Here is a 61,816-nt window from a genome sequence, read left to right on the forward strand (position 1 = left end):
CTCTAAGGAAGTAATTAAGATTAAACGAGATCATAAGGGTGGGGCCCTGATTCAACAGGGTTAGTGTCTTTATAAGAAGAGACACAAAACAGCTAATGTTCTGGGACTTCGCTGGTGGTGCAGTGGTTAAGAATCTGCTGCCAATGCAGGGGACACGGGTTCGTGCCCCGGTCCAGGAGGATCCCACATGCCGCGGAGCGGCTGGGCCCCTGAGCCATGGCCACGGAGCCTGTGCGTCCGGAGCCTGTGCTCCGCAACGGGAGAGGCCACAGCAGTGAGAGGCCCGTGTAACGCAAAAAAAAAAAAAAAAAAAAAAAAAAAAGATGAAGAGACTGAACACCTGAGCTGAGATTAAAGACCTACAGGACCTGCAGACACCCTAGTCTTGTGAGCAACCCCACCCTTGGACTATTGCTATAAAGCTCCTCATTAAATCCTCCCAGGTGGACACACACAATTTTGAGAGGCACAAGCCTGCTGGGTCCCCCTTTGCCTGGCAAAGCAATAAAGCTGTTCTTTTCTACTTCACCCAAAACTCTGGCTCTGAGATTTGATTCAGCACCGGTACACAGAAGCTGAGCTTTCGGCCTCACTAGCAAGTGCGTGAGTGGCTGAGCCAGGCTGAGGAAGCGGGTTCCTAGACTCAGCAGGCCATCTTCCTGCTCTTGGGGCAAGAACCTCCCCCCCGCCAGCTCCCCTCCTGGGCCTCCTCGTCCCCATGGCTACCTCTGCTGACGCCCTCCACCTCACCCGCAAGGGCAGGGCTCGCCTTCACGGGGGTGCAGCCTATCAAGAGAGGTTTGTATGTGTGCGTGTCTGTGCGTGTGTGTGAGGTTTACCCAGGAGAAGGAGATGTGTGAGGGGGACAGGAAGAGGGAGTCCTTCCTCAGTCAAAAGAAGCAGGAAATTCCTTTCTGCCTTTGGTTCCTTGAGAACTTCTCTGGGCTGGATGGAGACAAGGGAGGGCTAGGGTGATTCTGAGATTAACCCTCCCTGTCCCAGACAGAAAGGAGCCCAGGGAGAAGGCCTGGAGGACAACAACTGCTCCTTTCTAACCCAATCTTCCCCTCAAAGATGCTCTGAGGGGTCCTGGCCCCTTCTGAACAACTTGAGCCTTTGGCCCAGAACTCTGCATTATAAACAGGTAAAGTGCTTTGGTACCTACAAGGTGCCCCTCATGTATACAATCTCATTTTGTTCTTTTTTTTTTTTTTTGGCCACACCTCTTGGCTTACAGGATCTTAGTTCCCCAGCCAGGGATCCCTCAGCAGTGAAAGTGCCAAGTCCTAACCACTGGCCCGCCAGGGAATTTCCTAATCTCATTTTATTCTTACAATAAACAGACAATAAGTCAAACCTAGAGTTTGTTGGGGGTATATCTTCTTTATTAAAAAAAGTTTTATTGAGGGCTTCCCTGGTGGCGCAGTGGTTGAGAGTCCGCCTGCTGATGCAGGGGACGCGGGTTCGTGCCCCGGTCCGGGAAGATCCCACATGCCGCGGAGCGGCTTGGCCCGTGAGCCATGGCCGCTGAGCCTGCGCGTCCAGAGCCTGTGCTCCGCAACAGGAGAGGCCACAACAGTGAGAGGCCTGCGTACCGCAAAAAAAAAAAAAGAATTTATTGAGATATAATTGACATATTATACTAGTTTTAGCTATACAACATAATGGCTCACTGTTTGTATGTACTGGGAAATGGTCACCACAATCAGTAAGGCAAGTTACAAATTATTTTTCTTGTGATGAGAACTTTTACCTCGCCTTTGGCGAGCAATCTGTTCTCTGTATCTATGAGCTTGTTTGTTTGTTTGTCTGTTTGTTTAGATTCCATATATAAGTGACTTAGAGGCCTTTCTCCTCCAACTTTTGTTGTCTATACAGACATATGTACCTTCTACTCGATGGTAGAGACAAAGGGTTGGCCTCACCCTTCCCTGCGTCCCGCAGAGAGCTCAGCAGAGGGCCTTGCAGGAGCAGGCGCTTGGAAATTTTTGTGGACTAAATGAATAAATGCCGACAAGATCAGGGAGAAGTAAAAAGAGTTCTCCTACTCAGTAAGATAGTGTTGCCATTGCTCTAAGGGAGCAAACTCAGGCATCTCCGTTCCTCCAACCCAGCACATTCACTCCTGGGCAGGCACTGGACTTCATTTTAATACTGATTATTATTGTTATTACAATATTTTTATTGTTATAACTGTCACTTCTTGTCCAAATATAAGCACATTACTCCTCACATCCACTATTACTAGCCCCATTTTACAGATGAGGCACTGGAGACACAGAGAGGGGAAGTAATTTACCCAAGGTTATTCAGCCCACGATGGTGCAGCTGGGATTCCATCCTGATTGTTTATATCTTGAACTTGAAACTGAGCGGGGCCCAGTGGGGCTCCCAGGCACAGAGGTCTTTTTGTCTCCCATTTCTTGTACGCAAGACTCCAGCCTCCATGACCTTTCCTGAGTTCCAAAGGGCAGATTCTAACACTTGCTAATCAAGGGAGGAGCAGCCAAGAAACCACCTGAGGCGAGATTAAAGGGAGCAGAGGACTTCCCTGGTGGTGCAGTGGTTGAGAATCCACCTGCCAATGCAGGGGACACGGGTTCGTGCCCTGGCCCGGGAAGATCCCACATGCTGCGGAGCAACTAAGCCCGTGTGCCACAGCTACTGAGCCTGCGCTCTAGAGCCCGCGAGCCACAACTACTGAGCCGGCGAGCCACAACTACTGAAGCCCGTGTGCCTAGAGCCCTTGCTCCGCAACAAGAGAAGCCACTGCAATGATAAGCCTGCTCGCCACAACTAGATAAAGCTCGGGCAGCAATGAAGACCCATTGCAGCCATAAATAAATAAACAAATAATTTAAAAAGATTAAAGGGAGCAGACAAGCTCACCAGGATTAGGAGACTGCCCACCTGAGCTGAGATTAAGGGAGTGCACACCCTGCACACACCCCAGCCTTGTCAGAGACCCCGCCCTTGAACTATTGCTATAAATCCCCGCATCAAATCCTCCCAGGTTGGGACACACAATTTTGACAGGCATGAGCCTGCTGTGTTCCCCTTTGCCTGGCAAAGCAATAAAGCTCTTCTTTTTAACTTCACCCAAAACTCTGTCTCTGAGATTCGATTAGGCACCGGTGTACAAAGGCTGAGATTTCAGCATCAGACTTACAGTTTTCAAAGTTCCTCCAGGGCTGTGAGCTTAGCCTCGCAGTGGTCCTGGGAAGCAGGTGGAAGTTTCCACAGCTCACCAAAGGCCATGCTGCACTGGGGGGCAGATATGGAACTAGAATCCAGGTCTAATAGGGCTCATTCTGACACACAAACGTCTGCCTTGTGTGAGAATGTGAAGGCCACACCTGTGGGCCTCCCAGCTGGGTGAGGGTTTGGGATCCACCCCAGGATGGGGAGGCTGGGCTAAGTCCATGATCCTGAATTCACTTTGGAGCCTCAGGGCTTCTGTGAAAGAAAGGAAGGCGAACCACAGAGTGGAGGTCAGACTTTGCTCCACATTACGGAAGCACTTTGAGTTTCCATATTCACAGCCAGGCACCTTTGCTCATGTTCCCTCTTCTTGGAACACCCTCATCCCACGTTCTATTCTAGCTATAACTCATCGGGCTTGCAATTCACTTGGATCTTTATCTCTTCTAGGAAACCTCTGCCCCTCTCTGAGGCTGGAACCAGTGACCCTCCTCCCAGCGCCCACAGCATCAGTGGATTGCCTATAGCTTAATGCTGACCACTTTGCATTAAAAATGCAGGGACTGCATTCTTTCTCTCTGTCCCAATAGCCAGAGAGCTTCTCAAGCGCAGGGACCCCACTTTCTCATTGTGGTCAGTGCCTGGCACTCTGTAGTAAATGCTTATTAACTAGATGAATGACCGGAGGTGGGTTCAAACGCCTCAGTTCTTTCATTGCTACCTATGTTAAGGGATTGTGGACAGTGTCCTATTCATTTTTGACATATAGAAGATGCCCAGTTTGGGACTTTCCTGGTGGTCCAGTGGTTAGGACTTGGTGCTTTCACTGCTGTGGGCCCGGGGTTTGATCCCTGGTTGGGGAACTAAGATCCCACAAGCCGCTGTGGGGCCTGAAGAAGCAGAAGAAACAGCAGCAGTAGCCGAAGCCCAGTTAAAGTTTCCTGAATTGGGGCTTCCCTGGTGGCGCAGTGGTTGAGAGTCTGCTTGCCGATGCAGGGGACACGAGTTCGTGCCCTGGTCCGGGAAGATCCCACATGCTGCGGGGCGGCTGGGCCCGTGAGCCATGGCTGCTGAGCCTGCGCGTCCGGAGCCTGTGCTCCGCAACGGGAGAGGCCACAACAGTGAGAGGCCCGCGAACCGCCCCCCCCCAAAAATAGTTTCCTGAATTGAATTAAACAGAATTAATCATCCTGCAAATACAGTACATCCCACATCTGAGCAGAGAAGTTGCTTGGTTCCGACACACTTAGATAAAAAGTAAGTGAGGGGACTTCCCTGGTGGTGCAGTGGTTAAGAAGCCGCCTGCCAATGTCAGGGACACGGGTTCGAGTCCTGGTCCGGGAAGATCCCACATGCCGCAGAGCAACTAAGCCCGTGAGCCACAATTATTGAAGCCTGCGAGCCACAACTACTGAGTCTGCGCTCTACAGTCCCCGAGCCACAACTACTGAAGCCCGCGTGCCTAGAGCCCGTGCTCTGCAACAAGGGAAGCCACCGCAATGAGAAGCCCGCGCATCGCAACGAAGACCCAACGCAGCCCAAATAAATTAATTAATTAAAAAAAAAAAAAGTAAGCGAGGGAGTGAGCTCAGAACTCAAAATATGCGCTCAAAATATTTTCTGATTTCCTTCCTCCTCTGGACTGGGGATGGGGGTGAGGAAGATGGGTTCAGTCCTCCCAAAGAGTCTCATTATTACTAGGAGATTCTTCCCCAGATGCTGCTCCGTGCTCTGGGGCTGCTAGTCCACAGTGGCCTCAGCTTCGTGCTGCGGGATAGGCCCTCTGCTCTTGCACAGGGGTGGAGACTCCGGGCTGTGTTTTGGGGCACACAGTAGGCCTGCAGTTTGTAATGGAGTGATGGTAAAATAAGGCAGGCCCCTTAAGTACATCTTGGGGCTCCCAACACCCCAACTGTCTCCCAAATCTAACATATAGTAGGCACTTACTAAGTATTAAACCTAGTAAAGGATTGAAGGGTCTACCAAACCCCAAAGCAAGAGAACGGATCCAACAGCGCCCCCTTGCGGTGCTCTGCATCAAGAAGTCACCTGGGAGAAACGTCTGCAGTTCCACCACCGAATGCTGGACAGCACAAAGGATCCCAAGCTGCCAGGGGAGGCGTCCTTGTCGGGGCTATAGTCTACGCTGTCTCCCACCCATTTTTAGAGATGGGGCACATGGGCCCAGAGAGGGGAAATGATTTGCCCAGGGGGCTCTGGGAATTCGCTAGAGGGGCTTAGGGCGGCGGTCTGACGGCGGAGACCCCCGAGCGACCTGTCGCGGAGCTGCGCGTGCATAGCGAGCATCCTGTATTTGCTTAGAGCAAGTGTGTGTTTGGGGCGGCGGCTGAGAGGAGATGGTGCAGCCCCCGGCTGGGCCTCTAGCGGCGGAGCTGGAACTAGAACCCGGATGGGCGGACCCCGGCCCCGCGCCCCCTCGCGCTCGCTGCCTGGTGCAGGGCGCCCCCTAGCGGGACGCCGAGATCCGGCAACGCCGCGCTCTTCCAGGCCCGCCTGGTCTCACGACAAAAGAGCTCAAGTTCCGGGGATCCGAGCCCACCCCCCCGGGGACCGGGCGGGTCCTCCCCTCCGTGGCCTCGCAGTCTCAGCCGAGGCGGCGGGGAGCAGGTCAACCCGGTCCCCGCGGGTGGAACGGAAAGTGGGCGGGGCTCCCGGAGGTGGTGTCCCCGGGGCGGGGTGCGCGGAGTTCGCAGTCCGGTGCACACTCTAGCTGGAGTCCGTCGGAGCTTCACACTCGGTCCCGAGATGACGGCGAGCAAGCGGGTGGCGAAGGTAACCGCGAGTAGGATGACCCCTTTGTCACGGTTCCGGTGACTTTCTATTCCGTCCTCCCTCCATCCCTCCTCCAGCTCTCCGAGCGCATTTGTTTGTCTGGGTACCAGGGCTGGCTGAATCCCTGCATCCCTGCCCCCTCCCCAGTGGAAGAGTGGGTCTACGAGAGGGGCCAGAGCTGGAGTTTGGGGAGTTGAGGACGTGTCGAACTGGGGTGTCGCTGGCTCCCTGAGCTGTGCTGGGGATGGGGATGAGCCACCTCCCCCCAAATTGGTTTCAGTTTCATTTCACTGCCAGAAACTTGTGATAACAATTACGTGCGTCTCAGGTGCGGGAGGGGTTGGTTCCTTGGCGTCTTTTTTGGAGCCAGGCGTTCTGTTGGGGGTGGTGGCAGGTGACTTTTGAACAGAGGGAACCAGGGCAAGGTCCTTGCCTTGGAATAGCCCATGGCCCGCCCCATATTTTCGTACCCACATTAGAGTCCCGAGAAGTATGCGATGCTGAGTGGGAGTTGAAAGCAACGTTCTCAGGGTATTCTCGGGAGGAAAAGATGCCAGGGAGAACCTAGAAGGTGTCCTGGAGTAGGTGGCGTGTATTCATTTGTTCTACAAATGTTGAATGCCTCCTATATGCTGGCTCCTGTTCTAGGAGATAAGGAGGCAGAGATAAACAAACCTACCCCTTCTGAGCTTTCATTCCGATCAGAGACACAATTTGAAGTGAGGTCGGGAAGGATGGGGAGTTGGCGATTTTCCCCACGAGGTGGGAAAACCCAAGGGGTTTGGAGGACTGAGATGTGGCTGGGACTGGAGGCAGATGGGGAAGGTAGAGCAATCCTCAGGACACCCCTCAGGCTTTGAGGCTCTCAGAAGTGCCCCTTCTATGTGCAGGCTTGAGGGGGGTGAAGAGGGAGTGCTACCCTCAGCCTCTGAGAAGAAAATGATCTGAGATGGGGGCACCCAGAGCAGGCTCAGCCCAGAAGGACTGAAATCTGGAGGTTGGCAGCAAAATAGGGCAGAGAGTCTTTCCAGCCAAGTGGGAAAGAGCTAGGAGCCAGTATTTATAGCACTGGCACCACTAAATGCCAGGTAGTTTACATTAGTTATTTCATCTCATTCTCACAGCAACCCTGTGAGATAAGTCCTATACCCCCATTTTACAGATGGGGAAGTTGAGGCTCAGAGAGAATAACTTGATTGTCCTGGGTCACCCCGTAGGGAGTGATGGGGCTGGGATTAGAGCCCAGATTGGTGGGGCTCCAACCCATAGGCTCTTTCAGTGGCTTCCCTACTTTCATTTTCTGTTCCTCTGAGGTGATTTCCTAACAGGCCTCAGGAACAAACTGTGTGTCCTAGCTTGGCTTTCAGCATCCCCAGGCTTTGGGAAAGCCTTGAGAGAACTCATATACAACCAGTAAAGTCCAAGTTCTTCCAGTTATAGTAAACTTGGGGAAAATGTCCATTTCAGAGCTTCTCTGTTCAACCTGGGGCTTCATTCTTGCTGAAGAGTCACAGATGATACTAGTTTGGGGTAAAAGATAAATGAGGGGTCATAGATTCTGGGCAGAAGGTGCAAGAAGCAGTTTGTTGGCACGAACAGAGTTGGAGTACGGAAAGATAAGAAACAGGAGATAAGGGTGTGTTTGTATGTTGGGGGGCAGAGAAAGTTTAGATGGTGCGCAGTGGGGAGGGACCTCTCCCCAGCTGTGGACTGGCTCTGGGGACCTTTCTCTCTGCCTTTGTTTATACCAGGGCTTGTCAGCCTTGTCACTATTGACATCTTGGGCCGGATAATTTTCCGTAGTGTGTTTGTCAGCATCCCTGGCCTCTACCCACTAGAGGTAGTAGCACTCCTCCATTTGTGACAGCCCAAAATGGTCATAGACATTGCCAAATGTCCTGGGGGCAAGTAGGTAAAGTAACCCCCCAGTTGAGAACCACTGGTTTATACCATTTGGTGTTCCAGAAAAATATGACCTGCCCTTGAAAGTCTTTTTTTAAAAAATACTTTTATTTATTTACTTTTTATTTTTATTTTGGCTGTACCATGTGACTTACAGGATCTCTGTTCCCAACCAGGGATCGAACCCATGCCCTTGGCAGTGAAAGTGTGGAGTCCTAACCACAGGACTGCCTGGGAATCCCCTGAATGTCTTTTTATCTGTTGCTGTTTTTTTGTTTTTGTTTTTTAATAAATTTATTTATTTATTTAATTTTGGCTGCTTTGGGTCTTCGTTGCTGCACGCGGGCTTTCTCTAGTTGTGAAAAGCGGGGGCTACTCTTTGTTGTGGTGCGTGGGCTTCTCATTGTGGTGGCTTCTCTTGTGGCAGAGCACAGGCTGTAGATGCACGGGCTTCAATAGTTGTGGCACATGGGCTCAGTAGTTGTGGCGCACGGGCTTAGTTGCTCCGCGGCATGTGGGATCTTCCTGGACCAGGGCTCAAACCCGTGTCCCCTGCATGGGCAGGCGGATTCTTAACCACTGCACCACCAGGGAAGTCCCGCTGTTGTTTTTTTTTAAAGGTCTATTACAGTGGGGAGAGGCAGCATAGGGGTAGAGGGGTAAAAGGTACAAATCATTAGGTATAAAATAAGCCACAAGGATATATTGTACAACATGAGGAATGTAGCCAATATTTTATAATAGCTATAAATGGAGTATAACCTTTAAAAATTGTGAATCGCTATATTGTACACCTGTAACATATAATATTGTACAGCAACTCTACTTCAATTTTTAAAAATTTTTTTAAAAAGAAAAGGAAATATATTTTTTTAAAAGTCTATTGTTCCACAAGATGGACCCCAGAATGGAGAGAGGGGTTCTTTGGTCTCATACATTTGAGAAGTACTGCACGCTTGGGCTCATACCTTGGAGAATCACAACACACAATAACGTATTAAAGGCTTTGGGAAGTCCTGCCCGAAAGAAGTCTGTTTCGTCTAGTGTTTCCCAGTGTACTTGACCGTGGAGCCCTTTTCCCATAATAACTATGAATCTTGCATGGGACGCACCGTATACATTTGCTCTTACTGGGCCCTCTGCCTTGGTACCTCTCCAATTCTCTGCATGGTAGACTCTTATTCGTTCCGCATGACCCAGCTCACAGTGTCACCCTGCGTGAAGCTTTCCTGCTCCCCTCTCCTCTCCTTCCCTATTATGTGTCCACATGTTATTCACATAATCACATCCGTGTTTCTTCCATTACTCCAGTGAAGTTCTTGAGGGCTGGGCCATGTCTTAGTCAAGTGTCAATAGAGGGTACTATTGAGCAGAGGGCTGTTGGGGGCACTCAGTGATGTCCAGGTGACTGGGTCACCTTTCTGGGCAAGTGACACTGCTTGTCCTCTTGTTTCTCTGCTTGGCGTGTAGAGCTCTCCTCTGCTATGGTCTGCCTGAGTCATTTCCCCTCCCCAGGCCTGGTCTGGAGCAGTTTGACAGGCACAGGGTGACGTCTTTGCTGCCTGTTCTGTCCTGAGCACTGTAACGGCACGTCGTCATACTGGGTGCTATGGAAGGGAGGGAGGACCTCGTGACTCTCTAGGAAGAGGACAAGAGGACAGACATTAAGTACCTCGGTTTCAGGAGAAAAGGCTCCTAAGAGAGTTTACTCCCGAGTTGTAATATCTGGAAGCAGTGATGTGCGTGCTGCCTCCACCTGGTACTTACGGAGCTGGGGTGAGGCTAAAATTGGGTGATTCACGCAAAGGCCTGAGCACTGTGCCTGACACATACCAAGTGCTCAGTAAATGGGGGCTATGACTCTGCCAGCTTCTGTCCCCTGGGCGGTCCTGTTTGGGACTTGGACAGTGTGCTGGGGGGCAGGGGAGAGGGGGCTGAAGTAGGGGAGACTAGGCCAACTGCCCGTGCTCTGTCCCCCTGCAGGAGCTGGAGGACCTTCAGAAGGAGCTCCCCAGGTACCTGCGGAACCTGTTCAGCGATGATGCCAACGTGCTGGTGTGGCACGCTCTCCTCCTGCCTGTGAGTATCCACAGGACCGTGGCCAATCCCAGGGATTGGGGTCACTTAGGCCAGGAGCCTGGGCAGGGAGGGTTAGGACTGGGCAAGAATCTTCCCTGCCTTCGAATCCTGTTTTGTTTTGTTTTGTTTTGTTTTTGCGGTACGTGGGCCTCACACTGTTGGGGCCCCTCCCGTTGCGGAGCACAGGCTCTGGATGCGCAGGCTCAGTGGCCATGGCTCATGGGCCCAGACGCTCCGTGGCATGTGAGATCTTCCTGGACCGGGGCATGAACCCGTGTCCCCTGCATCGGCAGGCGGACTCTCCACCACTGCGCCACCAGGGAAGCCCCCTGAATCCCGTTTTTCACTGGAGGTTATCATTGGCAGAGGGGGTCTCTCTCTGGATTGATGGCTTCTGAGGTTCAGGCCGACTGATGAAGAGGCTAAAAGCCTTCTGGATTTAGTAAGGGAGCCCTTCTGCAAGCCAGTAGCTACCATGCCCACCGTGGAAGCTTCCGTAGACAAAGGGCATTAAAAAAAAAAAAAAGAAAAAGAAGAAGAGATCTGTTGGGTCTTTGTCAAAGGATAGGGATGAAGTTCCTGTTTCCCACAGTTGGTAGAATTTGCTGCCTCAGACCTAAAATGTGTTTTGTTCTCTTTTAAAAATCGTATTTCAGAAAATTATTGTTACATATGACAACACAGATAACTCATCTCTACTATTCTGCTTTTTCTCTGTTTATTATTAAAGATCACCTCGATAGAATCTCCCTTTGAAAGTAATATTCCAAAGGACCTATCAAAGTGCAAGATGTCTATTGTATCATCTAATTATTAGTGACCACAGATATTTTCTTTGAGAAGTTCATCTATATACCTTTGGATACTAGGAAATAAAAATGGAAACAGTTGAGCTTTTTATTAGCTCTTTGGAATTTAATGGGAACAATTCATTTGATTATTTAGGATTTGGTCTTCTTACTGACAAGGCAATGGCTTGGGTTGTGCCATTTTCCTTTATTTTTTATATTTTTAAATTTATTTATTTATTTATTTTGGCTGTGCTGGGTCTTAGTTGCAGCACACAGGATCTTCGTTGCGGTATGCGGGCTTCTTAGTTGCGGCATGCGTGCGGGATCTAGTTCCCTGACCAGGGATCGAACCCAGACCCCCTGCACTGGGAGCGCAGAGTCTTACTCACTGGACCACCAGGGAAGTCCCTGTGCCATCTTCTCTTTCAACTGACCTGTAGCCCAGAACAATGGAGAAAGGCTTGAGTCAGGGCAATCCTTGACCCTCTGTCATGTCCTGTGGGCTGCTGGGTTGAAACAGTCCACCACACCTGCTCTGGGCTGGAAGAGTAACAAAATGCTTTATTTAACTCAGGACTTCGGAAGAAGTAGGGCTTTCTCAGCTGACCCTAAGGTGCAGTGTGAAGCCCTCTGTCTGGTCCAACTTCCTCATTTTTACAGATGAGGAAACTGAGCCCCAGAGCTGCTCAAAGCCACACAGCAAGCTCGAGGCGGAGCCAGGATGGGTTCCCAGGACCCAGGGCTCTCAGCTTCATGGCTTCGCCACCTCCTTCCTCTGATAAGACCCGGGCAGCCCAGCCTGCAACCCCTGCAGAAGGACACACAGACGCTCTCTCGTCCTTTTCTGAGGCCTCACCCGTGGCTTTGTGTCTACTTCCCAGGTCCCAGCCTCTTCTTATTATCGAGAACATGAAAGCTAAGGCATTTTCTTTATCTGCCCAGCATTTGCCCCAGTTCTTATCTCAGACACACCCAAGACCGCTACGGCCTCCTTTCTGCCTTCTGCTGAGGAAGAGGAGCTCTCTTAAAACCTTGACTCTACGCTTGCATACCTGTGTCATTCTGACTGTCTTTGTCCTGTCTTCTCTATCACGAAGGTTCTGAAAGTTTTTGGAGCTTTGAAACCAGCCTGAAGGCCCCTGTGCTCTATGCTGGGGTCACCCAAGTCCTGAGGTTCCTCCCCACTAGGGTTGTAGATTACTGCCCATGTGTGGAGAAGTCAAGTTGACAGTGCTGAGTTCCCATCCTAGCACTGTCACTGTGGCCCTGGGCAAGTTACTTATATACATTACACTTGAGTTTCCTCATCTGGAAGTGGAGATGCTAATACTCATGAGTTTTCATAATACTTATCCTAATAGCTGACATGTACATAGTGCTTGCCATGTGCCAGGCCCTACTCTAAGCTCTTAACATAAATTAGCTCATTTAATTCTTACATAAACCCTATGAAGAAGTCTGTTATTTGTTCCGTATGGGAAAGCACAGAGAGGTTAAGTTACTTGCCTGAGGTTACACAGCTAGGAAGTGGCAGAGCCAAGAGTCACACTCAGGCAGAGTGGCTCCAAAGTCCACGTAACCCCTACACTGTGCTGTATGGGCTAACGTGTGTGGAGCCCTTAGCACAGGGTGGCACAGAGTAGATGCCCAGGAAAGCCTTCTGGTTGCTGGAAGTCTAGAGGGTCTTCTACTGGCTCCTGGCAACTGGTCACTCCAACTCCCAGTTCTTTTTTTTCTTCTTTTAACATGGCAAAATACACATAACAGTATGTACCATCCTCATCATTTTTATGTTCTGAGTTCAATGACACGAAGTACACACACATTATTGTGCAACGATCACCACCATCCATCTCTAGAACTTTCTCATCTTCCAGAACTGAAACTCTGTGTCTATTAAACACTGACTCCCCATCCCTCCTTCCCTCCAGCAACTGGTAACTAATTTTCTAGTTTATGTCTATGACTTTGACTATTCTAGGTACATCACATAAGTGGAATCATACAATATTTGTTCTTTTTTTTTTTTGGATCTAGCTTATTTCACTTAGCACAATGCCTTCAGAGTGTATTTGTGTTGCGGCATGTCGCCATTCATGATTCTTCCTAGGAGTGGAGCAGAGGCTGCCTGGGACCCTGGGGTGGGGGCGGGGAGAGGGGGAAACCAGATCGAGGCCCCAGAAGAAAATGAGCAGCGGTGCCTCGGTACAGAGCTTGATCCCTCTCCTGCACAGGAGAAACCTCCCTACAACCTCAAGGCCTTCAACCTGCGTATCAGCTTCCCTGAGGAGTATCCATTCAAGCCTCCGACAGTGACGTTCACAACCAGGATCTACCACCCCAATGTGGACAGCAACGGGCGGGTGTGCCTGCCCATCACCAGCAAGGAGAACTGGAAGCCTTTCACCAAGACCTGCCAAGGTGGGCCTGGGCCCTGCCTAGAGGGAGGGACCTGGACTGGATGGGGGAGGGGGTCATGGGACCGATTTTCACTTAGAAAAGCCCAGAAGAAAGGAGATAAAAATTGTGAGTTGGGCTTCTCTGGTGGTGCAGTGGTTGAGAGTCCGCCTGCCGATGCAGGGGACGCGGGTTCGTGCCCCGGTCTGGGAGGATCCCACATGCCACGGAGCGGCTGGGCCCGTGAGCCATGGCCGCTGAGCCTGTGCGTCCGGAGCCTGTGCTCCGCAACGGGAGAGGCCACAACGGTGAGAGGCCCGCGTACCGCAAAAAAAAACAAACAAACAATTGTGAGTCTCAGCTGAGCCTGTCGTCAGATAGAAGGGGCGCGTCCTGAGATCCTGGGCTGGCTGACCTGCTCCTGCCTCTGTTCTCATACCTGGGCAGGTGGGAGAGAGCAGCGTTGCTCTGGGTCAGGGGGGAGAGAAGCAGCTGGGCTATAGAGGGAAGGGCTTGGGATAAGAAGGCCGCATGCCCTATCTGGGGACCTTGGTGAAGTCTGTTCCTTTCCAGGGCTCAGTGCCCTAAATGACAGCTGAGGGGACTGGCCTAACAATGATAACATACGTCACTTAATTAGGCACTTGGGCACTGTGCTAAGAGCTTCACATGCCTTTTTTTTTTTTTTGGCTGTGTTTTGCAGCTTGCGGGATCTTAGTTCCCCGACCAGGGATTGAACCTGGGCCCCCAGCCCAGTGGAAGCTTGGAAGCTCGGAGTCCTAACCACTGGTCTGCCAGGGAATTCCCACATGCCATTTTTTAAAAGTTCACTTTTTTCTTTTTCTAAAACAAATTTATTTATTTATTTTTGGCTGCGTTGGGTCTTCATTGCTGCACGCGGGCTTTCTGTAGTTGCAGCAAGCGGGGGCTACTCTTCATTGTGGTGCACGGACTTCTCATTGCAGTGGCTTCTCTTGTGGCAGAGCACGGGCTCTAGGCACGCGCGCTTCAGTAGTTGTGGCACGTGGGTTCCAGTAGTTGTGGCTCGCGGACTCTAGAGCGCAGACTCAGTAGTTGTGGTGCACGGGCTTTGTTGCTCCGCGACATGTGGGGTCTTCCCGGACCAGGGATGGAATCCGTGTCCCCTGCATTGGCAGGCCGATTCTTAATCACTGCGCCACCAGGGGAGCCCCACTTTTTTTCTTTTTAAGATTTATTTATTATTCATTTGATTTATTTTTGGCTGCATCGGCTCTTAGTTGCGGCTCGTGGGATCTTTGTTGCGGCATGTGGGATCTTTCCTTGTGGTGCGCGGGCTCTTCGTTGTGGTGCACGGGCTCCTCTCTAGTTATGGCGTGTGGGTTTTCTCTTCTCTAGTTGTGGCACGTGGGTTCCAGAGCACGTGGGCTGTGTAGTTCATGGACACAGGCTCTCTAGTTGAGGCGTGCAAGCTCAGTAGTTGTGGTGCACAAGCTCAGTAGTTGTGGCGCGCAGGCTTAGTTGCCCCGTGGCATGTGGGATCTTAGTTCCCTGACCAGGGATCGAACTTGCATCCCCTGCATTGTAAGGCGGATTCTTTGCCACTGGACCACCAGGGAAGTCTCAAATTTTCACTTTTTTATTTGAAGTATAGTTGATTTGCAATGTTGTGTTAATTATACGTATGCACATGTGTTCAGTTATACTTATGTACATATATTCTTTTTCATATTCTTTTCCATTATAGTTTATTACAAGATATTGAATATAGTTCCCTGTGCTATACAGTAGGACCTAGCTGTTTATCTGTTTTATATGTAGTAATGTGTATATGTTAATCCCAAACTCCTAATTTATCCCTCCTCCCCCCCTTTTCCCCATGGTAACCATAAGTTTGTTTTCTATGTCCCTAAGTCTGTCTCTGTTTTGTAAATAAGTTCATTTGTATCGTATTTTAGATTCCACATACAAGTGATATCCTATATTTGTCTTTCTCTGTTTGACTTACATTACTTAGTACGATAAGCTCCAGATCCATCCATGTTGCTGAAAATGGCATTGTTTCATTCTTTTTTATGGCTGAGTAATATTTCATTGTATATATGTACCACAGCTTCTTTATCCATTCATATGTCGATGGACATTCAGACTGCTTCCATGACTGTTGTGAATAGTGCTGCAGTGCACATTGGGGTGCGTGTGTCTTTTTGGATTAGAGTTTTCTCTGGATATATGCCCAGGAGTAGGATTGCAGGACCATATGGTAACTCTACTTTTAGCTTTTTAAAGAACCTCCATCCTGTTCTCCATAGTGGCTGCACCAATTTACATTCCCTGCCAACAGTGTAGGAGGGTTCCCTTTTCTCCACACCCTCTCCAGTATAAAAATTCACTTTTTTATTCCCTATTACATTTTTGGTATCTATCCATTGATGACAAATTGAAATTATAATGGAGTAAACATAGTTCAGGCATACAAAGATGGAGTTGGGTAGCCATTGAGGACCTGGTCTGAGACATGTCCCTGCACCACTGAGAACTTGAACTTTCTAACCCAGGGACACCAGCCATTTTTAACCCACCAACTTCATTTAATCCCCTCAGAAGCCCCCTGAAACAGTGCTCTCATTAGCTCCATTTAATAGTTGAGGACACCGAGGCATATGAGAGGAGAAGCGCTTGCCTGAGCTGGCAGGTGGCAGAGCTGGGATTCGGAGCCTGCTTGGGTGACTCTGGAACAGCACCGTCCAGCAGAACTTTCTGCGGTGATGGAATCCTTCTGTAGCTGCCCTGTCCAATGCCATGGTCACTAGCCACATGTAGCTTTCGAGCACTTGAAATGTGGCTGATGTGACGATGAACTGCATTCCTAATTGTAGTGAATTTCCATTAATTTAAATTGAGATAACTACGCATGGCTGGTGGCTACCATAGTGCGTACTATGGCTCTAGAGCCTATGGACGTAATCAGTGTGCGATCAATCCTGCCTCTGGACCAGCTCGGGAGTTCTTAACCCTGGAAACAAGAATCCTGGGGCCGGGGATGGGGAGGACTGTTCCTTGGATGAGCTTCAGGAGGTCGGTGAAGCGCTCTGGACTCAGAACCGCACGTCTGTGTGTATCCGTATGCGCACGTGCCTGGGGAGATGGGCCACTGCCTTCACCAGGCTTCCAAAGTCGCCCGTGAAAGATTTCCAGCCACGGGGCAGCAGTGGTTTCCAGTCTTAAGCCTCAGAATCCTTTTTTCCCAAATAAAAGTTGTTTTGGAATCCTAATAACACAGCAGAAAAGCAACGTGTTTCTTCTCGAAAAGGGAATAGAACCTAGAAACCCTGTTTATCTCACCAACCCCCATGATGGGTAGCTTCTGTGACACCGTGAAACACAGTTTGAAAAGCACTGATGTAACTGGTTATGGCTTTGGGCATCATCAGTGAATGTGGTAAGAGGCATTTCATTTGGTTGTAACGTCATCCTAAGACATGGAACCTCCTTGGGGGATCTCCCAAGGAGTGAGCGTGACATTTCAGGGGATCTGGGAGTGGGCAGCCATCGCTTCCTTCCCAGGATTTTTTTCCTCCCATCCTGATGTCCTGATCTGACCTCTCTCCCCAGTTTTGGAGGCCCTCAACCTGCTGGTGAATAAACCAGAGCTGGGGCAGCCCCTTCGCTTGGAGCTTGCTGACCAGCTGACACAGGACCCGGAGCTATTCAACAGGAGGGCCGAAGAGTTCACCCTCCAGTTTGGAGTGGACCGACCCTCCTAACTCTGCCTCTGGCCCATCTCTGCACTGGATGCTTTCTGTGTGATGGACAGACACATGCCATGGGCTAGGGGCCAGAGCCCCTTTGTGGTCCATTTCCTGCTCATTTCTTCCAAGTTTTCCTTCTTAGATTGTTAGTCATTTGTGTGTGTGTGTGTGCGCGTGTGCATGTGTGCGTGTGCGTATGTGTGTTTGGTGGTGGTGGGGCCGCAGTTATGTGTGTGGTACGGGGATCCACTGGCCTCAGGTGTGCTTTCCCCACTTCCTTTCTCTGCCCCAGAGCCAGGGGCATTTAGGTTTGCAGGGTCGCACTTCCAGCTCTCCAGCACTCTGTGATGTGGGAAGCCTGATCCTTAGAGACTCAGGCTGCCTTGCAGGCCAGCTCACAGGAAATGAGCCCAGCAGCCAACCAGATTCCACTGAGGGCCCAGGCATGGGGGGTACGGGGAGGGCAGAGGGGCAGGGGGGAGTATGGGAGGGAGGCAGGGCACAGGGAGGAGGGACGTCTACTTACGGTTGAGTGTTTTGTTGATTGAGTGATTGAAAATAGCCAGACCGCTGATAGACATGTATAGATGCAAAACCTTTTCTCTTCCACTGATGAATCATAAAGTGAAGAAACTAATCTCCATCCCAGAAATCTGACTACATGGGGTTTTTTTTTTGTTTGTTTTTTTCCTTTTAATTTTTTTTTTGGCCACACAACCAGGGATCGAACCCACACCCCCTGCAGTGGAAGCGTAAGGTCTTAACCACTGGACCGCTGGGGAGGTCCCCTGACTACACGGTTTTTAAAACCACTTGCTATCCCATTAGGTTGCTGGTTCCTAGGGACCAGGCTTTAGGCGGGGAGGTGTTTCCCCTCCAGCTTCCAGTCCACGGGAGCCACGGAGACCATGTGTTTGCCCAGCTATTAAAGCCACAGATGGACCGTGGAGTCCAACTGAGTGTTCACTGAGGGGACGGGTGGTTAATCGGGAGAAGAGGAGGCTGGGGATTTAGCTGCAGCCTAGCTAAAGGTGTGACCCTGCTCTCCATCAGCTGAGGGCTCGGTGGGCGTGGAGCCTTGTGTGACCCCAAGCATTGTGGGGAAAGCTGGCCATGAGGGATTAGACCACCCTTGGCCTGAGCGGTCGTCGACACGTCCACAAGGATAACATCCCCATTTTTATAGAGGACGCAACCAAGGCACAGAGCACTTCAGTGGGTGGCCAGGTCCACTCTGCTGATCAGGGCAGAGGCCACCCCTCCAGCTGCAGTGCCAAGCTGGTTGGGTTTTGTTTTTTTCATGAACTATTCTCATCAGTGCACATGCTCCAAATGGCTGAGGAAGCCAGACAAGATTGTTAGCGGGAAATTATACTCAGCTCCAGGGTTCATCTCTAGTGAGCCGCAGAAAGGCAAAAACAAGCCAAAACTCTGGCCAGGGTTGGAGGGATTAATTTAGCACAAAGGAGGAGCTTTCTGGGTGCAGTGGTTCTAAGCTCCTTGAAGACCACTGGCTTTTAAGAGACAGAATATGGGGTATCTTTGAGTCAGGGGAATCACTCCAGGCCCCACTAGCCTAGTTGGGGTGAGATTTGTAGAGAATCTTCTACTCTAGTCCCTGCCCTGGAATTCCCTAGTCTGGGAGAAGTGTGGAAAAAGGGAAGAGAATTGGGAAAGTGCCACCCATGGCTGGAAATGTAAGATGTGTTGTTACTTTGGGCCACCACTTAAAGAACACTTATGGGACAGGCCCCGGGCAAGGCTGTTTGTCCTTTTCATGATCTCATTTAACGCTCACAGCACCTGCATGATTTTGAGCTCCTAGCATCCCCATGCAGACGGTAAACTGAAGCTGAGAGGTTCACTCACTGGCCCAGGGACACACAGCTGGTTAGTGGTAGGACCCAGCCCACTCTCCTTTCCCAAATGCCTTTCATGGTTGTTGAGAAAATCATGTCAGATGAGGAACCCTGGCGGCCGGGGTTTATTATCCAAGTGAGAGATGTTCCTGCTGGGTTAGGGAGGGAGCACAGATTTTACAAAAGAACTTTTCACGTAGTTAAGGCTGGTGCCATCTGCCCTTGTCTGAGCCCCAGCACTGCTGCCACCATGAGCAGAAGTGAGCCTCTGGGCCACGGCTGGTCAGCTGGGCTCCCTGCCCGCCTCTGCCCACAGGGTTGGTCAGCCCCTCATTTCTTCCCTCATTTCTTCTTGGTCTTCACCAGTCCCTTCTGCACGAGGCTGCGGTACAGCTCCTGGATGTAGGTGTAGACGCACTTGGAGTCGGGCACTGCCAGCCGCACCATGTCATCCACTTCCAGCAGCTGGGCACAGTCGGCCAGTTTCCTGAGGGGCAGGTTGGGGAGGGGTGAGGAGGGGTGGAGCAGAGAGCCAACGGTGAAGGATGCGAGGCCTAAGGGGACAGCCCGGCGAGGATGAAACCCACAGAACTGTGTGTGGCAGAGCTGGGAGGTCATCTAGGGCAACCATCCCATTGTACAGATTAGATAACTGAGGCCCAACAGAGTCAAGACTCAAACTCAGCGTGGTCTGATTCCTAAGCCCCTGTTTTCATTGCACTGTGTGCCTTCACGTAGGAGCGGGACCTTCTGGTCTATAGTTGTGCATTAGCCCACCCCTTCCACGTGCTCATATACCTGTCCTCAGGGAGAGTTTAAAAGACAACCCCAACACTAGCCAGAGTGTTGGCTTGTGGCTGCAACATCTCCAGCTTCAACCAGTTTCCGTGTATTTATTGAGGGGTACTATGTGCTAGGTACTCTTCCAGGGAATTCAGCACTGAACAAAATAAAAATTCCCCACTCCCATGTCACTGACATTCTCACTGCAGTAGACAGACAGTAATCAAACAGAAATCGATGGTACATTAGATGATGAGAGGTGCTGTGGAGAAAAATAAGGCAGGGAAGGGGGACAGGGTATGTTTCTGTGTTCAAGGGGATTTAAAAAAATATGTTAGTAATGGCTTTATTTTTAAATTTTTCATCTATTTATTTATTTATTTTGTGCCAGCGCCTCGCAGCTTGTGGGGTTTTAGTTCCCCGACCAGGGATTGAACCTGGGTCCTTGGCAGTGAAAATACGGAGTCCTAACCACTTGACCGCCAGGGAATTCTCCAAGGAGAATTTTAATAGGGAGCCCAGGAAAGTTCTCTTAAAGAGTGTAAATTGGGGACATCCCTGGTGGTCCAGTGGTTAAGGCTCTGCACTTCCAGTGCAGGGAGCACAGATTCAATCCCTGGTCGTGGAACTAAGATCCCATGTGCCGCGGAGCAACTAAGCCCGTGCACCACAACTACTGAAGCCCACGCACCTAGAGCCCGTGCTCCGCAACAAGAGAAGCCACCGCAGTGAGAGGCCCGTGCACCACAACAAGGAGTAGCCCCCGCTCGCCACAACTAGACAAAGCCCGTGCACAGCAACGAAGACCCAACACAGCCAAAAATAAATAAATAAAACAAATTTATTAAACAAAATTTAAAAAGAGAGTAGATCGGGTACATATCTGTGGGAAGAGGATTCCAGGCAGAGGAAACAGCATGTGCAAAGGTCCTGAGGCAGAAGTGCTTAATGTGTTTGAGCAACCGCATAGAACTTAGCAGCAAGTCCTCTTTTTCTAACTTCCCAGCTGCTCTTTGGGGCCACGTGCTACTCCTGGCTTTGCTAAAGCCGATCATCTGATCTAACCACTGTTGGGACCTTGCCACCATGTGCCAGGAGTTTTATCAAGTGCTTCCCTTCCCCCCTGTTTTTTTTGGTTGCGCCACACAGCTTACAGGATCTCAGTTCCCCAACCAGGGATTGAACCCAGGCCACGGCAGTGAAAGCCTGGAATCCTAACCACTAGGCCACCAGGGAACTCCCCAGTGCTTTCCCTTGAATGGTCTCATTTACTCCACTCCTCTGTGTTCAACCAGCAGAAGAGGAACTGGAGACTCGGAGCATTTTGGTGATTTGCCCAACGTCAAAGTGAGTGACACAGCTGGGACTCCACCGCAGGCCTGCCTGATGTCTCTGGCATCCCTGCCCTGTAGCCGGGTCTCAGCAGTCCCAGCCTGCCAAACCGCCATGGGTGCTGGCAGTAGGAGAAACCAGGGTCCCAGCGGAAATCCTCTCTTAGAGCTGAGGCAGCTGGACCGAAACCCAAGCCGGGCTGGCCTGGGAGCGGGAGGCAGGAGCACAGACTGGAGGATTTCGAAGAATGGGACAAGCTCCCTGCAACCAATGCAGTGATCTTGGCTCCTGGATGTGGGTTGGGGTGCTGTTCCCATGCAGGAGAGGCAAAAGCTTCACTCCCACTGGGCCTGGGGAACGGGGTCGGGCTCCTCGAGCAGCACAGCCGATCAAGCCACCTGGGGGCCCCAGCTTTGACTGTTCCATGGGAATCAGAGGCAACTTCTAGAAGGGAGCCAGCTGCGGCAGGGGCCCCCTTACTTTGCACGCTTAATCTGCACACCAGGCCCTAAAAGAGGTTAAGTCAGCTGCCGAGGGTCAAAGAGCTAGGAAGGGGGACTTCCTTGGAGGTCCAGTGGTTGGGACTCTGAGCTTCCACTGCAGGGGGCACAGGTTCGATCTCTGGTCATCACTGGTCAGGAAACTAAGATCCTGCATGCCTCATGGCGTAGCCAAAAAAAAAAAAAAACAGAGCTAGGAAGAAGGAGGCACCCCCCTACCTCTTCTCCCTCCAGCCTCCATCCCCACGCATCCCCTGCACATCCTTCCCTTTTCACTGCTGCCTGATGCCTCCTCTCAGCCTGTCACCATCACCTGACTATTCCTTCAGCCTTTCTGTGGCTCTGCAGGCTTGCAGCCAAGGCAAGGCAGCTGCAGGAGGACCACGACCCCGCCCCACAGGCCGGGGACACCTGGTCAGGGCCAAGCCACGTGCCCTTCTGATGTTCACCAAGAGCTCTCAGCCCCGACTAGAAGTTTCATTTTCCAATCCTGGTTCATCACCATTAAAGGTGCTTCTGGGGCTTCCCCGGTGGCACAGTGGTTGAGAGTCCTCCTGCCGATGCAGGGGACACGGGTTCGTGCCCCGGTCCGGGAAGATCCCACATGCCGCGGAGTGGCTGGGCCCGTGAGCCATGGCCGCTGAGCCTGCACACCCGGAGCCTGTGCTCCGCAACGAGAGAGGTCACAACAGTGAGAGGCCCACGTACCGCCAAAAAAAAAAAAAAAAAAAAAAAAAAAGGTGCTTCTGAGCCCAGAGCAGGACATGGTGCTCCGGATGCCCTCAACCCCCCACCCCAGGGCACTCCCCCCATCCCTTGGCGGGACCAACTGGAAGGGATCTTCTGTAGCACCAAGTCTGGTGGATTTCAAACGGCATCCTTGGTGCCCTAGGGCCCTATAGACATGCTTCAGGGACCATCTTGGGAAGCAGAGCTGGAGTGCTCCAAGAACCCCTCCCAACCTCAAAAGGCCTCCCTAAAATCTGTTTAATATGTTGGGTGTTCATTTAATATTTTGCTTGAGGAATCTGTCAGGGGGGAAAAAACATCTGAAAAGCACAGATCAATACCAGCCTTCTCGTCCATCTCGTCTTGCCGATGGGGACACACAGGCCCTGAAAGGGGAAGGTTGCTGCCCAGGCTTCCCTGCAGGCTGGCGGCCAGGCCTGGACTAGACCAAAGGGCTCAGCCTCCTGGACCAAGGTGCTGCTAACATCCCCAGTGACTTATTCCCTGCCCCCGGGCTTTAGAAATGCACTCAGCGGGAAATGCATTCCCGGGCCTCAGAGCTGTCCTCATGGACCACTCCCTATGCATAGTCCTATCTCTACCGGGTGGCTCAGAAGCCCCTCCCAGGTGGGAAAGGACGGGCACTCCAGGCGTGAGCTCCTTGGGAGCCCCAAGACCATCAGGTCATGTCTCTCCGGTGGGTGGAGATAGAGGCCTTTGGCTGAGTCTGGTTTTGATGCTTCGGTGGTGGGAGTGCCCCCTCCTCCCCCGCCACCTGGCAGCCATGTCTTGGTCTCTTAGGTTCTTCCTTGGGCCACACTGATCCTCACACCCCTCCTGCCTGTCTAGTCCACCCCTGTCTCCATCCCTCCACCACCCCGGCACCCAGCTATGTGAACCCCAGCAATAAATCCCCTCCAGGTCCCACACTGAATAATAATTATCATAACAACTGTGATATCATTCATTATAACATAGGAGCTAAGATTTTTTTTTGAAGTGTTTGCCATGGGTTAGGCACTGTTTATAGGGACTTTACTTACTTACTTACTTAATTCTCACCATAGCCCTGCCAAAGAGGAAATGTCATGCCCATTTTAAAGGTCAGAATATGGAGGCTCAGAGAGGTGAAGGAGCCTGTCCAAGATCACACAGCTAACAAATGGCAGAGTCAGAATCTGGCCCTAAATCCCAGCATCCACCCTGCCTGCCCCTCCTCTACCCCTTACCGTGCCCGCATTTTCTTCACAGCACCTGTTCCCTTACATTATATTTCACACGTGTGTGTGTGTGTTTATGATCTGTCTCTCCCTTTAGAATGTGTCATAGGCACGCAGGGATTTTGTAAGTTTCACTCACTGCTATGTCCTAAAACAGTTCCCAGCAATCAAAAAATATCTGTTGGGGACTTCCCTGGTGGTTCAGTGGTAAAGAGTCCGCCTTCCAATGCAGGGGACGCGGGTTCGATCCCTGGTCAGGAAACTAAGATCCCGCAGGCCGTGGGGCAACTAAGCCCACGCGCCACAACTACTGAGCTCGCGCGCCTCAGCTAGAGAGCCCACGTGCCACAAACTACCGAGCCCACGTGCTCTGGAACCCACGCGCCACAACTACAGAGCCCACACGCCACAACTAGAGAAGAGAAAACCTGCATGCACAGCTAGAGAGAAGCCCGCGCGCTGCAACAAAAGATCCCGCATGCCGCAACTAAGACCCGATGCAGCCAAAAATAAGTAAATCGTAAAGAAATATCTGTTGAATTCATGAATGTGTGGTGACAGCCTCTACCTGACCACCGCACTACCCGACCCCTGTGAATCCGGCCCTCGATTCTGTGTAGGTGAGCAGAGCTCCCACCCACCTCTGCATCCCCTGGCATGGCTTACTCGGCTGTGGAGAAGGCCAGGGAGAAGTTGTGCCGGCGCTTGGCTGGGTCCAGCGCAGCATAGTCAAAGGCATCAGGGAAGAACTTGTGGACGAGGGCGCAGAAGGCCATGCCACTGCTCCAGCTTGAGGAGAAGTTCTGGATGTCCACATGCTGCGGGCAAGCGGGGCCCAGAGGCCTCGGTGAGCCTCAGCCAGAGGACCCAGACTTTGCCCCCTCTGGACCTCCCACCCTCTGGGCTTTGCACCACACAGACCCTCCCAGCACTGCTGCCCTGGGGAAGGGTCCCTTGCCCCACCATGCACCTCGTAGTTCCTCGTCATGGCCCGGCACCACTCCAAGAGCATGTTCTTAACGCCGCCGATGGCTGCCCCCACGGCCTTGGTGTTCCGGAACAGGGCCGTGGGGCCCGAGGCTGCCCTGTGCGCAAGGGACAGAGAAGGTCAGGCCAGAGAGGTGGGAGGGTCCCATCAGGGAGGAGCCCCAGCCCCAGATGTCAGTCTTCCTGCTGGGGCTCAGGCTGTTCCTATTGCCCCTCAGGACTCCCCCCCACCGACTGTCCAACCAACCCAGCCTCCACCATTCCTCACCCGCATCTTACCCCCCAAACTTGTCTACGATGGCTTTGCGGTTCTGGGCACGGGGCCCCCGGGGCCGGGCAGGGGCTGACACCCTGCGCTCTGGTGCCTTGTCTTTCTTCTTCTCCTGTGAGGGAGGGGGCTCCGTGGGGCTCTGGGACACGTCACTGGGTGAAGATTCACTGCATGGAAAAGTTCGGAGAAGGGTGAGAGGGGCTGGGACCAGCCACTGAGGAGGGAGGAGGCTGGCTGAGCGCGGCCCCTGCAGTCTCAAGAGGCATACGAAGCTGTGGTCCCACTCTTGCACACGTTTTCCTCTGGGCCCAGCACTGGGAGGGGCTGGGAAGGAATAGTGAGGCTCAGTCTCACTTTGGTGAGCACGTGGTCTGGTGGCATGTGTGGACAGAGCTAGAGCACATCTGAGGTCTGACCTGGGGCTGAATCCTGCCTTTGCCTCTTAGTTGCTATGTGATCTTGGGACTGTCGTGTCACTCCTCTGAGCCTCAGCTTCCTCATCTGTAAAATGGGGCAAGAATAGCTACCTGACAGGGTGGTTCTAAGGCCTGCGTGGGAGGGGGAATGTAGACCACGCTCCACGAACGTTCAACCGGGTACCTTTCCCTAAGAAGGTGACACGGAGGTGAGCTTCAGCTCGAGATAAAGGAAGACTCTTCTAATGACAAAAGTTGTGCCCTGGCGAGAGTAAGGCTATCGTGTTATCCAGCACCAGCCAGGCACCAGGCGCTGGGCTGAGGGCTTTATACACAGATGTCGTTTGAGCCTCACAAAAATCCTACGAGGTAGGTACCGTGACTGTGCCCACTTCACAGGGGAGGAAAGGGGCAGTGATGTGGCCAAGGTCACACAGCTGGTAAGTGGCAGCGTCATTGTCCAAACTCAGGCTTTCTGCTCACTCGCTTATGGGTGAGGCTGACACCGCTGAGGCAAGCAAGACCAGGAGGCTTCAGCAGTGATTGAGAGACGGACCAGGTGTGCTCCACGGCCCCTTTGCTCCCACACTCTGGCTCCTTTTGTCTCCTGGGCTCTGCCCTGGGCTAGAGGGCTGAAAACCATAATTCCTGGCATATCTTGAGACCAGCACTGGGGAGGCCCAGGCCCAGGGGATGGCAGCCTTTAAAGGAAGCAAGCGGGGGCTTCCCTGGTGGCGCAGTGGTTGAGAGTCCGCCTGCCGATGCAGGGGACACGGGTTCGTGCCCCGGTCCGGGAAGATCCCACATGCCGTGGAGCCGCTGGGCCCGTGAGCCATGGCCGCTGAGCCTGCGCGTCCGGAGCCTGTGCTCCGCAACAGGAGAGGCCACGATAGTGAGAGGCCCGCGTACCGCAAAAAATAAAAAATAAAAAAAACAAAGGAAGCAAGCGGTAGCAGGGTTTGGAGCTGGGGCTCCAGAGTCTGACATTACCTGGCTGAAGGACTGGTCTCTCCGGAAGCTGCGGTGTCTGGACTCAGCCCATCTAGGGGAAAGGAACGGGAGGGAGGCAGGCTGGGGTGACCCGTGGTGTGCAGCCCGCGTGCTCCCTCAGGGAGGCCCCTGCGGCGTCCGCGGGCTCCTGGGCTCTCACTCACCTGGGCTGAGGCCGCTGCCCTCCTCCGTGGGGCTCTCGGGCCATTCCTCGGCAGACTGGGGAAGCGCTCCTGCCCCTTCCTCCGCCCCTTTCTCCGCACCCTGGTCCTGCTCTTCATCAGGACAGCCTGGCTCCTGGAATGAACATGGGCTGTGTGGGCCCGCACCTGCCTGAGGCTCTGTGAGGGCTTCAGAAAGATCTGGAAGGCAGCCTGGAGCCACAGTGCTGCATCCCCCACCCCAGGCTCTTGATATCAGTGGGTGGAAGACTGGATTGTCCCAAAGGAATAAAACAGGGGAGGGGCTTGCTTGGGGGAGGGCTGGGCAGGGGGCTCCGGAGAATCGTGGGGCCTCCTCCCTCCTCTCCTCTCCTCTTCCTCACTCACCACCTCCTCCTTCACCTCCTCCTCCTGTGGTTCAGGCTTGGCCTCATCTTCCACAGCAGTCTTCTGAGAGTCCGACTTGGCCTCTGGGGCACTGGCTTTCTCTTCGGTTTCAGCCTTGGGCTCCTCCGTCTTGTTGCTCACCTCCTGAGAGGCCACTGTGGCCTCCTGCTTCCCAGCAGCCTCTCTGCCTCCAGCCGTGGCCTCCTCCTTCCCAGCAGCCTCCCTGCCTTCAGCCATGGCCTCCTCCTTCCCAGCAGCCTCCCTGTCTCCAGCCTCGGCCTCCTCCTTCCCAGCAGCCTCCCTGTCTCCAGCCTCGGCCTCCTCCTTCCCAGCAGCCTCCCTGTCTCCAGCCTCGGCCTCCTCCTTCCCAGCAGCCTCCCTGTCTCCAGCCTTGGCCTCCTCCTTCCCAGCAGCCTCCCTGTCTCCAGCCTTGGCCTCCTCATTCCCAGCAGCCTGCACCTCATCATTCACATTGGCTTTCTCCCTAGATCCAGGCTTGGCCTCTTTCTCATCAGCCCGCTGCTTCTCAGAGGCCAACGTGATCTCCTCTTTTCCCTCAGCCTTCTTGGGTTCAGAGTTGGTCTCTTCTTTCCAATCAGCCATCTCCTGAGGAGCCACGGTGGTCTCTTTCTTCCCGCTGTCATCCTTTTGAAGTTCAGCCTCCCCTTTGGATTCCCCCTGGAATTCAGCTGTAATGCTGTCCTCAGCTGGTGCCCTCTCCTGCTTTCCTGCCCCATCTGGAGGCCCCTCTGTGATGGTCCTCTCAGCTGGGCCTGTGGCCTCCTCCTCAGCAGAGGCTCCCCCTCCCACTGTCTCCGGGACCTCCGTGGCTGGGGACACAGTGGTCCCGTCCTCAGAGGGCTTCCCTTCCTTCTGCTCCATCTCTGAAAAGAGAAGACAAGCAGGCCTGGTCATGCCCCCTTTCTGCCGGTGAAGGCCCTGGAGTCTGGACACCTGCGATTCAGTCCTGGGTCCCCCACTGCTCGGACATGTGACACAAGTATCCACTTTCCCTTTGGCTAAATGAAGCGGTAGAGCACCATATCCCCCACAATGGGGTGTTGGGCCAGCCACGTTTACCTGATGTTGGGTGACGTTCACCTAAAGGCCCTCTGCAGGTTGTGACTTGGGCTTTAAGGAACACTGGGTTCTGTGATGCCTTGTCAATGATTTGGCCTCTTTTTGAATAAGCCAGTGAGGTGGTTATAGTCTGACTAGCCTCCTAGACCCCCATGGAGCACTTGCTATTCTCCCCCTTTTTTTGTTTTGTTTTGTTTTGTTTTTTTGCGGTACGCGGGCCTCTCACTGATGTGGCCTCTCCCGTTGCGAAGCACAGGCTCCGGACGCGCAGGCTCAGCGGCCATGGCTCACGGGCCCAGCCGCTCCGCGGCATGTGGGATCCTCCCGGACCGGGGCACGAACCCGTGTCCCCTGCATCGGCAGGCGGACTCTCAACCACTGCGCCACCAGGGAAGCCCCTATTCTCCCCTTTTGATGGAGATAGCTGCCCTCATGCTCAGAGCCCAAAGCAGACAGAAGTCCCTAGATAGAACTTAATAATACTGTTTTTTGTTTTGTTTTGAGTATTTACTTTATTTATTTTGGCTGCACCAGGTCTTCGTTGAGGCATATGGGATCTTTTAGTTGCGGCATGCATGCAGGATCTAGTTCCCTGACCAGGAATCGAACCCAGGCCCCCTGCCTTGGAAGCTCGGAGTCTTACCCAATGGACCACCAGGGAAGTCCCTAATAATACTGTTTTGATTCAATTGTATTTATTTTTACAGTTACTTTCTGTTTCTGGCCAGTGATATCGAGTTTCCATTTCCAATAGTGGTATAAAGTTTATTTTATGAATACATTTATTGAAGTAAAGTAAGTTAATTCAAAGGAAGACGTTCAGGAAAGCGGAATACAGGATACAAAATACCTAAATCATGGAGGTGGTGTTAAAATGCCTGAAATTTGGGAAACCCTGGGCCAGCTTGGTCGCTGGGTCTCTGCCAGCACTGCCAGCCTGTGTGTGTGGTTCTCTGAAGAGCTGGGCCTGGGCATGGAAGAGTTTCTTTTGGTGAAGAACAGAAGAGACTCTCCCTAACTAACCTCTGCAGGGAGATCTGATCCTCCAACTTTATCATGAGGTTTCCTATTCAAGTACTGTATATACAGTCAGCCTTCCTCTTCCGTGGGTTCTGTGGATTCAACCAACCTTGGATGGAAAAAATTCCAGAAAATTCCAAAAGGCAAACTTGAATTTGCTGCCACTTCAACTATTTACATAGCATTTACATTGTTATCAACAACTGTTTACATGACATTTTCATTGTACTGGGTATTATAAGTAATCTAGAGATGATTTAAAGTATTAGAGAGGATTGTAAGGTTCTATGCAAATACAACATTTCATATGAGGGACTTGAGCATCCGCAGATTTTCATATCCGCAAGGGAAGCTGGGACTAATCCCCCACAGACATCAAGGGATGATTGTACTGTCCGATCTACAAAAACAGCTGGTGGGGGGAGGGGGGACTTCCCTGGTGGCGCAGTGGTTGAGAGTCCGCCTGCCGATGCAGGGGACGCGGGTCTGTGCCCCGGTCCGGGAAGATCCCACATGCTGCGGGGCGGCTGGGCCCGTGAGCCATGGCTGCTGAGCCTGCGCGTCCGGAGCCTGTGCTCCGCCACGGGAGAGGCCACAGCGGTGAGAGGCCCGCGTACCGCAAAACAAAAACAAAAACAAAAACAGCTGGGGGGGTGTGTGTGGCACGGACAGGGTCAGCTCCTTCAGCCTTCTGCCCTTCTTGGGGGGGGGGTCTGTTTACAGAGAAAATAATCCCCAAATAACGTGTTCAGGGCATGACTCAGGCAGTAAAAGAAGTACACACTCCTTGTCACTGGCTAAAAATACCTCCTGCCCTCTGCAGGGCCATCGTTCTGGATACAGTACCCAGGGTACCTGAGTAATTGGGACAGAGGCAAGAAGACAGGCATATGAGGGACAGGGCTCTGTTTCTGCCACCCATTCAGGTCTTACTGCCCTCAGATCGAAGTCCTGGTGTCCCTGGATTTGGTCTCCCACCGTTCCCTAGGAAGTCGGCTGGGATTTTCAAAGATGCTCATGCTGCCCTCCAATTCCACCCCTCCCACCAGAGCCCCTTCATGGTTCAGCAGCTCCGGGAATCTATTAAAGTTAGAGGGAAACCAATGAGCCTGGGAGATGGAATGCACATCTGCAGGGAGCTAGGAGCATGCCTTGACCCCCACCTCCTGGCCTGAAACCTGAGCATGTCTCTTTGCCTCTCTGGAGAGAGCCTCGGTTTCCAATACAATGACAGGATTGGTCTAGATCAGGTTTGCACACTGTGTTCTGTGGAAAACTGGGGTCTCCTAAGACCTTATTAAAGGCTGCGGTGGTGGGGGAGGTGTTCTTTGGCTAAGGTTGTTCCAGAAACAGGCGACTCTTGACCCTTTTAGAGTCTTACAACTTCATGAGCACTTAAATGGATTCCAGGCACCCCATGGTAAAGGAACCTTAATTTTGCTTAGCTCTATTTAACTCGCTTTTCTCCAAACTTATGTGGCCATGGATTTTTTTTTTCTTGCTTCCTTTTCTTTTTGCTTTATTTTCCCTGAGGTGCATCTATTGCCCTCTTGAGTGATGCCACCTTTAGCAGAAGAAACTATGTCAAGTGCCGGTCTAAGAGATCCACACAACCCACCCCTGCCTTGCACTCTTGTTCGGAAGGTGGTATGGAGGAGTGGTGAAAGTCATTGATTCTGGAGCTTCCTACGATGGGATCCCAGCTCCCACTTCTTCTCCCACTGTGACCTTGAGCAAGCTACTTACCCTCCCTGTATTTTGATTTCTGGAGATAAAAATAGGTCTCACCTCACAGGGACAGTGGAGAGTTAAGGAAGCCAATGCATAGGAAGTATTTTGGGGTGTGCCTGGCCTGGAAGGAGCACTCAGTATACATCAGCTTGTATGGTGTAGGCTGGCCTCTGCCCAGCCCTGTGCCAGATTAAGGTCCTGACTCAGCCATGAGGGCATTTAGTTGGTAAAAGACAAGGCAAAAAGAACTGAACACCAATGAGATGATAAGCCCTTTTTATTTATTTATTTTAAAAAATTTTTTGGCTGTGCCGTGCAGCACGTGGGATCTTAGTTCCCCGACCCGGGATCGAACCCGTGCCCCCTGCATTGGGAGTGCGGAGTCTTAACCACTGGACCGCCAGGGAAGTTCCGATGAGCCGTTTTTATACCTCAAAACGTGGGAGTAGGGCTTCCCTGGTGGCGCAGTGGTTGAGAGTCCGCCTGCCGATGCAGGGGACACGGGTTTGTGCCCCGGTCCAGGAAGATCCCACATGCCGCGGAGCGGCTGGGCCCGTGAGCCACGGCCGCTGAGCCTGCGCGACCGGAGCCTGTGCTCCGCAACGGGAGAGGCCACAGCGGTGAGAGGCCCGCGTAACGCAAAAAAAAAAAAAATGTGGGAGTAATTGGCTAAGACATAGCTGAGTGCTGCAGCCATCTTACCCTTCATCTACATGCTACACACTTATCATGGTGGAGGGGAAGGGCAGGTGTATACACACACACACACACACACACACACACCCCTCAGCCATCCTGTGCGCTCATCACCTCAGCTTTCCACCCTCCAGGCTTGTCATAAATAGCCAAGGAGTGAAGAAACTCAGAATACTGAGACACCCGGATAACACCACCCACCCCAGCATTAATTCCATAGCAGTTTACAGCTTGCACTGTGGTGCCCTGCTTTACCTTCCTACTTCCTCACTCTAACCCTTCAGAATAAGTGTTACTGGCCCCATTTTACAGAGTAGAAATTTGAGGCTTGGGGAGTTGAAGTCCCTTGATAAAGTCATAGGACAGTTAAGTGGCCCAACTGTACCTAGAACCGAGGCGTCCTGACAACCAGTCCAGAGCATGTGCCGGAGACACTGCCCCCGCCAGCTCCTCCGCCAGTGTCCCTTCAAAGGCTCCAGCCCAGGATGAGGGGCACCCCACTGGTGGGGAGGGCAGTCAGATATGGCTGAAGAGGTCAGCTCTCTTTTCCAAGTGCATGGCAGACCTTCCTCTCCACTTTCCTCCCTCGTTCCTTCCCCAGGAAGGAGGAAGGAAAGATTCATTCCACCCCTGTTTTGTGTCCACTGCAGAGAGCTCCCCTCTCTCTCTTCCTGTTTTTCTCAGCAGACTGGAAGGAAAAGTACCCAGGAGGCCGAGTTCCAAGCCCCACATGGTACAGACAACATTTGATGGTTCAGCTAACACCTCCACGACCCACTGCCCCCCAGTCTGTCTTCCAGTGGCCCTAAAGCTGCTTTCACCATCCCTCACCTCAGTGGGGACATCCCTTGGCGATGCCACTCTCAACCGCTTAGAGACTCTGCCTCCCACCCCAACTGGACTGGTAAGTCTCCCAAGGCCCTCTGTGCCTGTCAGGTCCACATGGATGGCCACCTGCAGGCTGCTCAGTGGGTGACCTCAAGTTGCCCAGCACCGCAGGGCTGAGTCCCTGAACTCTGGCATTGAAAAAGAGTGGACATAGTGATGGAGAGACTTAGGAAGGAGCCTGGATTTCTCCAACTGTGGGGCCCTGCTTGGAGGCTCCTCAGGTCCTTGGAAGATGGAAGAGGAGTTGGCAGATGGAGGGGGTGCCTAGAAAGGGGCCCAGGGCCTCTCCTACCTGTAGGGCCTCTCCCTGGGGGCTTGCAGTTGTCTCCTTCCTCCAGCTGAGCGGCTGCACTCCCGGGTTGTCTTCAAGCCCCTGTGGCTTCTAGCCCCCAGCTCTTCAGTCCCCGCTTCCCCTCCCCCTTCCCCTCCCTGGCCCGCCCCCGCCCCCCCCCGCAAGATCCTGGGGCTGCAGACAGCATTGTTTACTGCCCTGTTGGTACAACACTCTTCCCTGGACTGGGAGGCTCGGATTTCCCATGGAGATTTGGCAGGTGGCACCTTTCAATCACAGCCAGTGCCTCCCGCCTGACACCAGGCAGCATGCGTCCTGCGATCATCTCCCTTCCCGATGTACTCGCCTGGCCCTGGCAACTCCCCAGACAATCTACAGGCCCATTTGGAGCATGGTCACCAGCTGTCTGGCCTCCCCTGCCCATCCAGAGCCCAGGCTAGGCCTTCTCTGCATCCCCCCCACCACGTTCCTTTAAATAGTCCCTTTTACCCTTCCTCAGACTAAAGCAGCTGCGGAAGGGTGGGCTAAGGAGGGGTGGGGGCCAGCTGCGGAGGTGGCGATGTCTCTCAGGCCTCCCACTGCACGGGGAGCGGCTGGGGAGAGAGAGAAGAGTGATGGCCCAAGCTGATGGGTCGCTGCGCTGAGAGTCTAGGAAATACAAAGCCGAGTTCTATTTGGAGCTGAGGCGACGGGTACACAAGAGGCTCTCAACAGATTTTTGTGCTGAATCGAGATTTTGCTCAGAAAGACGAAACACCTTTACCTCCTGTAGGTGTCCTGTGATCTAAGAAAGGTACTACTTTTGGAGAATGTGTGAGGGGCTTGTGACTCCCCCTCCTCCTCCCCCTCCCCACTGCTTCAGCAACACTGGCCTCCTTCGTATCCCTCCGATGAGTCGATTCCTTTCCATACTCAGGACTGTAAACTGCTCTTTGCAAGGCTGGTTCTTTCTCATTCTCCTGCTCTCAGCTCAAATTTCATTTCCACAGAGAGGTCTCCCATGACCTTGAGATCCTCTCCATCGCTTCTGCATATTTTATTTTCTTATGGAATATGGATTGGAATCCAAAGTTACCTTATTTATTTCCTTGTTACCTGACTTTCTCTCTAGACTCTAAGCTCCATGAGGGCAGGGACTTTGTCATGTTCATGGCTGTATGCCCAGGGCCTAGCAAATTGCCTGGGTCATATGAAGTGCTCAATAAATGGATAGCGAATAAATAAATAATTTAATTAGTTAGTAGAAATATGGAACGGGAATTTGGGGGCCTGTTCCTGGGATGATCTGAAAGCCATGTTTGGGTACCAATGGTTGAACAGTGCAATATTGTTGATTGCCAGCTGCATTTAGTGATAAGACGTCTGTAATTTTAAGGGCATTGTGGGGGGCTTTCCTGGTGGCGCAGTGGTTGAGAATCCGCCTGCCAATGCAGGGGACACGGGTTCGAGCCCTGGTCCGGGAAGATTCCACATGCCGCGGAGCAACTAAGCCTGTGCGCCACAACTACTGAGCCCGCGTGCTGCAGCTACTGCAGCCTGTGCTCCTAGAGCCCGTGCTCCACAACGAGAGAAGCCACCCCAATGAGAAGCCGGCGCACTGCAACGAACAGTAGCCCCTGCTCACCACAACTAGGGGAAGCCCGCGCGCAGCGAGGACCCAATGCAGCCAAAAAAAAAAAAAAAGAAAGAAAGAAAAACAAAGAAAAAAATGTCGTTGTAGAAAAAAGACTTCATCTGTTAGCGATACAATTAGATGAAGAAAATATGGCTAAATGTTGACAACTGTCAAATCTTGGTGATTAATATGTGGAAGTTCAATATATTGTGCTCTCCACTTCCGTGTACTTTAAAAATTTTCCCTAATAAATAAAAATCTAAAACAAAAAGATTCATTTTTATTGAGCATCTGTCATGGACTAGGTGCTTTAAATACAATATCATTTTTATGTTTTTGTTCGTTTGTTTTGTAATGATTTTTAAAACTTTATTTTGAAATAATTATAGGTTTATAGGAAGTTGCATAAATAGTACAGAGAGGGTACACAAGGTTAAATTTTACTTAAGATTTATCCACTGAAGGCTAAATCTTACATAACTATATGCAATATCAAAGCCAGGAAATTGGCATTGGTACAATGGCATGTATACTTCTGTGACAGCTTAGATTTGAATAAACACCTTCTCCCACAATCAGGGCACAGAACCAATTTCATCAACACAAAGATCTCCCTTGTGCTATCCCCTTAGGCACACCTCCTTCCCTCCCCCCACCAACTCTAACCCTAGGCAACCATTAATCTCTTCTCCCATCTCTATAATATTGCCATTTTGAGAATGTGATTTAAATGGAATCATACAGTATGTAACCTTTCATAAAACCTAACAAAAATCCCATCTAGGAAGCAGATTCCTCTCTTAAGAACCCATCTCCTTTTTCCATGCAATTTCTTAATACTCCATAATATGTTGACTAGATTCTCAAAAGTAAAAACCAGGATAACATATACAATAATATACGTGGCAGCATTATCATAATAGCCCCAAACTGGAAACAACCCAAAAGTCCATCAGTAGGAGAATAGATAAATGAACTGTGGCTTATTTATACAATCAAACACTAGACAGCCATAAAAAAGAAGGAATAAGAGATACACACGACAATATGGATGAAATCTTACGGATGCTACATTGAGCTAAAGAAGTGAGGCACAAAACAGAAAACAATGTATAATTTCATTTACATGAAGTTCAGGAGTAGGCAGAACAAACTGATGGTGATAGAAGTCAGAATAGTGGTTCACTGCAGAAGATGGAGTATTGACTGGGAAGGAACATGAGATAACTTTTTAAGGTGCTGGAAATATTTTGTATCTTGATCTGGGAGATAGTTATAAAACTGAATGTATATTTAAAAATTAAGCTTGTGTATTTTACTACTTTACTATCTGAATGCTATACCTAAATTTTAAAGTATCAAGGCACAGGATCTGACAAAGAAGTTTGAGTCCTTAGAGCAGTAATGAGGCCAATATTTAAAATTGGGACTTCCTTAGGGAAGCATATGGTGACCAGCCATATAAAGTGTCTAGCCCACCTTCTCCTATGGGCAGTGTACCACTGCATCCCTTGAAATCCCTTGAAAAATCCAGGGATTGAGGTGGGTTTTTCTTGGGGGGGGGTGGTTGCGGGAGGGGGGCGTGCAGACCCGAGGAATACATTAAGTCTTGAAAGATGAAGAGTTCACAAGTACCCTCTGTCTTCCTCACCCAAACACACTAGGTCAGTTCTGGTGGCAGCCACAGTGGCCCTATTCATCTCTTTAGGGCCCAGGGCGTCTAACAGAAGCTGACTAAAACATATTGTATACTTGACTCATCTTTCTGCAAGCAGAAACCGTGCCTCGCTTGTCTCTGCAACCCCAGAGAAAGTTTAGTGACCTACACACAGCTGTGTTCACACAAAGGGCCTCTGAGCATTGGTCCTCAAACTTGGCTGCACATGGGAATCACCTGGGGAGTTTTAAAATGTACTGATGCCTGGGTCCTACTCCCAGGGATTCTGATTTAATTGGTACGAAGTGAGCCCTGGGCTTCGGGATTATTTTAAGCGTCCCAGGTGACCTTAAGTACATCACAAACTGAGAGCTGCAGTTTGGCGGCATTCTTCCTACTCCGCGCCTGATTGGCGCTCTGGCCTCGGCTCTCCGGAGGTGAGGACGAGGTTCACTGAGTTCTGCGGTCCTGCCCCTCTTAGAGAACCAATAAACTCAAATCTCTCCGTGACACCCCTAAAGACAAGAATTCTAACCAGTCTGCAGGCGCTCTGCGCCCCGCTCAAGCCTCTATGGTATTTTGGAGTCCTCTCTAGCATTTGGGAGACGCCTTAGGCCGGGCCAGCAGCTCCCTCTCTATGGTAGCGGATTTTCCCGCGCCGCCTCGTTGGTACTTCATTCCGGAAGTGCGTGCGGATCAGAGAAGAGGCGGGATTTCCCTCCCGGAAGTGACCCCGGTGCTTCCGCCCTATCCTACCTGAGCGCCCGGTGAGTTTGTAGTGTTTACCCGAAGTTGAGGACATAGGGGGCGTTGTGGCAAGCCCCAGGCCGTGGTGCGTGCCGTCTGACCTCAAGGTGATCCTGATGATGGCGCCGCCATTTCAGAGGTGTAGACCCTGGGCTGGGGCCCGGGCGCCTTAGTCCCGCGTGTGATCGAATTCTTAGGGCCCCGCAGGTTCATGCTCCGTTCCGGTCTCCCCTTCTTCTCCTGGATAGAGGTGACCTAGAGGGATTGGGAGTCAGGGCTCTGGGGCTCGATTTCCAGACCCGCCATTGACATGTTCTGTGACCTTGGGCTAGGCAGTGTTCCCCTTCTTGGCCTCAGTTCCCACATCTGTGAAATGGGACGTTTTAATTCACTGAGGTCAGTGGCCCCTGCTGGTCTGATGCCCTCTGATTCCTCCACATCCTCCGGCCCCTGCGATGGGAAGGTGAATGGGAGGGCTGGGTGCTGACCATGATGTCTGCCCCCAGGATTAGGAGGCCAGAGAGAGATCTCTTCCACGGTGCAGGGCTGAAATGGACCCGCTTAGGGCCCAGCAGCTGGCGGCAGAGCTGGAGGTTGAGATGATGGCTGATATGTACAACAGGTAAGGGCTGATTCTGCGCTGCCTTGTCTTAGAGAATGATCCCAGGTCACTCTTGCCAAGGCAGAGGTGGATAACTTCTGAAGATTATTTTCCTCATTCCGGGGAAACCTGAGGCCCGGGCTTACCCTCCCAGCACCCCCAACTCCCGCCCCATGCTTAAGGGCTAATGCAGACGCAGTGTGGGGTCACTAGAAGGAACTGGGCATTTAGGTTCGGATGGAATTGGCGACGTAGGAGCTGAGCAGGAAGAGAAGGTCCCGTCCAGGCTCTGGTTGTGTTCCGGGAAGAGTAGAGCATTTGCCTTGTGACAAATAGCACGTAGCCCGCTTAGTAGTCAACATTTCTTAAACTCTTAATCCATCTCAGACACATGCTGAGCATTTTATATGCATTATCTTTTTTTAAAGGTGAGGACATTGAGGTTTCTAGAGGTTAAATAACTCTCTCAGGGTCCACAGCTGGTCAGTAGCAATGTCAGAACCAGTAACTCAGTCTGACTCCTAACTAGTGCCCATAACCATCTGGCAAATTTGGGAACAAATCGTAGCTGCACCAGCCACCACTACTATGGCCTTGGGCAAGTTACATGGACTGTTAGACCAGTGGTTTCCCCATCTGTAAAGTGGAGTTAATAATAGTACCTTCCTCACAGAGACATTATCAATATGAAATGTAAGAGTATATGACAAGCTCTTAGCATTAAGCCCAACACAAGTCGAGTAAGCAGTCAACAAATATTTGCTATTTTTATTGGCTTAAGTTCTCTGGTATCCTCCCTAGATTAGTTGTTTTATCTTGGAGGCTATTTATCAGAATAATTTTTAAATGTAGGCTGTAAAGTCAGGCTACCTGGGTTCATAGCCCAGCTTTATGTGATCCTGAGGCTCTCTGTGCCTTCATTTCCTTATCTGTAAAAAGGGGGATAATGATTGTGCCTACCTCTTAGGATTATCGTAAGAACTGCATGACAGAATCCCTGTCAAGCACTTAGCACGATGTCTGGAGCATAGCTGGTACTCAGCTAATGGTTCCTGTTTGATTAGTCATAAACATGGCTAATGGTTCCTGCTCTCAAGGATCTTCCAAGATAGTTGGGGTGCAAACTGAGGATTTACACTGCCTTCTCGGGGAGGTGAAATCAGTATAGCAGGGCAGGAATGGCTGAGGGTTCCTGGTATGCCACAGGAGGCTGCTGACCTGACCTTGCCCTTCCTTCTTTCTAGAATGACCAGTGCCTGCCACCGGAAGTGCGTGCCTCCCCACTACAAGGAAGCAGAACTGTCCAAGGGCGAGTCTGTGTGCCTGGACCGGTGTGTCTCCAAGTACCTGGATATCCATGAGCGGATGGGCAAAAAGTTGACAGAATTGTCTATGCAGGACGAAGAGCTCATGAAGAGGGTGCAGCAGAGTTCTGGGCCTGCATGAGGCCCCAGGCAGTACACCGTAAGGTGCACCCTGTCCTTTCCCACTTGTCTAATAAAAGTGCCCCCATTGGGTGTCATCTGTGAAGACTGCCAGGCCTAGGCTCTTTCTGGAAAGTCTCCAGGAGCCCAGGGTATGATGGAGCTCTTTCCCGGTCGGAGAAGGGGTATTTGTTACACTGGCATGTGACTGTGTGTTTATATATATTATATATTAAAACAAGTTTGTTGACACCTACAGTGTGCAAAGCAGTGTGCCTGGCACTTGGGAGTAAAGGCAGCAGACACAGCCTCTACCAGCAGAGGGAGTCTAACGTAGTGTTTAAAAGCACAGACTGGTACCATGGCTTAAGTTTACATTCCACGTCAGCCACTTGCTGTGTGACCCTGAACGTGTCATTTCACTGTGCCTAGCTTCCTCATCTGTAAAGTGGGGAGAATCAGGGCTGTTGTGAAGATTAAATGATAGGCCATAGAAAGTGCCTAGTATATATTATTTATGTCTAACAACTTAAAATCAAGTGCAGGCAGGCATTTTCCTCAATGATATAAAGGAATGATTTAGAGGAGAGAGTGGAAAGTAGATGGAACCTAAGCATGAAGTAGCCACAACCTCTTGGTTCTAAACAGCAATATCGAAACGTGAAGGGACCCAGCTTCATGTGTGATGTGTGCGATCCAGGCAGGGGACCGAGTGATAACCACTGCCATTCAGTGTTCACCTGAATCTCAGTCAGGGACTGCGCTCCTCAGTCTTCATGGGGTATCCAGTCTCATCCACTCAGCAGGCCAAAGGCCCTGTTAGGAGAAGGGAGCTCAGAGAGGTGGTTGTTTGCTGGAGGTCACAGGCGAGGAGCAATAACGGAGGTCAGGGTTGACTGCTCGCGGAGGAGAGGCCGCATCTACTTCCTGTCCTGAGGGTGCCCTTGCAGAACTGTGCAGTTCTCAAAATGTAGGGTTCACTGCAGAAGGAATTTTGGTTGATGCCAGTGCCCCTGGTAGCAGTGCCTTCACAGCAGAGGGAGGTGTCTGGGGTGTAACCTCACCAGGTCATTGGGCTCACAGGAAAGGAGACGGTAGAGGCAGTGAGTTTCAGGCTTAAAAGTACAGGTTCAGGGAATTCCCTGGCGGTCCAGTGGTTGGGACTTTGCGCTTTCACTGCCTAGGGCCTGGGTTCATTTCCTGGCCAGGAGCTTGGATCCTACAAGCTGCGCAGTGTGGCCAAAAAAAAAAAAAAAAAAAATCCAGGTTCAAGTCAGACCACCTGGGATGAAATTTTCTGGCTGTGTGATCTTGGGTGAGGCAGTTGACTACTCTGTGCGTCAGTTACCCTATCTATAAAGCGATAAAAGTACCTACTTCATTGAGTGGAGTGAAGATTAAATGTGTTAATAACTAAAGCACTTAGGAAAGTGCCTAATTCTCCCACGTTAAATACTCAATAATGTTAGCTCTTTTTTTTTAAATTGCTAACTTTGATGTAAGGAGTCTCGAGATAGACCCCCTGAAAACTTCAAAACTATTGTCCATCTACCTTAAGCGTGGGCAGAGAGCTAAGGCTCCTTTCTAGGTACTGAAGTGCCAACTTGCGTCAACAGGTGGCGCTGTGTGCTCACGGGAATCAGCACTGCTGTGGCCAGTTCTACAAATGTGTATTATTGGTGTATTCCTTGCGGCCGTTGTACTAGGAAGAGCAGAGTGGTGAGGAAAACAGATATTGTAGCTGCCCTCAGGTTTAGCAAGGGACGTCAGAAATTTTCAGAGCACATAGCTGGAACATCTAGAAGGGGTGGTAGAGAATGGAGAGAAGAGGTTCCAGCTCGACAGAGAGCACTTGCAAAAGCTTTGAAGTGGCAGAAAGTGTGGAGCCGTGAAGAAACAAAGCTCTGGCCTGCCTGGAGTGCCAAATGGGAAGGGAGGTAGTGGTGAGAGATGAGACCTGCCCGAGGGCTGCGCAGGCGCAGCTCCAAAGCGCCTGATGAGCTGAGTTAAAAGAGTTTGGATTTTCTCCAAAGGGCATCGGCAAACTGTTGGAGGATGTAAACCCTGGCAGTGAAAATGACAGATCTGCATTTTAAAGCTCTCTCTAGCTGTCAGCCAGGTGGATAGTGGTAGATGATGGCTTAATGGATTCGGGGGAGACGTGCCAGGGAGCTGGTGAGGAAACGGGGATGATGCCAGTAAGAATAGCTATCGAGTTGCTACATTGTGCTAATAAGTATATTATTTCAGTTAAAACTCATAACTCTGAGGCATGTACCATTATTGTTATAGGTGAAGAAATTGAGGCTCTGAAAAGTTAGTAACTTGCTGAAGGTCATACATCAAGCAAGTGCTAGAGCCAGGATTCCAGCTAATTCAGACATGAGCGGCCACTTTTACCTGCCCCTCTAGGACTGGAGTGCGGGTGTGGGTGGGGCACGCTCCCTGATGTCAGCCATGACATATTCTATTCAGCAGTAGTTACTGTTGGCTTGCTGCATGCAGAGAGCTGTAGAAAGTGTGCAAGTGAATTAACTAGGTCCCTGCCTTCAGTGAACAAGTGTGGCGATTGGGAGGGTGGGCATAGGAGAGATGGAACAAACATATAGAGTAGTAGAATAGGTTAGGCCTTTTCTGCCATCGAGAAGAGTCAAAAACTGCTCACATGTGTGTTTGCTAGATTATCAGTTTCATTTATTTATTTTCATAAATTTATGTATTTATTTATTTATTTTTGGCTGCATTGGGTCTTCGTTGCTGGGCGTGGGCTTTCTCTAGTTGCCGTGAGCGGGGGCTACTCTTCGTTGCAGTGCGCGGGCTTCTCATTGCAGTGGCTTCTCTTGTTGTGGAGCACAGGCTCTAGAGCACAGGCTCAGTAGTTGTGGCACACGGGCTTAGTTGCTCTGCGGCGATTATCAATTTTAAAAACCGGGAAGTGTCTCATAAAAATCAGGACTTTGGCTTCTTTTGAAAAGTTAGAAGATCTGACAAGTCAGCCTACATTCCTGCTTGGCAGTGGTCTGCTGCTGGAGGATGGGTAGAGGCTCAGCTGTCCGCCAAACCTCCCACCTCTCATTTCTTCCCTCGTCACCATCTGCTTCACCTGTAGGCATTTGGTCTGCACCTTCTGCTCTTTGGGTTTTCAGATGAGCCAGACACTATATGAGAAAACATGTAATGATCCTGCCACTGCTGTTCATTCCTGTTCATTCCTAGTATAATCTCCTTCCCTTGAGTGTGCACTAGACCTAAACAGAGACTTGCTTCTAACAAACAGAACAGAGCAAAGGTGATGAAAGCTGCTTCCAAGGTTAAGACACAAAAGATTGTAATGGCCATCTTGTTATTGTCTCTCTCTCTCTCTCTTCCTCCCTTTCTCCTCCTCTCCTCCTCCTTGCAAGATCTGTTGAAGCAAGCTTCCATGTTGTGAGCTGCCCTATGAAGAGGCCCATGTGGTTGGGAACTCAGGGCAGCCTCCAGCCCACAGCCAGTGAGGAACTGAATCCTGCTGGCAACCACATGAGTGAGCTCAGAAGCAGATCCTTCCCCAGTCAAACTTTCAGATGACTACAGCCCTGGCTGGCACTTTGCAGCCCTGTGAGAGACCCTGAAGCAGAGGACCCAACTAAGCTGCACGCTGACTCCCAGCCTAGAGAAACTGAGGTGATAAATGTTGTTTTAAGCCGTTACATTTTGGGGTAATTTGTTATGCAGCAATAGTTAACCACTACACAGTTCTCACAACTGTTACAGTCGTCTAAGACTATGTTTGGTCATTCTACACCCACACCTGGAAGGGACCAGGCACCGTTCCAGGCATTTGGGGTACACCAATGAACAAAATAAAGATTGTTGCCCACTTGGAACTTATATTCTAGGGCAATGGTTTTGCATAGAAGTCGGTTGGCAGGGCTGTTTTGAAGGAAAGACAGCCCCTTCAGCTCCTGGGAGAAGGTTCTTAACCTTTCACATCTTGGGCCCCTTTGAAACACCAACAAAAGCCACAGACTGGTTCTTCAGAAAATTGTTCACGCACAGAATTTTGCATGCAATTTTAGGGATTTTCATAAGAATTCTTGTGGGCTGACCTGGGGGGAGTCTTGTGACAAGCATTTTTTTAAATGCTGGGCAAAGAGAAACAAGACAGAAAATCAAAGGGGGGAGACATTAAAATCAGTCACTTTTACAGCTGTGATAAGTGCTGTAAGAGATGCCCAGGGAAGTGTGGGGCTATGTAAACGGATGACCCCCCCCCCAAGTCTGGGTGCTCAGGGAAGGCTGTCCCCCTGAAAGCGATGTAGGTGAGTGAGATTTGAAGGATGGGTAGGAATTTGCCAGGTTGGGGGCAGTGGTGGGTGGTGGCTTCTTTGTTAAGTAGTGGGAGGAGAGTGGTGGGGAAGGCGGGCTCAGGTCCCTATCCTCTGGCCCATACAGCCTATCAGAGGAAACAGACACGTCGTGATGAGTTTTATCAAAGGGTGACTCGAATGTTATACGAGTCATATAGCAAAGGGATTTATTGCTGGAGTCAGGCAAGGAGCCTTCCTGTAGGAAGTGTGCGTTAAGTCAAAATCTGAAGGATTAGTTAGATAGGCCAGGGTGGGGGAATGTTCCAGGCCCAGGTGGGAGAACACGGGGTTTTAATGGATGAGAACAGGTCACAACAGTGAAAGCATAGAGAAGAGAGAGGCCAGAGGGAGGTGGGGGCAGCAGGAGGGCCCGGATGGACTAGGGGGCATTGTTGGGAGTTTGTACGTTTGCCCAATAGTCGTGGAAACTTCCAAGGGGAGAGGCCTGGTTGAAGCCAGGATCATTCTGACTGGAAGGTAGGCTCACTGGCACAAGTGGAATTGGGAAGGCCAGGCTGAAAGGGTCGCAGGAGTCCAGGCGGGAGTTGACCAGCAGAAGGCTTGGGGGCCAGCAGAAGATGGAGAGGAGAAGTCTTTAAAGGCAGGAGCCACAAGCTCGCTGGTAGGTTGGATGTGGAAAGTAAGGCTGGGAGCCGAGTCTGGATAACTTCGCTTTGAGTTTAAGCAACTGTGTGCAAGGTGGTGCTTTTACCGACACAGGCAGCAACGGAGGTAGAGCGAGTTAGGGAGGAAGGAGGAAGGTCATTTTCTGTCATCATTGAGCACTTCTTTTTATTTTAATTTTTAAATTAAAAAAATTTTTTGGGCTGCGCTACGCGGCATGTGCGATCTTAGTTCTCCAACCAGGGATGGAACCCACACCCCCTGCATTGGAAGTGTGGCGTCTTAACCACTGGACCACCAGGGAAGTGCCACTGAGCACTTCTTATTATCTTAGAAGGTACGGTACAATTGGCCTGTATCTACTTTTCCAGCTGCAGCTTCATGCCACAGCCCGCCTCATTCTATGTGTTCTTCCAGTCAGGCCCTCCTTCAGTTCCCTGAATGTCTCAGGCATCCTCCTGTTGTAGGGCCCCTGCATGCTGTGTCCTCCTCTTGGGGGTTGATAAATCCTACTGATTCAGACACGGGAAGTCTTATATCTTCAGATTGTGGCACAGACACCTTTAAGGACTCCTCCCTGCCCTCCAGTCTAGATCAAAGCCCCTCCCCAATGATATGTTACTTCTCTTCCATGGCGCTTCCTTTATTTTTTAAAATAAATTTATTTATTTATTTTTGGCTGCATTGGGTCTTCGTTGCTGCGCGCGGACTTTCTCTGGTTGCGGTGAGCGGGGGCTACTCTTCGTCGTGGTGTGTGGGCTTCTCATTGTGGTGGCTTCTCTTGTTGCAGAGCACGGGCTCTAGGCGCGTGGGCTTCAATAGTTGTGGCATGTGGCTTCAGTAGTTGTGGCGTGCAGGCTCTAGAACACAGGCTCAGTAGTTGTGGTATGCAGGCTCTAGAGCACAGGCTCAGTAGTCGTGGCGCACAGGCTTAGTTGCTCCGCAGCATGTGGGATCTTTCTGGACCAGGACTCGAACCTGTAACCCCTGCATTGGCAGGCAGATTCTTAGCCACTGAATGGCACTTCCTTTAGATGTAATTACACTTACTATGTGATAATTTGATTCATCTACTCCTCTCCCCCACTGGACTTTATGTTCTCTGAGGATGGAGTCTGTGTCTTATTCATCCTTCAATCCCTAGTGCCTGATGCATGTGAAAGCGTTTAAAAATTTTTTTTAAACTGATATAATTCACATATCATAAAATTCACCCTTTTAAAGTGTACAATTAAATGGATTTTAGTACATTCACAGGGTTGTACTGTCATCACCACTATCTAAGTGTGCAACATTTTCACCACCCCCAAGAAGGAACCCCATACTCATTAGCAGTCACTTCCCGTCTCTCCCCCCAGTTTTTGGCAACGACTAATCGACGGTCTCAGCGTATCTGCCTATTCTGGGCATTTCATGAGTGCACCCCTACACTATGGGATCTTTTGCATCTGGCTTTCACTTAGCATAATGTTTTTAAGGTTCATCCATGTTGTAGCATGTACCAGTACCTCCTTCCTTTTCATGACCAAACCATAATACATTCACTGTTACTATACACATTTTTTTTTTTTTGGTCACACCTCGAGGCTTGTGGGATCTTAGTTCCGCAGCCAGGGATTGAACCCGGGCCTTCAGTAGGGAAAGCGCAGAGTCCTAACCACTGGGCCACCAGGGAATTCCCACAATACACATTTTGTTTATCCATTTGTTAACGGACAATTGGGTTGTGTGCACTTTTTGGCTATTATGAATAACAATGCTATGAACATTTGTGTCCAAGTTTTTCTTTATTTTTTTTTTGCTGTACGCAGGCCTCTCACTGCTGTGGCCTCTCCCATTGCGGAGCACAGGCTCCGGACGCGCAGGCTCAGCGGCCATGACTCACGGGCCCAGCCGCTCCGCGGCATGTGGGATCTCCCCGGACCGGGGCACGAACCCGTGTCCCCTGCATTGGCAGGCGGACTCTCAACCACTGCACCACCAGGGAAGCCCTGTGTCCAAGTTTTTGTGTCCACACATGTTCTCAGTTCTCTTGGGTATATACCTAGGAGAGGAATTGCTGGGTCATAGTGGTGACTCTCTGTTTAACTATTTGAGGATCAGCCGAACCGTTTTTCCGAAGTGGCTGCGCTATTTATTTACATTCCTCACGCAAGGGTTTACCATGACTATTTGTCAGGCTGAGTAAATAATTTCTTCATTGTGAACTGGATACTATTATTTCCAGCACGTAATAGACTAGAAGAGTAAGGCTCGGGAGTGAGTGCCTTGGGCAAAACTGCACATCTCATCAGCCACCGAGCCGGGACTGGGACCCAGCCTGTGGTTCAGGAGCCAGTACTCCTGTTCACTCAGCTGTGAGGCCGACTCGGGCCACCGGCCTGCAGGAGATCCAGTGTGATCGCACTGTTCTACTCCAGCTATGTGTAGTGTCAAGGGAACAGAGTCTAAAAAGGGGTTATGTTTGGGGACAGGAGGAGGGGTTGGTAAGTCCTATTGATTCTGATACGGAAGTGTGTCTTAAGTCTCTTTTCTGGGACTTCCCTGGTGGTCCAGTGGTTAAGACTCTGCCCTTCCAATGCAGGGGGCGCAGGTTCAATCCCTGGTGGGGGAACTAAGATCCCACACACCATGTGGTGTGGCCAAAAAAAAAGTCTCTTCTTTCCTCTATTTTTTTTTTTTAATTATCTGAACTATTACAGTGGCCTCTTAACTGCTTTAACGTCCCTCTCCTTTCCATTCATTAAACACACAAACCCGACCATATCTATCTCCTCCCTTAAAAACAAACAGAGTAAACCAAAATAAAACAAGAAGACAAAATCCAGGCGTTCCCGTCACCTATCTCACAATGTGGGAAATCCTTGGCCTGGCAGAGGTCATTCCAAACTGACCACAGCCTACCTTTCCAGCTCCCTCTCCCACTGCCCTCTTCCACTTATTCCATAAATGTTCACCACAGGCTGTTACAGGCCTGGTCCTGGGACGGGTAGCAGACATACAAATCACCTACAATGTGGTTCCCAAGGTGCCCCCCAGAGATTTATAGCTCATGGGGAGGGAGCAGGCAACTAAACTGATGATTCTAGATCAGTGTGAGGGCTTCATTTCAGGACAGAATCGCTTTTGGGGGGAGTACATGGGCAGGACCCCTAACCCAGCCTAAGAGATCAGAGCTTCCAGAAAAAGGTGAAATTGAGGTGAGTTGTGAAGGATGAGTGCATTAGAAATGAAGAAGGAGGGACTTCCCTGGTGGCACAGTGGTTAAGAATCCGTCTGCCAATTCAGGGGACACGGGTTCGAGCCCTGGTCAGGGAAGATTCCCACGTGCTGTGGAGCTTAGAACTAAGCCCATGTGCCACAACTACTGAAGCCCACGTGCCTAGAGCCCGTGCTCCGCAACAAGAGAAGCCACCGCAATGAGAAACCCACGCATCACAAGGAAGAGTAGCCCCCGCTCACCACAACTAGAGAAAGCCCATGCGCAGCAATGAAGACCCAACGCAGCCAAAAATAAATAAATAAATTTGTAGGAAAAAAAAAAGAAATGAAGAAGGAACAGCAGGTGCAAAGGGCAGGAGGTGTGAAACCAGCTGGCTTCACACTTCATTCCACAGGTATTTACTGAATGCGTCTTAGGTGCCAGGTGCTGTTTTTGGTGCTGGAGATACAGCAGTGACCACAGCAGACCAGACCCTTGCCCCCATGGAGCTGACAGTTCACATGGGGAAAATATCAAAATGTGGGTTGGAGATAAGGAGCGGCAAGCATTTCAGCCACGGGGGCCCATGGACCCCTAGAGTCTGTAGAGGGGTTCCACAAAACCCTTGGAAATTAAATGTAAATATATGTGTGTGTTCATGTTCACACAGGCATTTTCATAGGGAATGGACTCATAAAACTTTATTGCATTCTCAAAGGGATCCATCCATGACCGCCTTGAGCATGGGGGTCCTTATTCTAGGGCCCCTTGTGCGAAACTAAGGAGTTTGACCTTGATGTGGAAGTTCTGGGAGCCAGTAATTCATTTTGAGAAGTGAAAGCATCAGAGCCTGACACTGTGCTCCTGCCAGAGAGAACTCCTTGTGCATTTTCTGCTGCTAAGCCTTTGCTCTTGCTGTTTCTTCCCGACCTGGAGGAATGGAAAGGGCCACACTTTCAAAGCCAGACAGACCTGACTTTGCATCCTGCTTCTACCCACCATTTTCCAGCTGCCAGCCTCCAGTCTTCTCCCTCTGTGAAAAGCTCTGAGGTTTAGATGAGCCCGTAATGTTTGGACGATTTAATGATAATTTTTGTTTGGAAAGTGCCCAGCATATAGTAGCCACTCGGCAAATGTAAGTGCCTCTCGTGGCTAGATGGCTCAGCCGTTCAGAGAGCCCCTCCTGTCTGGGGTCTGGAACTTCCTGGGCAGTTGCTCACATGCCCACAGAGCTTTGTGAGTATCACGAATATCACTCTCAACACACTAATAAACTCACATCTGTATTTATTTGCCCCTGACCTCATCCCATTAATCCACACCACAGCTCACCCTCTATTTTACAGATGAGGAAACTGAGGCTCTGGGAGGTTGAGAGATTTACCAGGAATCAGTAAGTGGCTGGAAGCATCCCATCACCACATCTTCTAAAATAATAATAATGACAGCAGTAACAACAACAGTGAACATTTATTATGCTTACTTTGTGCCAAGCGCTGTGATGAGCACTTTACCTGCCTCACAACCCCCAATTCCAGCCCCCACCTCTCGGCAGTACTATTGTGGGTACTGCTGTAAGGTAGGTACTATTGTTATGAGAACCGAGGCTCAGAGAGGTTAAGCAACTTGCTCAGGATAACCCAGGCCAGTTTTCAAGTCCACTCTCAGACCTTGATCTAACTCCACAGAGAAACCCGGGTCATTCTGCCTCTCGGAAAACTCTACTCCCAAGTGCACAGTTCAAAACCCCACCCAAGGCTGCCCTGCATCGCGGTCAGTCTGCTCCAGCCGAGTTGTTCTTTGTTTTGACCAAGGATACAGAGGGCGCTGCCCCGATTCTGTCTGGGGGGCCGAGGGGGAGGGGAGGGGGAGGGAGTAAGGGTGGACATTTTAGGTGCAGGGGCGTGTGCCGGGGAGAGTATCTGGGGACCAGAGGACGAGTCACGTGCCCGTGAAACTCGACCTAGGGGGAGGGTTAGGGAAGGGAGCCCCCGCCCCTACCTCGGGGTGCAGCCCCGGCCGGTTGTAAGTACAACTGTTCACTCCGTCGATCCACTTCGTCCTAGCCTCATTTCGCGGATTGGTGGCGCCCGCCGGGTTCCCGTTCCCCGACTTCTTCCGATGGGACCGAGGCGGTGAGAACACCAGGCTGTCCGGCAGAATCTCCGAGGCCGCCCAGACCCGGCGCGCAGAGAAGCCCCGAGCGCCGCTGCGGTTCCGAGCTGGGCCCGCTGGACACCGGACGCCGAAATTGTGCACGCGCCGCTCCCCGACCGGTCGGCGGCTACAGGAGGCGCGTTTGCCCCGGATCAGAGGTGAGCAGCGGGTGCGGCTGGGGTCCGGGTCCCGGGCTGAACGTTCTCTGAGAGTCACCCGGCTGGCTCCCACCTACACTTCCAGGCTCCCCAAGAAAGACCCGTTACCTGAGCCCGTGGGTCCCGCCTCTCCAAGCGCGTCCCTCCTTCCCCTTTGGTCTGGCCCCTCGGCGCCCTCTCTTGCTGCACTGCCTCCGTTTAGAGAAACACTCTTGTCGGAGTTCGAACGGACCTGCGGGAACTCCTAAATGCAAAGCCCCATTTCACAGATGAGAGTACTGAGGCCCTCCGGCGAAGGCATTCGTGCTTTGCTCCGCTCCCTCGCGCCCTTTCTCTCTTGCCCTTCCTGTCCCCTCTCCTCCCTGCTTTTCTCGGTCTCACCGGCCGCTCTCCGCCCCCGCGCCGCCCGCGCCCCGTCTCCTCCCGCGGCGGCGGCCGTGGCCTAGGCGGAGGGGGTGGGGGTGGGTGCTGGGGCTCCTTCTCTCTTCGGTAAACCCACCCTCCCCCCAGCCCCTCCGCCGCCACTGCTCTTATAAAGTCAGCGGCCGTCGGACTTCCTGCGGGTGCCCGAGCCCCCTCCCCGGGCGAGAGAGGGCGGGCATGTTCCCCGGCTCGCAGCTGGGTGCCCGTGTGAGTGGGTGGCGCCGGCGGCGCTGGAGGGCCTGCCTGGGTCTCCTTCCACGTGGCAGCTGTCGGCTTAGACCGAGAGACTGTAGGGACTTGGGTCGCCTAGTGCGGAAAGGGGGAGGGCTTGCTGAAGCCCGGCCCCAGAGAAGAGGAGTGGTCTTATAGGGGCAACAGGAAGAGGGGAGGGTGTCCTTGAGCTAACATCAGACTTCCCCTTCCTCCCCCTGCTTGCTTCTGGGGGTCCTTCCTGGAGCGGGAGGCCGGATACTGGCCAGCGGTTGCTTCAGAGCGCGCCCTGACCCTTGCTGACCTTTGGGGACTTGGGGAAGTGCGGGATTGGTCTCCGGGAGCCGGGCTCTGCGTGCCTTGGCCAGGGTGGAAGAGCCCGGCAGCGCGCCAAGAAGCTGTTGCGCACAGACAGGACCTTCCTTGTCTCTGATAGTGACACGGCGGGAGCCCAGCGCCTCGTGCGCCCCTGGCGCTGCCAGTGCGCCCAGAGCCAGCTCGGCGGCACCCGCTGGGAAGCCCAGGGCTCTATGGGGCCTCCATGAAGGCCCCCTTGCGGGCTGGCTCGAGGGGTCTCGGGAGCCATCATGATACAGGATGCTTCTCTCGGTCCTCTGGGCCCTTCGCTCAGTGCTCTGCTCCTGGGCAGGCTCGCGACCAGTATGGCCCCCACGCTGGAGGAGGCGTACCGGAGGCGCTGGTGGATGGCGTGCACGGCCGTGCTGGAGAACCTCTTCTTTTCCGCGGTGCTCCTGGGCTGGAGCTCCCTGCTGATCATGCTCAAGAACGAGGGCTTCTATTCCAGCATGTGTTCAGGTATGCCCGAGAAGGGGCCGGTGGGGCTCGGGAGGGGCAGCAGAGGGGGAAGGTGGTCGCCGGCAAAGGACAGGTGGCCAAGGAGACAGAAAGCCGGGCTGCTCAAGACCGAGCACTCCGCAGGGGTTTGGGCGGCCCCACTTCTTGACCTCTTCAAACTTCCTCTAGAGAATGACCCACTCTACCTCATTCTTCGAATCCAGTTTTCACTGAACGCCAGGCGTCCTGCGGGCGTCCATATCCTGGGACTGATCCCTTTGCAGCCTCAGGTCTCGAGCAAGGTGGCGACTCCCAGAAGCGCAGCAGCAACTAGCTGGGTGAGGGATTTCTTTCTAGGGCTATTGTGAGGCTGAGTGAGGCAAACGAGAGCCTGCAAGCTGGATTTGATTGTAAAGGGAGGCGGAGGCAGTGTGCTTCTCCTTTTCCAGGCCACTTGAGCCCCCAGGTCTTCAAGGAACCATTTGTACAAAGTTAATGGCCTCATTTCCTCCAGGCCCCCACTTGTGGACGGTCCCTGTTTTCCACTTTGGTCACCTTGGCTTTGAATCAGGGGCTGTGGATGCAGGAGTGAGAATTCTAACAATCCTTGGGAGCAGTAACCACATCCCTGCCGTCTTCAGGTGCCTGGAGGCAAGGAGTCGCCCTTCCTAGTGTCTGGGACTTGAGGCTCTCGTGATCTGATAGGTATCTTTCTTTTCTGGGAAGGAGAGAGCTGTGCGGACAAGCTCAGCCTAAGGAGCTCGAGGGATGTGGAGTTTGCCCCCCCCCCCCGCCCCCTTATCCTCTTCCTCCAACCTCCTTGCTGTGGAACAGGCTTTGGAAGAAGGCCAGCTTGGGTTAGAATCCCAGCTTCCACCACTTTTAGCAGCTGGGTGACATTGGCGAGTTCCCTAAAACATTGAGCTTCAGTCGCCCGGCCTGCAAAATGGGAAAAAGAGTAAGTTATCTGTGCTGAGTGTCAACAGCGCTTGATCAATGTTAGGTCATTCCTGGCTTCTGCTGGCTTCTCCGAGCTTCTCCCAACTCCTCAACTCCACTCCCTGCAGGCGTCTTCCTTGGCTGTGGGAGAAAACCGTTGCCTTGGGGGGTGGAGCTGGGGTGCTCTTGATCTCTGGGCAGCACCCACTCTGCTCCAACCCCCCGCCAACCTTATCTGTAAGGAAGCAGCAGGTGGCACCAAGGATGCAAGGATGCACTTGCATATCCTGGCCCCAATTACAGGGTGCTGTGGAGCCTGAGGAGATGGAGATTAGAGTTGGCAGCTGGCCAGGGGAGGCAGGTTGGGTCAGGAGGAGCTGGCTTGGGGTGAAATGCTGGGTGCTCCAGGGTGGCTGAGAGAACCAAACAGAGGGGTGTGGGATCCCTTTGCCAATAGAGGCCAGGAGTCCAGGTCCCCTTTGAGTTGTTTACCCTGGAGGCTGGAGAGACCTGCCCTTTGCTACCTGCTGGCCTTGATGCCTGCTGCTGCCCATCCGGTGGCTTCTTCCTGCCTTCTCCACCTGTTTTTTTTTTTTTTGAGGTACGCGGGCCTCTCACTGTTGTGGCCTCTCCCGTTGCAGAGCACAGGCTCCGGACGCGCAGGCTCAGCAGCCATGGCTCACGGGCCCAGCCATGGCTCACAGGCCCAGCCACTCCGCGGCATGTGGGATCCTCCCCAGACCAGGGCATGAACCCGTGTCCCCTGCATTGGCAGGCGAACTCTCAACCACTGCGCCACCAGGGCAGCCCTACCTGTTTTTTTTAATCAACCTTATTAAAGATTAATTTACATCACACATCTTGATGAGGTTTGACAAATTTACACACCTCGGGAACTGTCACCACAGTCAATATTTAGAATATTTCCATCATCCCCAAAGCTCCTTCCCTTTTGCTGCCCACCCTTCCACCTTTTTAAAAATATGGATAAGAGCTAGGTTAAGATGTAAGTCACATATGTTACAGTTCACCCATTTAAAGTATACAAATTAATGGTTTTTAGTTTATTCAGAGTTGTGCCACCATCACCACAACCAATTTTAGGACATTTTCTCTACCCCAAAAAGTCACCCTGGACCCACTAGCAGTACCTCTCCCCCAACCTGTTCTTTTACCCTCAAGCACTAGGCAGCCAATCATCTACTTTCTGTTACAGGTTTGCCTATGACACAAATAGACTTGCCTATTCTGAACATTTCATATAAATGGCATCTTATAATAGGTGATCTTTTATAACTGGCTTTTTGTCACTTAGCATGATGTTTTAAAGGTTCATTCATGTTGGCAAACGTATCAAGCCTTGGTTCCTTTCCAAGTCCTTTGCTACCACATTTTATTTATGCACTCGACAGTTGATAGACATGTGGGTTGTTTCCACTTTTTGGCTATTATGAGTAATGCTCCTGTGAACACTCATGTTCAAGTTCTGTGTGGACATATGCTTTCCTTCCATATGGAATTGCTGGGCCATAGGGTAAGTCTATGTTTAACATTTTGAGGAACTGCTAGACTGTTTTCCAAAGTGGCTGGGCCATTTTACATTCCCACCAGCAGTGTAGGAGGGTTCCAGTTTCTCCACAGTCTAGACAACACTTGTTATTGTTTATCTTTTTTATTACGGCCCTTCTCGTGGACATAAAGTGTTATATTTTTGTGGCTTTGATTTGCATTTCCCTAGTGGCTAATGATGGTGAGCATCTTTTTCATGTATTTATTGGCCATTGGTATTTCTTCCTTGGAGAAATATCTATTCAGATCCTTTGCCCTTTTTTTTTTTTTTGCGGTACGCGGGCCTCTCACTGTTGTGGCCTCTCCCGTTGCGGAGCACAGGCTCCGGACATGCAGGCTCAGCGGCCATGGCTCACTGGCCCAGCCGCTCCGCGGCATGTGGGATCTTCCCAGACCGGGGCACGAACCCGTGTCCCCTGCATCGGCGGCGGACTCTCAACCACTGCGCCACCAGGGAAGCCCCCTTTGCCCATTTTTAAATTGGGTTATTTTTATTATTGAGTTGTAAGAGTTCTTTGTATAGTAGATACAAGTCCCTTATCAGATATAGTTTTTGGAAAATTTTTCTCCCACCATGGGTTGTCTTTTCATATTCTTCATGGTGTCCTTTGGAGCACAAAAGTTTCTTTCTTTTTTTGGATTATTTTTTAAAAATTGAAGTATAGTTGATTTACAATGTTGTGTTAGTTTCTGGTGTGCAGCAAAGTGATTCATATATATATATGTGTATATATATATGTACACACACATATATGTATATTCTTTTTCATATTCTTTTCCATTATGGTTCATTGCAGGATATTGAATATAGTTCCCTGTGCTATACAGTAGGTCCTTATTGTTTATCTGTTTTATCTCTAGTAGTTTGTATCTGCTAATCTTAAACTCCTAATTTATCCCTCTCCTCCTTTACCCTTTGGCAACCGTAAGTTTGTTTTCTAGGTCTGGAGCATAAAAGTTTTTAATATTGGTGAAGTCCAAGCTGTCTTTTCTTTTGCCGTTTGTGTTTTGGTGTCATGTTTAAGAAACCATTGCCTAATCTAAGGTCACAAAGATTTATGCCTGTGTTTTCTTCTAAGAGTTTTAAGGTTTAAGCTCTTATATTTAAACCTTTGATCCATTTGGAGTTAATTTTTGTATGACCAGGGATTGAACCTGTGCCCCCTACAATGGAAGCGTGGCATCTTAACCGCTGACCACCAGGGAAGTCCCAAGTTCATTAGTGAGGTGCTCATTAGTGTCGGCTTTGGGGTTCCCTGGCCACACCCTCTGTCTTCTCAGGTTTCTGCTCTCCCTCTTTTGAGGTACACCCTGGCGTAGATGGTTGACCCACCTGTTGGGGCATCACAGCTAAAGAGGACTCTTACTCAGAAGTAGGCAGGGGTAATTCAGCTTCTCACACACAACTGCATATCCAGCATAAGTGCCAAAATAAGAAAACAGTAGCTAAAGTTCATCAAGCATTGACTATTTGCTAGTTAGATCTTTAGTCCTCACAACAACTCTTTTTATAGAAGGGAAAGCTGAAGCTCAGAGACGCTAAGTAATTTCCCCAAGGTCACACAGCTAATAAATAAGGAGCCGAGTGAGTATTCAGCCCCAGAACCTTTCTCCGAGGCCTTAGGATTAAGAGTTCCCCTGGGGGAGCCCCGTCACAGAGAAGACAAGTAGCCAGAGCCCAGTTCTGCGGGTGTTGTGGTGAATGTGGCTATGTCAGCTGCAGGAGAATGAATGATGGGGCAAGGGTGGGGGATGGTGAGGAAGGGCTCAGAGACCTGGGATCATTTTGTGAGTACTGTGTGTGTGCAGCAGTCCTTAGAGCCCACCTTTTACATGGCTGCAGTCACTATCCCCATTTCACAGAAGGGATAGCAGAACCTCTGAGTTTCAGCAGCACAGCTAGTGGAGCCAGAATTTGGACATGAAGAATGCTTAACCATGATCCTCTCTCCTGTGTTTCCTACACCTAGTCATTTGCAGTTCACCTTCATGATTTTACCATTTCTGTGTGCCATAGGTACTATTATTTACTTAATACTTCCTTTTAAATCAATCCACTTTTTAAAAAATAAAAAGCCTCATTTTAAAGTGTAATATTCTTGGGACTTCCCTGGCGGTCCAGTGGTTAGGACTCTGCGCTTCCACTGCAGGGGGTGAGGGTTCATTCCCTGGTCGGGGAACTAAGATCCTGAAAGCTGTGCGGCGTGGCCAAAAAATAATTAACTAATTAATTAAATTAAATTAAACTAAAGATCCTGTTTAAAAAAAAATGCGTAATACTCTTGGAACCTTGAGTTTGATGTTACTCAGACACACATACACACATACATCATACGTATATATTTCTAATACATACATATATGTATATGTGTGTTTGATACACATTCAAATAACTAATAACTATGAAACATCAAAAACCATTACCTGTACAGTTGACCCTTGAACACGGGTTTGAACTGCTTACGATTTTTCCCAACAGTAAATAGTACAGGACTACACGCTCCGTGGCTGGTTGAAGCTGCGGCTGCAGAAACGCAGATACGGAGGGACCCCACAAAGGGAGGGCTGACTAAATTACAGGCGGATTTTCCAAAGCACGGGGGAAGGGTTGAGGCCCCTAACCCCCTGAGGTTCAAGGGTCATCTGTACCTCTAAACCCATCTTGAGTGCGTACATGCTGTGCGTACCACACTTTGAGAAACGCTATTTTCTCTGGCTTCTAAGCCCACCTCTATCACTAACTTACTGCATATGTGTTCCCTGGTGCACCCCATGCTTCACCTGTCTATAAAATGGGAGAGGTTAGATGTCAAAGACCTCTCCTGTTCTAATGGACATGGACAGAGGTCTTTGCATGCTGGCTTGGCTTCCCTCTTGGTTCAGAAGTCTGGCTTAATCTATAAAAAGGTACAAATGAACTTATTTACAAAACAGAAGTAGAGTCACAGATGTAGAAAACAAACTTATGGTTACCGAGGGGGAAAGGGAGGGGGAGGGATAAATCGGGAAATTTGGATTGACATATACACACTACTATATATAAAATAGATAACTAATAAGGACTAATGTGACATGGTAAATCAACTATACTCCAATAAAAAAATTTTTTTAAATGCAAAAGAAAACAGAAGTAGCAAGAGCTATTGATATTAACTGTTTCTTTCAATTTGGGGGAGAAAAGGAAATAGACTCTAAAAAATTAAACAAGGGAAGAAATATGAAAAAGTAAATAAAATAAAAGTAATTAAAAACAGTTATAATAATTTTTCATAACATATTTAATCCAACATATCAAAACATTATTATTTCAACATAATATTAAAAACATGATTAATATTAAAAAATAAAATAGATAACTAATAAGAACCTACTGTATAGCACAGGGAACGCTACTCAGTGCTCTGTAATGACCTATACGGGAAAAGAATCTAAAAAAGAGTGGATATATGTATATGTATAACTGATTCACTTTGCTGTACAGCAAAAACTAACACAACATTGTAAATCAACTATACTCCAATAAAAATTAATAAAAAATAAAAAGTACATTGCAAAAAAAAAAGAAGTCTGGCTTTATCCAACCACTCAGAGTCATCAGGCCTTAGGAACTAGCTCTTATTAGTCAAACTCACAAGAGGCTGATCAATTTAAACCAGAAAAGTGAATGCATTAATTGACCTTGGGTTATTCGCCATACACTAGGCTGGAGTTCTCCACCAATAGAAGAACACATTTCCTCGCCAGCACTAGCGCAGGCTTTGAAAACTTACTAAGCTGCCCTGTTCAGGATAGAGGGGCCCATTGGGGTAACGGGGAAGTGTTGGCTTTGGAGAGGGTCTTGAGTGTGAATCTAGGCCTGCCTGTGAGAAGTTGTGTCACTGTGACGTACCTTGCTTCTTGGAGCTTCATCGTCTATAAAATGGGGATCATTACACTCACTTTGTAGGGTTGTGAAGATTAATTGATATACTATATGGAAAAGCGTGGCACAAAGTAGGTATTAATTAGTTGAGGGCTAGTGATGGAAAGTGTCATTTGATTGTGAAAGACTGAGGAGCAGGGACCGTGTCTAATTCAGGGGCTGCAAACTCAGATGCCAACAGGGGCCAGGCAGTTAATAACAATTGGGTGGTAATGTCCAATATGAGAATACAGTCAGTAATAGTACATCTGGTGACAGGTGGTAACTAGACTTACTGTCGTGATCATTTTGTAATGTATACAAACATCAAATTACTATGTTGTACACATGAAACTAATATATTGCGTGTCAAATATACTTCAATAGAAAACCTAATAATAATTGGGCCAATCAGGGCAGATAGAAGATGGCAGATGTCTGAGAGCTCATGAAGAGGTGAGGACGTGGGTGACTTAGAGAGGGCAAGCCCTGGTGGAAAGGAGTGGTCTCTCCTCGGCTCCAGCGATGGCCAGATCTTCTGACTTACTAAAGAGAAGCCAGACTTCTGGATTTTTAGGTGATAACTCCTGATTTTAAACTGGCACCCAATTAAAATTTGCAAGCCAAGCAAAATATGGGTGGGGTTCATTGCTGGTCACCTGTTTGTAGCCTCTGGTCTAAATTAGCATTGCACTTCTTCCTGCTTTACCCACTGTCCCGACACAGTGCCTGTCGTACAGTAGATGTCGCTTAAGTGTATGTAGATTGAATGAAAAGGTGCAGACAAACCTGGTAGAGAAATGAACAGTGACGATGAAGATCACTAAATTGGGGGGGGGGCTAGCCTGAACCCCAGAGGCTGTGTGCTTTAAACCCCTAACCCCTTCTTTCAGGTACTTGAGCACCCCATTGCCCAAGGGGCTTTCTCCTCTGGTTGGCCAGCACTCATGCTTTGAAAAGAATCCATTCTCTTCTTCCTTATGTCAGCTTTCTGCTGTCTGCATGCCCTTTGGATACCTGAAGTCAGGGGTCACTGTCACCACGGAGGGCAGATACTTCCCCTTCCCAGCATTCAGCACTATCACATCTTCCTGTTTTGTTCTCTTCATAGCACCTGTGACTCTTTATATCAGTGTCCATTTGTTTCCTTGTTTATTATCTAATACAAGCCCCATGAGAGCTGAGAGCTTCCTGTCTTTCTCACCGTGAGTTCCCCGGCACCGAGAGAAGAGGCTCGCCACACCGTGGCTCCCCCGGGGGGCCACCGTCTACCCCTTCATCAGCTGTTTCAGGACACCCTCTCTGGGCCAGGACCCTCCTCCAACTGAATCTCCTAAGGAGCCTGGGTTAGGCATTCTCTGCTCCTTTTTACAGGCAAGGGGCCTGAACCTCAAAGAGAGGAAGTTACTTGTCCAAGGTTGCACAGCTAGTAGGGATGGTGGTGGGAATTCAGACCCTGGTCTGTCCACCTTCCAGGTGCACCCTGACTTTGCCCTTGGCAGTGATGCCTAAGTAACAAGTAGGAGGCAGGGGAGCCGCCACCTCGTGACTCACTGAGCATTGGGTGAAATGAAACCCGCCTCCTTCCCACGCCACCAGCCTTTTTCATTAACTTGACACAACTCCAAGTTGGCCTTTTACCTGGAGGACGCGTCTTCTGGGAGGTGGACTTGCAGAGGAGCACCGGAGGGCAGTGCCGTGGTCCTAATTCTGCGCCTCAGTTTCGTTATCTGGAGAGTGGGGATACTTTATTAGCTGACTCCTGGGGCTGTCATGAGTTAAGACAGTGACCGCTGAGAACATGCCTAGAACACAGTTAAATGCTCAACGAATAGTAGCTCTTATTTTATCAGAACGTCATGTATGGGGAAGCGTCCTCTAAGTTTTAAGGGAATTCTTGTTACATCATTTGAGCATCACCCACTGATGTTGTCCTGGATTCGAGGGTGCTTCCTATTGGATCCTATTGGGTGGATCCTATTGGAGATCCTCAACCCCTTAAGCTTGGACACTGAGTGAATATTTCAATGTGGTAAATACTTCGATGTCCGTGATTCCATTTGAGCTAGTTGAGGCCTCAGGTTGGGTATATGACTCTCCCTGGGTCAGATACTGATTGCTGCCGTTTATGGAGCCCCTTCCCCACCAGAGTAGGCATAATTCCAAAGTCACCTGGTTAGCAGCCAAGCAGAGGCATGCGACTTGAGTGCAGGACCCCTGATCCCAGGCCTCTGTCCTGTGCCCAGCTGCTCCCGCCGTCACGTGCTGCCTTTCCCTTCCCGTCCTCAGCTGCGAACACTACCAACACCAGCCAGGATGAGCAGCGCCAGTGGCTGAGCTGTAACCAGCAGGAAGAGATGCTCAACCTGGGCTTCACCATCGGCTCCTTCGTGCTCAGTGCCACCACTCTGCCGCTGGGGATCCTCATGGACCGCTTCGGGCCCCGGCCCATGCGGCTGATTGGCAGGTGAGGTGGCTGGGCTGTGGGGAACTGGAAGGGGCTTTGGGGAGCTGCGGGGCAGGACTGGTGCGGCAGGGGGAGGGGAGGCACAGAGTGTTCAGCCCCTCCCCCTTCCCCTGCATCTCCACAGCGCCTGCTTCGCTGCATCCTGCACCCTCATGGCCCTGGCCTCTTGGGACACCAAAGGTGAGATGTCTGGCCTCTCGTGTCCCCACAGGAAAAGAATGGGTGGGATGAAGGTGGGTGTTACCCCAGCTCCTGCCTTTAGCCTCCCACAGCTCCCCAGTGCCTCATTCATCCCTCTCCGCTTCCCAGTTCTGTCTCCGTTGATATTCCTGGCCCTGTCCCTGAATGGTTTTGGTGGCATCTGCCTAACATTCTCTTCACTCACAGTGAGTATGACAGGTCCCGACTCGGCAGCAGGTCACCCAGGAGTGAGTGAGGGTGAGGGTGGGAGAAGGGCCTGTGGACGCAGATCACATGCACGTGTGTGTCTGTATGTGTGTGTGTGTGTGTGTGTCCCAAGCCCATACAGCTGTTGAACTCTGTCCTGGGGCCACAGCACAGAAAGAACTGACAACTTCTTCACCTTTCTGGAACTTATATTCAGGAATTGGGGGAACAGACAACCCTAAAAACAAGTGAACTAATAAATGATATCCCTAGTCGTAAGTGCTGGAAAGAATAAAACTGGGTAATGCGAAAGTAAGGGCGGTGGGCAGCTTGAGACAGTGGGCGTGTGTTTGTTTGCCACGTGTATATGTGGTGCTGTCCATGGGTAGGTAGATGTGTTTGTGAGTGTGTTAGGTTGAACCATATAATACTGCCGACACTTGACTGCGCTTGGCCTACAGAAAGGGCTTTTTCCCTGGGCTTGACCTCTTCCATGTGTGTTCGGTGTGTGTTACTCTAAGTGTACATGCGAATGAGTGCAGAAGGGTTAAAGGCTTCAGCGTGTGTGGTGGGAGGAGGGGCTCCTGGCCGGCCAGCCTCGGGCTGTTTATCTCAGAGGAGGGCCGCCTGACCGCCAAACTGGGTGTTTTTTGGCTGAATTTCACCTCGCCCAGCAACTGCCTTTAATTCCAGCCCAGGACGTTTCACAACTTTCTAAGGAAGCGGATCGCTTCATCCCCGCCTCCCTCCGCAGCCCCTTCTCCACGCTGCGCACCCTGGCTCAAGGCCCTAAAGCCTTTCTCTCCCCTGCCCTCCGGGGCCTAACCTTGAACCCTGCCCTGGGGCCTAGGGGGCTCTCCGCCCGCAGCCCGCCCCCTGCTCCGCCACCGTAATCTCCAGCCAATGACAGGACCCGGCTCCGGTCCCGCCCCCGGCTCCGGTCCCGCCCCCGGGCCTAGGTGCTCGCGGGCCAGGACAGATCCGAGCCGGGACGGTCAGCGCCCTGCGGGGACCGCGGCCAGGCCGGCCTGGGCCGTGCTGGGCGGAGACAGCGCTCTCGGACCCTGGCGGGGGGTAGTGAGGGGCGCCAAGGCCCCCGCCGCTCCCCCGGCCCTAGCGCTTCTCCATGGCGTCCTTGCAGCCCGCCTCGCACAGACAGGGTGCCAGGGGGTCAGGGCGGCCGCAGCTGTTTTTCATAGCAGCTTCGAGGTTGATGGGTCAGTTCTCTGTGTTTATTCGCCTTCTCCTCCAGAGCTATTTGAGATCCCCTTCTGGAGCCCCGTTCTTCCCTCTGTGGAGAGGGTTTTAGCTTTGCATGGCATCTAAGACGCTTCCAGCCGTGGGATCTGTGGACTGGGGGGAGGAGGGAGAGGTGGGAGCACACAAAGGGCTGGGTGACTTTGCTTTCCCCTCCCCTGAGGGCCCGGCTCAGGCCAGTGGGTAGAACACACGGTCAGTTCTCTACTGGTAGGAATTCTGGGTCTGCCCTGCGGGTCAGAGCCTCCTCTTCTGGACACCTGGCCTGGCCCTGTTTCCCCCCTACTCCCACCCTCACCTCCCTAGTCATCCTGTTACTTGTCCTGGCTCAGTAGGAACGATGGACTGGGGGCCTCTGGGGCCACCGAGAAGGTTAAGGGGCACCATCCTGTTACAGAGCCAGCCATGGTCACAGCCTTGGGTTCTGGGATAGAACTCGGATGGCCAGGACAGGGCAGAAAGTCAGTAACGTGCTCTGTGAGCTTGAGTACGTTCCTTTCCCGCTCCAGGCCTCAGTGCTCTCATCTGTCAAAGGAGTTGCTGTAGGTTAGTGTTTCTTGAACACCTAACCCATGGGTTATTAAGAGGCGAGTCATGATTAAGGGGTTCCATAAATAAGTAACTTGGGGCTTCCCTGGTGGCGCAGTGGTTGAGAGTCCGCCTGCCGATGCAGGGGACACGGGTTCGTGCCCCGGTCCGGGAAGATCCCACATGCCGCGGAGCGGCTGGGCCCGTGAGCCATGGCTGCTGGGCCTGCGCGTCCGGAGCCTGTGCTCCGCAACGGGAGAGGCCGCAGCAGTGAGAGGCCCACATACCGCAAAAAAAAAAAAAAAAAAGTAACTTGGGAAACCATGGGGTTAAACAAAACTTCTCTTTGTGGGCACTTCTTTGTGTGGGAGGGGAGTACAGCCCAGTTTCCGACCCTGATTTTGCCTTAGAACTTTTCTGTTGCGACTCTGGGGCTGGTGTTCCTGGAGCTCACGTTGAGGACTCCTGGGCTAGAAGCTTCCAAGCTTGCTCGGGCGGAGAAAGGGGAGCCCTGGGCAGGTGTCAGGGTCTCCCTGCTCACTGACACTGCTCTCCTCTCTCAGCTGCCCA

General features: G+C 51.1%; 4 protein-coding genes across 18 annotated transcripts in view; 3 read left to right on the top strand and 1 right to left on the bottom strand.

Moving 5' to 3' along the window:
* Nucleotides 1-5,832: 5,832 nt before the first annotated feature.
* On the top strand, nucleotides 5,833-17,546 carry UBE2L6 (ubiquitin conjugating enzyme E2 L6). The gene is made up of 4 exons (XM_022591951.3): nucleotides 5,833-5,994; nucleotides 9,880-9,975; nucleotides 13,001-13,187; nucleotides 16,758-17,546. Exons 1-4 carry the CDS (start codon nucleotides 5,968-5,970, stop codon nucleotides 16,907-16,909), a joined length of 462 nt encoding a protein of 153 aa, XP_022447659.1. The 5' UTR covers nucleotides 5,833-5,967; the 3' UTR covers nucleotides 16,910-17,546.
* A 1,330-nt stretch (nucleotides 17,547-18,876) lies between these two features.
* On the bottom strand, nucleotides 18,877-28,018 carry SMTNL1 (smoothelin like 1). Its single transcript, XM_089914806.1, has 7 exons — nucleotides 26,470-28,018; nucleotides 26,146-26,278; nucleotides 25,982-26,033; nucleotides 24,584-24,742; nucleotides 24,288-24,402; nucleotides 23,984-24,135; nucleotides 18,877-19,240 (listed from the first exon to the last, which is right to left on the bottom strand). The coding sequence occupies exons 1-7, from the start codon at nucleotides 27,442-27,444 to the stop codon at nucleotides 19,096-19,098; spliced, it is 1,731 nt and encodes a 576-aa protein (XP_089770932.1). The 5' UTR covers nucleotides 27,445-28,018; the 3' UTR covers nucleotides 18,877-19,095.
* Nucleotides 28,019-36,216: 8,198 nt separating this feature from the next.
* TIMM10 (translocase of inner mitochondrial membrane 10) lies at nucleotides 36,217-38,386 on the top strand. Of its 3 annotated transcripts, none has more exons than XM_022591954.3 (3): nucleotides 36,217-36,275; nucleotides 36,762-36,877; nucleotides 38,101-38,386. In XM_022591954.3, exons 2-3 carry the CDS (start codon nucleotides 36,807-36,809, stop codon nucleotides 38,300-38,302), a joined length of 273 nt encoding a protein of 90 aa, XP_022447662.1. In that variant the 5' UTR covers nucleotides 36,217-36,275; nucleotides 36,762-36,806; the 3' UTR covers nucleotides 38,303-38,386. The 3 variants fall into 3 exon arrangements, with proteins under 3 accessions (XP_022447662.1, XP_022447663.1, XP_022447664.1); XM_022591955.3 differs by having other exon boundaries at nucleotides 36,273-36,362; XM_022591956.2 differs by lacking the exon at nucleotides 36,217-36,275 and adding an exon at nucleotides 36,373-36,394.
* Nucleotides 38,387-48,335: 9,949 nt separating this feature from the next.
* The window catches only part of SLC43A1 (solute carrier family 43 member 1), a 25,443-nt gene continuing 11,962 nt past the window's right edge, over nucleotides 48,336-61,816 (top strand). For 4 of the 13 annotated variants that reach the window (XM_022591961.2, XM_022591962.2, XM_022591963.2 and 1 more), the window contains exons 1-5: nucleotides 49,489-50,219; nucleotides 58,897-59,074; nucleotides 59,199-59,254; nucleotides 59,384-59,460; nucleotides 61,810-61,816. The exon at nucleotides 61,810-61,816 is cut by the window's right edge and continues 86 nt beyond it. In XM_022591961.2, the coding sequence (XP_022447669.1) occupies nucleotides 49,991-50,219; nucleotides 58,897-59,074; nucleotides 59,199-59,254; nucleotides 59,384-59,460; nucleotides 61,810-61,816 (547 nt within the window). In that variant the 5' untranslated portion in view covers nucleotides 49,489-49,990. Of the gene's footprint in view, nucleotides 48,771-49,483; nucleotides 50,220-58,853; nucleotides 59,075-59,198; nucleotides 59,255-59,383; nucleotides 59,461-61,809 lie in introns of those variants that run through there. The other 9 variants (XM_022591958.2, XM_089914807.1, XM_022591960.2 and 6 more) reach the window with 8 other exon arrangements.

This window comes from Delphinapterus leucas, chromosome 7 (genome assembly GCF_059928025.1).
Source record: "Delphinapterus leucas isolate spDelLeu-1000000601 "Yukka" chromosome 7, BTC_Dleu_Yukka2, whole genome shotgun sequence".
Classification (NCBI taxonomy): Eukaryota; Metazoa; Chordata; class Mammalia; order Artiodactyla; family Monodontidae; genus Delphinapterus; species Delphinapterus leucas.

Excerpts from the sequence above, each read along its gene's own strand:
- UBE2L6 (XM_022591951.3), top strand. The coding sequence starts at position 5,968 with ATGACGGCGAGCAAGCGGGTGGCGAAG. Across the intron at positions 9,976-13,000 it reads GGCACGCTCTCCTCCTGCCT|GAGAAACCTCCCTACAACCT; the intron begins GTGAGTATCCAC and ends TCTCCTGCACAG. Across the intron at positions 13,188-16,757 it reads TTTCACCAAGACCTGCCAAG|TTTTGGAGGCCCTCAACCTG; the intron begins GTGGGCCTGGGC and ends CTCTCTCCCCAG.
- SMTNL1 (XM_089914806.1), bottom strand. The coding sequence starts at position 27,444 with ATGACCAGGCCTGCTTGTCTTCTCTTTTCAGAGATGGAGCAGAAGGAA. Across the intron at positions 24,403-24,583 it reads ATCGTAGACAAGTTTGGGGG|GGCAGCCTCGGGCCCCACGG; the intron begins GTAAGATGCGGG and ends CCTTGCGCACAG. Across the intron at positions 19,241-23,983 it reads CTGGCCTTCTCCACAGCCGA|GAAACTGGCCGACTGTGCCC; the intron begins GTAAGCCATGCC and ends CCTGCCCCTCAG.
- TIMM10 (XM_022591954.3), top strand. The coding sequence starts at position 36,807 with ATGGACCCGCTTAGGGCCCAGCAGCTGGCGGCAGAGCTGGAGGTTGAG. Across the intron at positions 36,878-38,100 it reads ATGGCTGATATGTACAACAG|AATGACCAGTGCCTGCCACC; the intron begins GTAAGGGCTGAT and ends CCTTCTTTCTAG.